The 72,089-nt window shown below is 44.4% G+C and overlaps 1 long non-coding RNA gene across 1 annotated transcript; it reads left to right on the forward strand.

Moving 5' to 3' along the window:
* Positions 1 to 15,417: 15,417 nt before the first annotated feature.
* Positions 15,418 to 39,855, forward strand: LOC138773073 (uncharacterized). Its single transcript, XR_011359874.1, has 3 exons — positions 15,418 to 15,487; positions 16,018 to 16,068; positions 39,522 to 39,855. It is a non-coding gene; the product is annotated as an uncharacterized lncRNA (long non-coding RNA).
* The last annotated feature ends 32,234 nt before the right edge of the window (positions 39,856 to 72,089 follow it).

Genomic DNA, 72,089 nt, shown 5'->3' on the forward strand with positions numbered 1-72,089 from the left:
TTCCGGACAAGGACACATCCACTCAACTTGTTTGCCTCTTAATCCTTCACAATCTTAATTTGTCCCTAAAACCCCTGACTGTTAATACGTGCCTGAAATATCTTTTGTAAAATTATTACTAATACCATTAGCTCCAGAAAAGTGTTTAGAAAAGGCCAATGATAGTCATAATAGGGGTCCCCCCGTACTAGTGTAGAGTGTCTCCTTCTTTGGTGGAGTCATACATTTACGATTAAGAGTTTCTCAAATTGTTTCTATCAAGATAAAGCCCCTTTAAATTTGGGGATTTCAACCCAGATTTCTTACGTTTCTTACAGTAAATATAATTAGTTATTCTGCAATATAAGTATAGTGTGTGGTAAAGTTGTAATATTGTTACGGCCGCGGCGGCGTCCCGCGTTCCGGGCCGCCGCCGCGACCGCTACCTGCCCTATGCAGCAGCCGGTGTCCATAGTCGGGGACCCGGCGCTGCTGTCACCTCGGCCCCGGGGGGCGCCTCACCTCTCCACGCTCCTGTCTCCCGCTGTGCCGGCCGGCGCGCGCGTCCCCGCCTCCTCGGGCGCGCGCGCGCCGGCTGTCTCAGATTTAAAGGGGCAGTGCGCTCCTAATTGGTAGTTGCACCCAATCACTCCCCTATAAATCCCAGCATGCCCTGTCCTTAGTGTTGGAGCCTCCTACATGCTTCCCATAGCGTTTGGCCCAGCCCCCTGTTGTTCCTGAGTCCTATCTGTTACCTGGTCCCAGTCCCTGTTCCTGAGTCCTATCCGTTACCCGGTCCCTAGTCCCTGTTCCTGGTTCCTGTTTCCCTGTCACTCCATCTGTTCCTGCGTTCAGCCTGTCACGTGCGCTCTCACCTGCAGACCTTTGCCAGTGCCATCTCCTGCCTACTGCTCCTGCCACGCCTCGCCTGCCGTCACCAGCAACCAAGCCAGGGGTAGCGACCTGGGGGTCGCCTGCCGCAGCAAGTCCATCCCGCCTTGCGGCGGGCTCTGGTGAAAACCAGCGGCCCCTTAGACTCCGCTCCCTGGTGAGGTTTGTGCCAGCGCTGGTGCCGGTCCAGTGGATCCACTACTCCAGGCGTTACAGTAGGCTCCAACCATGGATCCCGGCGAGGTGCCAGATCTCCGTGACGTCGCCAGAGTGGTCGCGCAACAGGCTCAACAAATCCAGAAACAGTCACAGCAGATCCAGCAACTCACTGCCGCCTTACAGCAGCAGACTACTGCCCAGCGCACACCATCTCCTGACGCTGCTTCTTCACTCCGACTGGCCCTCCCAAGCAAGTACTCTGGGGACTCTAAGTTGTGCAGAGGATTCCTGACTCAGTGCACCATGCACATTGAACTTTTGAGTAGTCAGTTTTCCACCGAGCGCTCTAAAGTGGCTTTCATCATCAGCCTATTAGAGGGTAGAGCCCTGGCCTGGGCCACGCCACTGTGGGACCGAGATGATCCTGTTGCTGCCAATCTCCGGGCCTTCCTATTCGAGTTTCGCTCCGTCTTTGAGGAACCTGCCCGTGCTTCTTCAGCCGAGACTGCTCTCCTCAACCTCTCTCAAGGCAGCTCCTCTGTTGGTGACTACGCCATCCAGTTCCGCACCCTGGCAGCTGAATTGGACTGGAACGAGGCCGCCCTATTGGCCACCTTCAAGAAGGGCCTGTCTAGTCGTGTGAGAGACGTGCTCGCTGCCCGAGACCTGCCTACCTCCCTGAACGAACTCATTCTACTGGCCACCCGAGTTGATACTCGTTTTTCGGAGAGGGAGGAGGAGGTTCGGCATGAACATTTACTAACCCGTTCCCGTCGCCATCCCCAGCTGGCGCCAGTTTTCCAGAATCCTGACCTTTCGATGTCCCAACCCTCTCCTGAGATTCCTATGCAGGTGGAACGGGCTCACCTGACGCCTGATGAAAGAATCCGGCGCCTGGAGCAGAATCTCTGTCTCTATTGCGGTGGTTCCGATCACTTCCGGCTGGGATGTCCCCTACGTCCCCAAACATCCGGAAAATGCTCGCACCTAGGTCCGGTGGGACAGGTGTCCCTAGGTGTAAATGCCACCATTCCAAGTCTGTCTATGCCAGTTTCCATCCGGACTCCCTCAGGACAAAATCATCTGACTACTGCCTTCCTCGATTCTGGGTCAGCAGGCAGTTTTATTGCGGCAACATTGGTCCAAAGATGGCGGCTACCCGTGACCCGACTAGCCAGGCCCCTGACTATCTCCTCGGTCACGGGCGAAATTCTTACCGACCGTGTGTACTACCAGACCGCATCTTTAGTCCTCCAGGTGGGTCCTTCACATCAAGAGGAGATATCCTTCTACGTTCTGCCCCATTCTTCCCCCGCGGTCCTCCTGGGACTCCCGTGGCTACAAGAACATGCCCCTCAGCTGGACTGGAGAACCGGGGAGATTCTCAGTTGGGGTCAGGACTGTTCCCACCAGTGTCTCAAGTCACCTCAGACCAAGTGTATTTTGTCATTTCCTGTCCCGGCCAAGCCTCTATCCGGCCTACCGGCAGAAGACCAAGACTCGGCGGATGCCTTCTCTGCCGAGGTGTACCCTCTCCCCGTACCCAAGACTAAGGTCGTGTCCTCTCACCACCGGAAGAACTTACAGAAGGTCCCTTGCCACGTTATACCGCCTGATCGCCTAGTACCAGTCGTCACCTCCACTCTTCAGAGAGTACCCCCCGGAAAGACTCATGTTCACCCTGCGCTTCGAAGAGGTATTTTGAACTGGGGACATTCCTCGTTGGAGGCCGGGCACCCGGGAGTCCGTAAGACCGGCCAACGGATCTCTCGCCACTACTGGTGGCCCAGCCTATCCCAAGATGTCAAAGACTTTGTGGCTTCCTGTGCCATTTGCAGGCAAGAAAGAGGGGGAGGCCAAAGGGGGGGGGTACTGTTACGGCCGCGGCGGCGCCCCGCGTCCCGGGCCGCCGCCGCGACCGCTACCTGCCCTATGCAGCAGCCGGTGTCCATAGTCGGGGACCCGGCGCTGCTGTCACCTCGGCCCCGGGGGGGCGCCTCACCTCTCCACGCTCCTGTCTCCCGCTGTGCCGGCCGGCGCGCGCGTCCCCGCCTCCTAGGGCGCGCGCGCGCCGGCTGTCTCAGATTTAAAGGGGCAGTGCGCTCCTAATTGGTAGTTGCACCCAATCACTCCCCTATAAATCCCAGCATGCCCTGTCCTTAGTGTTGGAGCCTCCTACATGCTTCCCATAGCGTTTGGCCCAGCCCCCTGTTGTTCCTGAGTCCTATCTGTTACCTGGTCCCAGTCCCTGTTCCTGAGTCCTATCCGTTACCCGGTCCCTAGTCCCTGTTCCTGGTTCCTGTTTCCCTGTCACTCCATCTGTTCCTGCGTTCAGCCTGTCACGTGCGCTCTCACCTGCAGACCTTTGCCAGTGCCATCTCCTGCCTACTGCTCCTGCCACGCCTCGCCTGCCGTCACCAGCAACCAAGCCAGGGGTAGCGACCTGGGGGTCGCCTGCCGCAGCAAGTCCATCCCGCCTTGCGGCGGGCTCTGGTGAAAACCAGCGGCCCCTTAGACTCCGCTCCCTGGTGAGGTTTGTGCCAGCGCTGGTGCCGGTCCAGTGGATCCACTACTCCAGGCGTTACAAATATTTCAAAGGGACTACAATAGCCAACAATCTATATGCCCCACCATGAATAGCTTCATTGGCACATTAATGCCAAAGATTTTATCCTTTAAACGTTGAGCTTTGTGTTTTTTGATAGCCTTCTCTATTGTACAATATAAGTTAAGAGTCCAAAAACTCATTGCACAATTCTCCAAACTCTATATAATGTATTGAGACATACTCTTATAAAGGGTGCGTCCGATTGACTGGCCTTCAAGTTGCCGGTGGGAACCTGGCTGGCATTGTAGCTCTTCCATGATGAGATGCAAGGAAGATGATCGTCATGGTGGGCCAAGATGAGCAGGGACTTTGTGGGTCCATGTAGATGATGGTCTATGCATGGAACTAGACCTTCACTAACACATAGCAAATCAGGCTGCTACTTGGCTCTAGGTCACACTAAATCATACCAGGTTCTTGTGTATGTTCACCTCCCATTGGAATTACTGGTATAAGAGAGGTGTAGGATGACCCACTGGATGATTTTCCATCTTGTGACCAATTCCATGCATATTGTTTATTGACCTGTGGAAATGGGAGGCCATGATTTAGTTCTTGCCCTTTAAGGAAAAATATAGGGTCTATGTGATCTGGGCTTTTCTCAAAGGGCCATAAAGCTCTACCTATAAGGCATGTGTACCCATCCTAATCCAATTTCCTATAGGGTATAGGTCTACTGTTTGCTTATTGGGCTACTATTGTAGCTTGCGGTCTCCTCGTGGAGGGTCTTCCTCTTTGGTAGATATACTGCCAGAGGCTAACTAGTTATATTTGCCGTAAGGAACATGAGGAACTGGGTGGCAACCCTTATCAAAATGTGTGCTGTATACACTAGACTTTTACATGACCACATTATCTATGGTACTCTCCCGTCGAGGTATAATTTCCCTTCCTAATAATAGGAGGTCATCTATTCTGTTTAGATAATTACCATTGCTCCATAATTCATACAAAATATCAAACCCGAGAAAATGAGACCACATCAAAAGCTAATAAGATATATTTGTTTATCTAATGAACCGCTAGTGGCCCATCTCATAGCTGCATTACATCACATAAACTTTCTGCCTTGTTTGCGCTATTTATTATTAAAACTTGATCTGTTTCAACTTAGTGAATAAACGCCTTGGGATAGACGGCTTGAAGCAAAGAGAGGGAAAAAAAGACTTCCTGCTATTTGCATAATATTATACAAAGAATATTAACTTGGAAATGTGTGATCCCATCGGAGAGTCAAAGCCCCCCTTGGTGTTAAAGTTGGTAAATATTTAAATATCTGCAGCAACAAAGATTCACTTGCACATTATGATCTGGGGCTGTAAAACATGAGAAATGTGTGTTTTGTGGAGTTTTGGGGATGGATGACTGCTCCGTCTGTTCTTGTTGACCGGCTGAATTGAGCAAAAATAACATTTTTGGGGTCTGATGAAATGTGTTTGAATGTGTTTGGGTCTGATGAATGGAGAAGGGTGGTCCTAATAATTATCTGAGAGAGAGTTATTCAGATTTGTTCTTGGAGAGGTACTTATAATGTGGGTAAAGAACCCCGAAACATCTAGACAGAGCAGACAAAAAAACAGAAAGTGCAACAGCAACCTACAGGTGCAAGTGCTTACTGTACATACTCCCTCCCGACGTACACATGATAAAAACCTGCTCTATAGATATTAAAAAATGAGGATCTTAGCAAACTATTTGATCAAACAGAGTGTACCATGTCACTTCGTTACGATGTCCTCAAAGACATGGTTCCTACTCTAGCATTCTCACACTATCAATGGCCTCTTCTGGGCTAACAATAAGCCTACATTTGGGCAGATAGGAGCCAAATCTCTATTTATAGCACTCACAAGACATGGGTGGAGTCACCGGTGTAGCAACCGTGGTCGCAGCGGTCGCCGCTGCGACCTGGCCCGCCAGCAAAGGGGGCCCGAGTGGGTCCCCCTGGTCCTGCCACTTCCCCCGAATCAAGCAATCTTGTGACCGCCAGCAGTGTTTTGCTGGCGGTCACAAGATGCTCAGTCCGACTGGCCCCCGGCTGACGCTCCGCTCCCTGGGGGTGTCCCGGGGATTCCTGGGCAGCACATGCACCAGGGAGCTTACTGTGGCCGTCGCCTGGGACTTCAGGTACGCTCTCCATAGCGGAAGTCCCAGCCGACGGCCACAGTGAGCTCCCTGGCACATGTGCATCATGCCATGCCATGAGCATCAGCCAGGGGAGAAGAGAACAATACAGCAGCGATGGGGGAGCGAGTTGTAAGGTGAGTTGAGTGTTTTTTTTTTCTTCTTACACTGTATTCTTTACACAGAGGGGCCATCTATAAGTGTGTGTATGTGTGTGTGTGTGTGGGGGGGGGGCGGACAGAGGGGCAATCTATAAGTGTGTGGGGGGGCACAGAGGGGCCATCTATAAGTGTGGGGGGGGAGGACAGAGGGGCCATCTATAAGTGTGGGGGGGGCACAGAGGGGCCATCTATAAGTGTGTGTGTGTGGGGGGGCAGACAGAGGGGCCATCATCTATAAGTGTGTGTGTGTGTGGGGGGCACAGAGAGGCCATCTATAAGTGGGGGGGGCGGACAGAGGGGCCATCTATAAGTGGGGGGGTCACAGAGGGGCCATCTATAAGTGTGTGTGGGGGGTGGACAGAGGGGCCATCTATAAGTGTGTGGGGGGGGGCACAGAGGGGCCATCTATAAGTGTGTGTGTGGGGGGGCGCACAGGGGGGCCATCTATAATTGTGGGGGGGGGCAGAGGGGCCATCTATAAGTGTGTGTGGGGGGGCACAAAGGGGCCATCTATAAGTGTGTGTGGGGGGGGGGGCACAGAAGGGGCATCTATAAGTGTGTGGGGGACGACGACACGGAGGGGCCATCTATAGGTGTAGGGGGGCACAGAGGGGCCATCTATAAGTGTGCGGGGACGACGACACAGAGGGGCCATCTATAGGTGTAGGGGGGGCACAGAGGGGCCATCTATAAGGAGGCTACACAGAGGGGGGCATATACAATAAGGGGGATCACATAGTGTCAGGGCTGTCCACAAACTGAAAAAGGGGTGTAAAGGGGCCAATACAGATGTGCAGTTTGTAGAGAGATGAGGATGGTGCCAGTGTGAGGAGCCTAATATGTCTGTCTGGCAGATTCTGTGGATTCGTGGCTCGGAGAAGTTCTCATATTGGCTCAGGGCAGATGGAGAAGAAGATGAAAAGGGAAGAACTCCGATCAGAGAAGACGCCCCCTGTGAGTCACCAGATGTAACAGCACTGTAATGTATATGGTGTATAGAGCCTGTGTAGGGATGGGGCTACCTCTAGATTACTGTATGAGGTGATAGTGATCTGTGTATTCAGTAGCAGCGGTGGGGTTAGTCAGTATGCGGTGGTATTAGTCAGTATGTGTTGGTGTTAGTATGTGGTGGTGTTAGTCATTATGTGGTGGTGTTAGTAGCAGCAGCGGTGATGTTAGTCAGTATGTGGTGTTATTAGTGAGTATGTGGTGGTAATATTTCTTGGTGTTATCTGGTACTGTGTTTTATTGGATCTAGTATACTGGATTTGGTCAGTAACAATATGGTGGTGATGGTAGTGGTTGTGGTGTGGCGGTAATATTTTCTTCCTATATACTGGTATTATTGGTCTCAGTATACAGGATTTGGTCAGTAACAGTATGGTGGTAATATGTATGGTAATAATATTTCCTATATACTGGTATTATTAGTAACATCGGTTTTGGTATTTATATATATATATATATATAGAGAGAGAGAGAGAGAGAGAGAGAGAGATAGCATCGCTTGGTCGAGGAAGGGGGGGCCCAAGTAGACATCTTGCAACAAGGCCCAAGAGACATTGGCTATGCCCCTGGGTGGAGTGTAAGCCAACAGGAGGTAGCCGTAACCCCCAGATACCACAGAAAAAAAGGAAAAATTCGCGGCACCCCTATGCCTTTGTTCACACTGCAGGTTGCAAGCTGCATGTGGCTCGTCTGGGGAGTTTCTGGCTTATTTAATCCTCAGTGATGGTTTAAGACTTCTTAAAGAAGCACTCCGGAATTTTTTTATTCCCCCCCCCCCCAGCGATGATTGGTGCCCCACGGTGCGGCTTAGTTCTAGGCCTTCGGCGTCATTCAAATCCTGCACGCGTTCAAGTCACCGCTCTTCTGACCCCTCTTCTGTCTCCATGTCCATTAAAGGCAAGAAGTCACTCCAGTGCATTCTCTATGGGAGAGCGTGACTTCCAGCCTTCAATCGACATGGAGACAGAAGAGGGGTCCGAAGGGCGGTGACGGGAATGCGCGTGGGATTTGAATGGCGCCGCAGGACTGGAACGAAGCCAGATTGTGGGTCACCTATCATCACTGGTGAGTATATGTGCCATTGTGCAATGGGGGGACTAATAAAAAAAAAATTCTGGAGTGCTTCTTTAATATAGTCAGACACTGACTTAAAAGGAAAGCTACCTCCAAAAGGTTGCATTAGATAGTTGCTTTTGCATATCTTTCTTCCCAAATTTGCCAATGGAGCAAGAATGGCCTCTCTGTTGCTCTCCTCAAGGAGAAACATTACCCATTTAAACCTAGGAATAAGGCTTACCTTACCCTACCCCTGCTTATACCGTTTCCCCTCCCCAGCCTTGGCCACTCAGGATGTAATATGGTGTCAAGATGTTTTCTACACAACAGACCCATTCTAGCGGGAAAGTGGGCTTCACAGGCATTCAATCTCTCTGTGTAATAACAGTATCAGACTATATTACTTTATAATGCACCTATCTTAATTCTGCACCAATATAAAAGGACTGTCATGTATCAGATACATACTGTCACAATACTCATCATAAGCTTCTCTTACAGTAAATCACTGCGGAATAATGATGAATTTTCACAATAATTCAGTCACAGCTCAGTCCCCAGGTCGGAGACAGGTGTGTAAGGATAGACCCGGCCGTGAGTTTAATTAACAGTGCCGATGCTTATACTATTTTATGTTTCACATTCCCATTGTCAAGGTTAAGTGCTAATCTGAAAGAAGTGTGATGCCACTGGGCCATATTAAGAGGCCATTAAAAGCTTTCAGTATCTGCTCAGTGTCCTTGTAATTCAGAGGAAGACACAGTAGGGTAGAGCTCATTGGTCATTACTATCCATTCTGCCATGGTGCAAAGTCTGTTTATAAGACTCAAACCATTTAGGCATGAGTTAAGGTTCCATTGTGCTACCTAATGGCGCCATTATGAAAAGAATGGTTCCAGCCAGTGGTTCCCAATCTTCCTCATGACGCTCAATGTGTAGACTGTATTCATGAGCTAATGCTCTGCTAATGGATTTCTTCTGATTTACGAGCATGTCCATGGATAGGGGGAAGACGGGCATGTGTAGTGGTTGTTCTGTGCATTACTGGGGGGAGGCAGTTATTAATGGTAGTGTTACTGGGAAGAAAGCATTGGCGGCAGCCATCAACTATTACAGAAATGATCAATAGGAGTAAGGAGCTAGTGTTTATCAACCTGTGCCACTCTAGCTGCTGCCAAGCTACAATGCCTATTATGCCCTGATAGATGGTGCTAGTTGTTCTTGGGTAGAAGCTAAAGAGCCACAGGTTGGGGAACCCTGGTCCAGTGTATGGGGCAAAATAAAAATATAGATGCATGAAAGCGTAATAGTTTGGCAACTCCAAAGGAGCCACAGATTGGGGAATGCTGATCCACTGTATAGGGTTAAGAGAAATGTACACATACATGCAGCCTGTTAGGAGTTGTAGTTTGACAGCAGCTACAGCATCACAGATTGGGAATACTGATCGAGTGCATGAGCTAAACTGAACTATAGATGCATGCGGCCTACTGGGAGTTTGGCAACAACTGGAGAGTCACAGGTTGGGGAATGCTGATCCAATGTATAGAGAAATAGATATAGATGTATGAAGCCTACTGGGACGTGTAATCTGGCACCAACTAGATTCAGCCAAAGGCTCTAAGGACATGGTGGGATAATTTAACAGTAGATAGAGAAACAAGGGTTGACAACCACTTGTCTAGTGTATTGGGCGAAGAGAAACATGGGTGCAGGAAGCCTCGTGGGAGGATGTCAATATTTGATCAGAAAATGGCGACAACTGGCTGCCGAAACGTGACATCCTAACCTGCTACTTGCTGTGCTGTACATGTGGGATTATGCCTGAAAAATTTGTATTACTGAACTACAAGTTGTAGTGCCGTGGGGTATTCATTGGAGATAGATAAATAGATGCATAGATAGATAGATAGATAGATAGATAGATAGATAGATAGATACTCACACAGTACCCCCATTCCACACATGGTGAATTACCTACTTATTTGTTTTGGTGTGCATACTGCATTATTCACTATCTATTTTTTTTTTATTAATTTCTACTAACGGAGTTGTCCATGTTGTGTAAAAGGGTCAGTGTTTTGTGAAGTATCTGGACGCAAGTTAGATACAGGTAGTCATGCTTTAAATGTTCATTTTGCAACACCCTAAATGCCGTGTACTAAGTAGAAAGTCCTGTACTTACAAGACCTTCTTAGTACCCAGAATGTTGTTGATTGTTGATTTAACCCCTTAAGGACAGAGCCTGAAATGGCCTTAAAGACAGAGACAAATTTTATGAATATGACCAGTGTCACTTTATTCATTAATAACTTCGGGATGCTTTTACCTATCCAGCCGATTCTGAGATTGTTTTCTCGAGACATATTGTACTTTACATTTCTGGTAAAATGGAGTCGATACTTATAACAAATCTTTATGAAAAACACCAAAATAACGTGAAAAATTGTGAAAAATGCATTTTTCCAACTTTGAAACCTTTCTGCTTATACAGAAAATGGTTATGCCACATAAATTATATATTAAATAGCATTAGCAACATGTCTACTTTATGTTGGTAGCTTTTATTAAACTATATTTCATTTTTTTAAGACAATAGAAAGCTTAAAACATTAGCAGCAATTTTCCAAATTTTCAGTAAAATTTCAAAATCAGATATTTTTAGGGACCTGTTCAAGTTATGGCTGCGTTCACACTACGTATATTTCAGGCAGTATTTGGTCCTCATATTGCAACCAAAACCAGGAGTGGATTAAAAACACAGAAAGGATCTGTTCACACAATGTTGAAATTGAGTGGATGGCCGCCATATAACAGTAAATAACGGCCATTATTTCAATATAACAGCCGTTGTTTTAAAATAACAGCAAATATTTGCCATTATATGGCGGCCATCCACTCAATTACAACATTGTGTGATCAGATCCTTTCTGTGTTTTTAATCCACTCCTGGTTTTGGTTGCAATATGAGGACCACAATACTGACTGAAATATACGTAGTGTGAACCCAGCCTTCCAAGTGTATTTGAGGGGACTGTATATTAGAAAGCCCCACAAAGCACCCCATTTCAGAAACTGCACCCCCAAACTCTGCAAAAGCACATCCAGAAAGTTTTTTTAACCCTTTAGGGGAGTCACAGAAATAAAAGCTAAGTGTGTAAGAAATTAGAAAAATTTTATTTTCTGTGCAGAGATTTTATTGTAATCCAATATCTTTCATAATGATAAACCTATTAGCAGAGAAATGCACCCCAATATTGATTGCCCCGTTTCTGCAGTTTATATAAATACCCCATATGTGGCCCTATTGAGCTATTTGACGCAACCAGAAGCCTCAGATATAAGGGAGCGCCTAGTGAATTTCAATGCCTCCGTTATATTTGGTCGTTTTTGACTGTACCACTTCAGGTTGGCAGAGGCTCTGCGGTGCCAAAACCTAAAAAACACCACTAAAGGGACACAATTTAGAAAACTACACCCCTCAAGGAATGTAACAAGGGGTGCGGTGAGGATCTGGACCCCACAGGTGCTTCACAGATTTTCAGAACAATGTGGTGTAAAAAAGGAAAAATTCTATTTTTTACACTAAAATGTTGTTCTAGCCTTCATTTTTCATTTTTACAAGGGGATAAAAGAAAACAAAAACACCAAACGTGTAGCGCAGTTTCTCCCGAGTACAGAAATACCCCACATGTGGACATAAAGTGCCAAGCGGGCGCAGGACGAGCCTCCAAAGGGAAGGAGCGCCAATTGGCTTTTGGAAGCTGTATTTTACTGGAATGGATTTCAAGGGTCATGTCGCATTTACAGAGCCCTCGTGCTGCCAAAACACTGGAAACCCCCCAAAAGTGACCCCATTCTGGAAACTACACCCCTAAAGAAATCTAACAAGGGGTGCAATGAGGATATGGACCCCACTGGTGATGGGCACAAATGTGGAACAATGTGACGTGAAAGTTAAAATGTTCATTTTTTCACTTTCACGGCACAAATGTGCCCGTCATCAAGGGGTCCATATCCTCACTGCACCCCTTGTTAGATTCCTTGAGGGGTGTAGTTTCCAGAATGGGGTCACTTGTGGGGGGTTTCCAGTGTTTTGGCAGCACGAGGGCTCTGTAAATGCGACATGGCGTTCATCATCCATTCTGGCCAAATCCAACTACCAAAATCCAAATGGCGCTCCTTCCCTTCGGAGGCTTGCCCTGCACCCACATGGCCCTTTATGTCCACATGTGGGGTATTTACGGACTCGGGGGAAATTGCTCTACACATTATGTTAGTTTTTTTCTCTTTTAACCTCTTGTGAAAATGAAAAATTTAAGGCTAAACCAACATTATAGTGTAAAAAATTTAATATTTTATTTTCACGCCATATTGTTCCACATTTGTGCCCGTCACCAGTGGGGTCCATATGCTTACTACACCCCTTGTTACATTCCCTGAGGGGTGTAGTTTCCATAATGGGGTCACTTGTGGGGGGGTTTAACGGTCTTGGCAACACAGGGGCCTTTTGAATGCCCCTCGAAATCCATTCCAGCCAAATCCAGCCTCCAAAAGCCAAATGGCGCTCCTTCCTTTTGGAGGCTTACCCTGCACCCGCATGGTGCTTTATGTCCACATGAGGGTATTTCCGTACTCAGGTGAAATTGCTCTACACATTTAGTGTTTTTTGATCTTTTAACCTCTTGTGAAAATGAAAAAATCAAGACAAAATCAATAATTTAGTGTGAAAATTAAACATTTTTTACACTATATGTTAGTCTAGCCTTGATTTTTTTCCTTTTCCACAAGGGGTTAGAAAAGAAAGTGAACACAAAACGTGTAGGGTAATTTCCCCTGAGTACGACAATACCCCACATGTGAACATAATGTGCCATATGGGCACAGGGCAAGCCACCAAAGGGACAGAGCGCCATTTAGAGGCTGGAATGGAGGATGGAGGCCATGTCGCAATTAAAAAGCTCCTGTGCTGCCAGGACAGTAGAAACCCCCCACAAGTGACCCCATTATGGAAACTACACCCCATAAGGAATCCAACAAGGGGGTACAGTGAGCATATGGAATCTATGACACGGGCGGAGACGCGCGCCTCCATCAGTCCGCCGGCGGGTGCCAGCTGCGGAATGCACAAAGGGTTATACTTCGCCATTCCGCAGTGTGCACGTACCCTAAATCTGTAAGTGTACCCTGAGGTACTCTCACAGAGTTTGTAGAATTTCACGCCATACCATGATCTCTTATTGGGATGGTTCTGGCGGAAAAGACGTGTCTGGGGGGCAGCGTACGCTACGCTACCCCCAGACACGTCACTGGATGATGAGGATGATGAGGATGAATGGAGGAACGAAGGATCCCCCCATTCATCCTCACTGGCTGTTTCGGTGTCGGAGGCAATAATAGCGTATGCCTCTGACGCCCAAAACACCCTGGGGGCCATCTTTATAAGGGGATTGGTATATGGGGTATGTAAATGTGTAGTGGTGTAGTGTAAAACTTTATTCCATGTAGTGTGGTGTAGTGTAGTGTTTTTTTACGTGTTTTTTTGACAAAAAATATCCCTACGCCAAGAAAGGAGCTGCTGATAAATGCCGCACTTATGTGCGGCACTTATCAGCAGACAGTGGCGGTAGGATATAGGGGGGGAAAAACGCCCCTACGCCAAAATGGAGGAGTTGCTGATCAGCGGCGCACTTATGTGCGATGCTGATCAGCACTCAGCGGCGTTAGGGCGCAAAAAATAAAAAATTAAAAAATTGGAAAAAAAATAAATAAATAAATCTTTTTAACCCAAAGCAACTGATCAGTGAATGATATTCACTGATCAGCCGCTAGAGGGCAGTAGAGCGACGCTGCCGGAGATTGCCGAGACCCGCCGAACCCGAGGACCTGAGCGTTTCCGAAGATTTCCGACGCTGGACCACCGAACCCAGAAGTGAAGCGAAGAAGACGCGAGGACGGCGCGGACCGCAGATCTTCTCTCCAGACGCCCAGATTAGGTGAGTATGGTAGACCTTCACCACACACACCTGTTCTGCACCCCTCAGCTACCTAGCTGGGGGGTGCAGAACCTGGCAAAACTGTGTTTTTACAGTATGATCGCCATGATGGGCCGGCCGGCACTGGCCGGCCTATCACGGCGATCGTGGGGGTGGCATTGGCGCCATCTTTGGTGGGGACACGTATGGCGATTGGTGCCATCTCGGACAGCACCAATCGCCATTGCTTTCCGGGTCACCGATGACCCGGAAAGCTGTTTTCAGCTGCTATATGCTGATCTGTATTGATCAGCATATAGCAGCGATCGTCGGCACGGGAGGGGTTAATCACCCCCCGTGCCGATGAGCAGAGATGGCCTGCTATACATTATAGCAGGCCATCTTCCCCGACCGCTGTGTGTGAACACACAGCGATCGGGGAAACATCGGGCGTAAGCATACGCCCGTTTGCGTTAAAGCCCACCCTGCGGGGGCGTATACTTGCGCCCGATGTCGTTAAGGGGTTAAGGAGGCTTGTCTCCCATATTTTTCTCCTTTTAGCTCTTTTGTAGAGGTGACTTTTAATAACGTTATTTTTGGATGTGCAGTCTTTTGTGTGCATATGCTGTTTTCTCTTTGGTCCTGATAGATAGATATGGAATGAAAGATAGATGAATATGGGATAGATTTCAGATACATATGAGGTAGATGTGATAGATTGACAAACATGAGATAGATAGATAGATAGATAGATAGATAGATAGATAGATAGATAGATAGATAGATAGGAGATAGATAGATAGATAGATAGGAGATAGATAGATAGATAGATAGATAGATAGATAGATAGATAGATAGATAGATAGATATACAAGGAATAGTCCGCAGCACTCCGGAGTAGTGAAGCAAACGTAAAATTTATTCCAAATAAATCATAACATCAAGTAGTGGCAGCAATATACGCGACGTTTCGTCAGCCTCTACGCTGTCATTTTCAAGCGAGTCTTCAGTGAAACAACTGATAAATTTATACACACATGTGAGATTCAAAACAGCATTTCATTGGTTCCTAAGTGTGCCTTAATTAGTCCACATATGTGTGGACACATTTGTGTCTATTAACCCTTAAAGGGAATTACGATTGCAAAATAGCAAATACACCGGTGGATATAAAGTGTTCATAGGCTTGAAAAAGTGTCCACGAGAGGCTTTCTCTTAAAGTACTTCAGTACATCCAAATATATATAGTCCAAATCATAAGTAGTACAGCGTGGTTCCATGAAATCACCCTATTATGTTGAGGAACGTAGAGCTCATCACAGGTTGAAAATTCACCGAGCTTATCAAGCATGTAGTTACTGCATCGTACACCGGCTCAGGGGGGCGGTGTGTTCCTCACCATTTAGGATCTTTGTGTACACCGCTGCCGAGTCTCACTCCATCTTATCCACTATATAGGTGAACCGAGGTGTGTGTCCCAGATTAACACCCCTTCCACGCCGGATGGCCACTCCAGGCCGTATTAGGTAAGTGTAACTAGTAAATATCAGAAGTATTTTGGTTAAATGCATATAGTACCATAAAAGACGTTCCTCAATCCAGTACTGGGTGAATTCTTGGTCCACATAGTTCTACAAAATAAACAAAATAGTGTTACTTAAAAACATAATAAACTAACACAAAAATTCTGTATGATAAGTGAGTGCGTTGTCACCGAGCCCACTCACTAGGTGTGAACACAGGTCAGACCAAACAAGAGCAAACAGATCACTTGTAAATTCCACTGGTCACCTTGTATTCTACATTTAAACCTTTAGGTGTTAGTGATTGTAATTTATATATCCAATGTAATTCTTGGCGTTTCAATGTTGTTAGTCTGTCACCACCATATTTCAAAGGTAAGACACGGTCTAGGAGCATGAATTTAAGGTCCTTTTCAGTATGTGCATATTCCGCAAAGTGTTTTGGGACAGGGAGGTCAAGTTTTTTCTTTCTTATTGTATATCGATGTTGGGTAAGTCTGGTTTTAATGTCATATGTCGTTTCTCCTATGTAGATTTTTTTGCACGGACACCAGAGGGCATAGATCACCCAGTCGGAGTCGCAGGTAAGTAAATGGTTAATTTTGTACTGTTTCCCAGTTGTTGGATGTGTAAAGTGCGTACCTTTTTCCATATGTTTACAGTTTATACATCTGCAGCACGGATATGAACCTTTTTTCGGTGCACTCAGGTATCTTTGAGAATCTGTTTTCGGGATAGAGATATCTGTTTTCACTAGCTTGTCTCTCAAGTTATAACTGCGTTTGTATGACAGTAATGGTGGTACTTGGAACTCTGCAATATTGGGAAAAGAATTCTTTATAACATACCAGTTTTTTCTGATAATGTTTCCTATTTTAGGTGAATAATGAGTGTAGGTAGATTCGAATGGTATTCTTTGTATCTTATTTTCTCTGTTTTTTTGTGTCAATAATTGTTGTCTGTCTGTATGTATGATTTTCTCACGACTTTCCATCCATATGTTGTCTGGGTAACCCCTATCTCTGAAGTCACCCATCATCTGTTCCAATGTGTTGTCTAGGTCCATCTCATCCCCAATAATACGTTGTGCTCTAGTCATTTGACTTAGCGGCAGTGATCTGACCATCTTAGTCGGGTGACAACTTGTAAAATGAAGTAAATTGTTCGAGTCAGTAGGTTTTTTATATAAAGAGGTTGTTAGTCTGTTGTGATCCTTGTGCACCATGACATCGAGATAGTGTAGGGCTGTATGTGACCATGACATTGTGAATTTGATGGTAGCATCAATGGTGTTAAGATATGTACAAAACGCATCCAATGTCTCACAATCACCTGTCCAAATTATGAAGGCCTCGTCTATGTAACGCCACCAGACCAAAGCTTGTTGGAACAGTGGCGTCACATAGACAAAATTTTCTTCCAAGAAATTCATCACAATGTTAGCATACGTGGGTGCGACATTCGCACCCATCGCAACTCCACGCTGCTGTAAATACAGCTGATTGTCAAAAGAGAAATAGTCATTACTTAGTACTATATCCAACAATCTCAGGATAAAGTCATTGTCCTTGGCGAAAGCTGTAATTGTGGTAACATGGTCACCACAGCGCCCATCCCCATCCGTTTATCTATGGATGTATAAAGACTCGTAATATCAAGTGTGACCAGTATACTACCCTCAGGTACTTGTAAGTCTTTTATTTGGTCCAAAAATTGTGTAGAGCCTCGAATGTAGGACTTGGAATTAACCGCTAGCGGTCTTAACACCTTGTCTAAGAAGATGGGAGATATTGCTGAATACCGACCCCCTCCCTGAGACAATGGGTCTGCCTGGTGGCTGTGTCAATGATTTGTGTATTTTCGGCAAGAAATACAATAGTGGCATTCTTGGATATTGAATAGTCAAAAAATCTTTCAATTTTTCATTAATAATGTTATGTGTTAATCCTTCCTGTAATACAGTGTCGATCTTACGTACAATATCAAACTCAGGATCTTGTGGTAGCTTTTTGTATACGCTTTCATCAGTGAGCTGTCTCATGGCTTCATTGATCTAGATAGATAGATAGATAGATAGATAGATAGATAGATAGATAGATGTTTTTATAATGTACTGTATGTACTATAGAGTTTAATATATAATTCCCATTTGTGTTACAATCAGTTTATCATTAGGGGGCAGCACTGAAACCAGTCATCTCAGTCCATACAATGGGTGAATTCAGTAACACTAAGTAGCCTCTCCCTCTCCTCAGTAGCCTAAAATGACTTTAATGATATTTATTACTAGATTACCCATTGTTAGGTAGACTATAAGACTCACAGCACATTGTACCACAAGACAGTCGGATCACTGCCACTGACCAACTCCCCTCTGCTCCATCTCATATGTACAGTATACATACATTTGATGTACTTTGACATCTTGAGAAGCATTTTCCTTGCAGTCTCTGTGACAGATGAAGATGTATCTGAATCTTATCTGATGTCTTTAATTTTAATAATTAATAAGTGAATGTAGAATCCAAGAAAAATCTGAGTGAATATCCTGTTCATATTCCTCACGTCCTGGTCCTGTTAGTTCTCTGATTGAAAATCTACATGAACTACTCACGTTTTCCAGGCAACATCTACAAGTTTCCCATAAACAGGTTTATACATGGGGAGTACCTCTAAATTTCATCTAATAGAGAAAATTGATATGATGTTTGGGAGTCGACCCTTGAGACCACTACGATCAAGAGAACAAAGGCCACATTAGTCTTAGTGTTTAGTGAACACAACAGAGCCCAAGTGGCTGTGTGTGGTACTGCATCTTAATCCCATTTCTGAGAAATGGACAAATGTGGGGCTATCTTGGGTACTAGAGATGAACGATTATCGCTCAAATGTGATTGTTATCGCGTAAATTCGAACGACAATCGTTCCATGTAAAACCACCATAAGTAAAGCTCCACACAACCAGAGCATGCAGCAATCCCACTGATATTGTCATGTTGTCTGAGACCCCTCCAAGAACCCTATTGTTTTGGGGGGTGGGGGTGGAGTGTTAGTTTGTTTGGGTTTTGTGTGTAAAAAAAACTACTACTACTACTACTACTACAACAGGTGAGGTGGCCTGTTTTAAAACCGTGTCTGGCAGCAGAATAAGTGTCATTGACAATGTCCCTTATTCTGCTGCCAGACACGGTTTTAGGACAGGCCACTTCTTGTAAGCTTACAAGTGCTTCACAGGATTAACTTCACCCAGGAGAGCTGTGGACAGTGATGTATCACTGATGCACAATGAGCCAGGACACACAAAGTGACAGGTCAGGAGCGATTTCACAGCTACACAGCTTACACTACTACCCCTCACATTCTCCTCTGTCTGTCTCTAACACCTAATCAACCTTCTACAAGCCTCTCTAACCCTGCCTCTTCCTATTTCTCTCTAGCTAGTTTAAATGTATCTTTTGTTTCTTTTGCAATACCCTAGATGAAAAAGTTCATGGCATCTTCCACATCTGTATTCTCTTTTCTTTCATGCCCCCAAGACTAATGACCATGATAATCATAGATAAATGGTCGCTGTTGTTGAAAACAACTTCCCTCCATGTGATAGCCAATGTTAAACCTAACATATTTGTAAAAAGAAACAGCTTTAAAATCTTGGCCATTAGATGTTTCATGTCTCTGCAATCTGCAGTCCACTGCTTGTTGTTTGGGAAAATCTGTCTCTAGTAAGAGCTAGGTCCGGACAAATTACAGAAAGTGCGGTGTCCCTGCAAGCTGAGATTGTCTGCCTGGTGAAGATCATTTACACTGTTCCTCAATGGTAAATCAGGGCTTTCTTCTCATCACTCCCCTACTGCTGTATGTCTCACAGTGCTACAGTGTAATCTCCCCTTACGCCCTTAGCCTCTCAGCAGCATCAGTAGCAGTTTAGTACGTAATGTAACCCCTTGCTTACTGCAATCCAACTGCTGCTGTTTCTTTTCTTCCTGCTCACATAGCACCTTGCAAATGCAGTGCATCAGTACTCTTCTCCCTCCACATGTTACCTATAGTACTGTACTGTGTAAATCATCAGCTCAGCACTTTCTGAAGCACTATGTCATGGTATAGCAGAGGCTTTGCCCAGATATTAACCCTTGTGGCTGTGCCCCTGGCACTTGTGAGTACATGAAAACGACTGGTCCAACATGAAGGTGTCTCAGCTGCTGGTGTTAGGGTCTTGGCTTCTTTGGTCACCCAACATCAAGTGGGTAAGAGGGTGCACAAGGCTGGCATTGAGAAAATGGAGTCAAATTGGTTATGGGCTTACAAATGTACTTATGGGCTTACACATGTTCGGACTAAGGTTGAATAGGTCACAATGACAATTCTTTACTTGCCCAAATAATTTTATCGAATTATCCAGTGATCTGTTAACTACACTATAACTCTCTAATTAAAGGGGAACTCCGGATAAGAAAAACTTGTTTTCTATTAAAGTACATTAAGGCTGGGTTCACACTACGTATATTTCAGTCAGTATTGTGGTCCTCATATTGCAACCAAAACCAGGAGTGGATTAAAAACACAGAAAGGATCTGTTCACACAATGTTGAAATTGAGTGGATGGCGGCCATATAACAGTAAATAACTGACATTATTTCAATATAACAGCCGTTGTTTTAAAATAACAGCAAATATTTGCCATTAAATGGCGGCCATCCACTCAATTACAACATTGTGTGAACAGATCCTTTCTGTGTTTTTAATCCACTCCTGGTTTTGGTTGCAATATGAGGACCACAATACTGACTGAAATATACGTAGTGTGAACCCAGCCTAAAAGTTATATAGATGTGTCTATATAATGTATTACCATATCTGTGCGGTTCTGCCACACTGGTAGCTGATAGAAATCCAGGAAGTAAAAAAAAAATGGCCCCTGTGCCAATTCACATTGTGTCCTGCTCCTTCTGCTATCCCACCTTAGGAGACGTATATTCCATGCCTCTGTCTCACATTGGGTGTGTTTGCCGAGGACAGGCTGATGATGCAGATAGGGGGCAGGGCGTGATCTCACAGGAGGCTTGGCTGGATCCCCCAATCCCCTGAGTGATCCACCATTTCTGAATGGACAGATGCAGCTGCAGCACTAATTTTACTGATTGTGATAGGTGGGGGACTGTGGGCTGGCTACTATATGAGACTATTGGGGAGGTCTGTCTACTATATAAGAGACTATGGGGGAGGGCTGTCTACTATATAAGAGACTATGCATGGAGGACTGGCTACTATATGAGACTATTGGGGAGGGCTGGCTACTATATGAGACTATTGGGGAGGGCTGGCTACTATAAAAGAGACTATGGGGGGGGGGTCTGGCTACTATATGGGACACTTGAGGGGCTGTCTACTATTTGGGCACTATTGGGAGGGCTGGCTAATATGTGGGGCAATTGTGGTTGGGTTGGCTTCTACATGGGGCAATATTAGGAGGTTGGCTATTATATGGGATGGGGTTTAATCATGGCATAGCAATTTATCATGTAATTTATTGTAGTGCACAGCACTGGGAGACACACACTACGGACAGTGCCAGGAATGCCGCATGCTTCTCTGACAGTGCCAGGCCCATGTCATTTGCGCTTCAATAATTATCAACATTAGCACAAAGAAAAAATGATAAAAGTGGTGGCTTCCCTGGCGCAATCCGTCTGGACGAGGAGTCTTATGTCTGGATCACTGGGTTTCCTCAATGTTACCGGACATGCCTGGTAAAGGGGAGGGTGGCCCCCTCGAAACGCGTAGCTGAATGCAAATAAAGAACTTCTTTCACCAGAACGTGGAGTCAGTGTCCGGTAACATTGAGAAAACCCAGTGATCCAGACATCAGACTCCTGGTCCAGACTGATTGCGCCAAGGAAGCCACCGCTTTTATCATTTTTTCTTTGTGCTAATCTTGTTGACGGAACTCCTGGCTGAGTTATCGGAAGTTGGCGGGCTGCAATCCCACTGCATTTTCAAGCTCTGAGTAGTGTCAAGCCTAATTCAGTACGACCACACCAGGTGAGCGTGCATACTATGTATTTGTGTTTGTGGCTCCCTCAGAGTTAATTTTTCTGCACATGCAGCGCTTATTGCTTTTTTCTTTCATATATTCAATAATTATTAAGGTTGCCCCGCGACTTAGTCCAATATTTTAATTTTGGCCCACTGTGTATTTGAGTTTGACACCCCTGTTCTAGGACATGGAGTCCATTTCATGTAAATGACGAATCGCCCCATCTTATCTGGCCACTATACACTTGTAATACTTTTACAATGTACAGTGCCGGGCAGATTGTCCTGTACATTTTTATACAGTGTTGTGCTGAGTGCATTTCAGGATCGCTTCCAGAGATTTCACAGTTTTATTGTAAGAAACTGTTAGTGTTTAAGCTGTTTATGTATTGGTAGAAGGAAACCATGCATTTATTTCCATTGTGGGCGGATTTTCAAGGAACGAAATTGCTGCCTGCCGAGCTTTGCCCAAGAAGCCTGCTAATAGAAATTATTCACGTCTTTAATGGAAGCCTTCTTCTTAGAAATAATGGACCAAACAATTGGCTCTTCAATTAAACAGCTCATAGCCTCCTAGCTGTATGGAGACCCCTACAGAATGCACATTGTACAGAACATTTCTTAAGAAAGAGCCATGTTTGGGCGAAAAACAGGGCACTTATAGGAATATTAGGTGTGCCACCATTACAATGACACTGTAAGGTACATAGGTACACCCGAACGAATTCCATGAACTGTATATTGGGGAGGGGGGGTATAGATGCCTCTCTAGTGCGATGGTAATACTACTGCTATTATTTGGAAACTGCTTAATATCGGGGAGGGGTCCCTACATGTGGAGTTCTATACTAGGCAATTACCGATTAGGGGGGCTACCTGCACAGGGAGGCATAACTATTATAAAGAGGGGTGGTCAGAGTATACAGAAATATAGAAGACTGTTGGAAGAAACAGACCACTTGCTTCATCTAGTCTTCCCTCTTAGTATTGTCCCCCCCTTTCCCTTCTTTCCTATAGACTGTACAGATGCAGATCCTTAAGTCTTTCCTGATATGTTTTATGCCTGACACTTTCGACCATTTTAGTAGCCCGTCATCGGACCCATTCTATTTTATCAATATGTTTTTTTTAGGTGAGGTCTCCAGAACTGGACACAGTATTCTAGATGTGGTCTCGCTAGAGCTCTATACAGCGGGATCACAATCTCACTCTCCCTACTGGTTCTACCTCTAGCTATACAGCCCAGCATACAATTTGCTTTCCCCACCTGGTTGCACTGGTGACTCATTTTAAAGCTGTCAGAATTCACTACCCCTAAATCCTTCTCTCCTGAAGTCTTTGCCAACACAGAACTGCCAATATGATACTTGGATAGCGATTTCCTCATCCCCAAGTACATTATTTTACATTTGGAAACACTGAACTGCAGTTTTCATTGTTTGTAAATACAAGAAGATTATATGCTGCCACTTCACCTCAAAAGCTTCATCTTTATTGTATCCAAAAACATATAACAGGATGTAAAGAAACGCACACTCCTTGCCAACTGTTTCACAATGCAGTGTGTAGTGGCACTTCACTCCCAATTAAATACACATAATCACAGTTCATTTGCATAAAAATAATTATGTAAAATCATGTATACAAAAACCTCAGAGCCGTTTCCATTGTTTGGACCACATATCTAGTAAAGCTAAATCATTTTCTATATTACTGACACTTCCACGAACATCAACCCAATTGCACACTTTTGTGTCATCAGCAAACAGATAAACCTTACCCACCAAACCTTCTCCTATGTCACTAACCTTATCTACCAAACATTCTCCTATGTCACTAACCTTATCTACCAAACCTTCTCCTATGTCACTATCCTTACCTAACAAACCTTCTGCTATGTCACTATCCTTACCTACCAACCCTTCTCCTATGTCACTATACTTACCTACCAAACCTTCTCCTATGTCACTATCCTTACCTACCAAACCTTCTCCTATGTCACTATCCTTACCTAACAAACCTTCTCCTATGTCACTATCCTTACCTACCGAACCTTCTCCTATGTCACTAACCTTATCTACCAAACCTTCTCCTATGTCACTATCCTTACCTAACAAACCTTCTACTATGTCACTAACCTTATCTACCAAACCTTCTCCTATGTCACTAACCTTACCTAACAAACCTTCTCCTATGTCACTATCCTTACTTAACAAACCTTCTACTATGTCACTAACCTTATCTACCAAACATTCTCCTATGTCACTTACCTTATCTACCAAACCTTCTCCTATGTCACTAACCTTATCTACCAAACCTTCTCCTATGTCACTAACCTTACCTAACAAACCTTCTCCTATGTCACTAACCTTATCTACCAAACCTCCTATGTCACTAACCTTATCTACCAAACCTTCTCCTATGTCACTATCCTTACCTAACAAACCTTCTCCTATGTCACTATGCTTACCTACCAAACCTTCTCCTATGTCACTAACTTTATCTACCAAACATTCTCCTATGTCACTATCCTTACCTAACAAACCTTCTCCTATGTCACTAACCTTATCTACCAAACCTTCTCCTATGTCACTATCCTTACCTAACAAACCTTCTCCTATGTCACTATCCTTACCTACCAAACCTTCTCCTATGTCACTAACCTTATCTACCAAACCTTCTCCTATGTCACTATCCTTACCTAACAAACCTTCTACTATGTCACTAACCTTATCTACCAAACCTTCTCCTATGTCACTAACCTTATCTACCAAACCTTCTCCTATGTCACTATCCTTACCTACCAAACCTTCTCCTATGTCACTAACCTTATCTACCAAACCTTCTCCTATGTCACTAACCTTATCTACCAAACCTTCTCCTATGTCACTATCCTTACCTACCAAACCTTCTCCTATGTCACTATCCTTACCTACCAAACCTTCTCCTATGTCACTATCCTTACCTAACAAACCTTCTACTATGTCACTAACCTTATCTACCAAACCTTCTCCTATGTCACTAACCTTATCTACCAAACCTTCTCCTATGTCACTATCCTTACCTACCAAACCTTCTCCTATGTCACTAACCTTATCTACCAAACCTTCTCCTATGTCACTATCCTTACCTAACAAACCTTCTCCTATGTCACTAACCTTATCTACCAAACCTCCTATGTCACTAACCTTATCTACCAAACCTTCTCCTATGTCACTATCCTTACCTAACAAACCTTCTCCTATGTCACTATCCTTACCTACCAAACCTTCTTCTATGTCACTAACCTTATCTACCAAACCTTCTCCTATGTCACTATCCTTACCTAACAAACCTTCTACTATGTCACTAACCTTATCTACCAAACCTTCTCCTATGTCACTAACCTTATCTACCAAACCTTCTCCTATGTCACTATCCTTACCTAACAAACCTTCTCATATGTCACTAACCTTATCTACCAAACCTTCTCCTATGTCACTATCCTTACCTAACAAACCTTCTCCTATGTCACTATCCTTACCTAACAAACCTTCTCCTATGTCACTAACTTTATCTACCAAACCTTCTCCTATGTCACTATCCTTACCTGCCAAGCCTTCTCCTATGTCACTACCCTTATCTACCAAACCTTCTCCTATGTCACTATCCTTACCTAACAAACCTTCTCCTATGTCACTAACCTTATCTACCAAACCTTCCCCTATGTCACTAACCTTATCTACCAAACCTTCTCCTATGTCACTAACCTTATCTACCAAACCTTCCCCTATGTCACTTACCTTATCTACCAAACCTTCTCCTATGTCTGTAGACTAACCAGTCTCTGCTCATAAAATACACTATTAACAACAACCCTCTGATATCTCTCCTTCAGCCAACAATAAATTCACTGAACTATCTAGGAATTAAATCCATTTTTCTCTAACTTCTTTTCAGCTCTTCATGGGAAGCTGTATTAAAGGCTTTGCTGAAGTCCAGATAGGTGATATCCACTACACCACCTTCATCCAGCACTTTTCTGACATAATTGAAGATATCAATGAGATTAGTCGGAAATGATCAGCCCGCAGTAAATCATGCTGGTTTGGAACAATCAAATTGTTGATTCTTAGGTGATCCATTATCTTCTTCTTTAGAAAAGTTTCCATCATTTTTACTATTACAGATGTTAGGCTAACTGGCCTGTAGTTACTGGGCTCTTGTCTACTCCCGTTTTTGTGGATGGGTTTAACATTGGCCATTCTCCAATCATCAGTAACATCTCCTGTTAGGAGGGATTGGTTATACAGATCTGTCAGGGGGCAGCAATCACTGACTGGACTTCTTTAGCAACTCTGTGGTGGACACCATCTGGACCCATTGTAAACTGGCAAGTTCCTCTGAAACATCCATATTTGAAAACACTGGGGCTGAACCCATACAACTGGAGGCAATGCTGTGTCCAACGATACTGTGATTGTGAAGGCCTCCTTCTGAAAACCCTGAACAGAAGTAGCTATTCAAATAGTCAGCGTCCGTCTTATCTCCAACAATAAATGTATTCTCCCCATTACTTATTTTAGTAAAGCTGCAGTTATTCTTCTTCCTGTCACTGACATATCTGAAGAAGGTTTTATACCCTTATATCTTTATATGCCTCTTTTTTATCTTCACTATAGCCTTAAAGGGAAACCATTAGCAGGTTTGTGCAAATTAACCTTCTGACAGCTCCTTGCAGCTGTGTACCTTATTTTTTAAGCGCCAATATTCTTTTAGTAGTCCATTCCAACCTTTTTCAATAACTACAATCAAAAAGAAATATGTAAATTAGCGTGTGAGGCCCGTCCAGCCAGTCAACGGTCACAGCGGGGACCTGCCTCTGCTGCTAACTGATTAAGCGGGCCTGGAACATCACATCCCAGGTCCCCTTTCAAGCCATGGAGTGGCTGGGAACTGGCGGACTGGAGCAATGTTATGCCTCCACCATTGCTGAAGCAAGGGAGGTAACGGCGGGTTCACACTACGGAATTCTCGCGGACAATGTCCGCGGAATTCCGTCAGCTGTCCGCCCGCACGGGCACGCACTTTTCCGCCGGCTCCATAGACACAATTCTATGGGCCGGCGTATTCCGCGATCCGCTAAGTGACATGAAACTTCTTTCAGCGTATAGGGGAATACGCCGGCCCATAGAATGGTGTCTATGGGGCCGGCGGAAAGGCGCCCAGATTTGCGGGCGGACAGCTGACGGATTTCCGCGGACATTGTCCGCGAGAATTCCGTAGTGTGAACCCGCCCTAAGTGCATGTTTTTTCATCCTCCCCCTTCCCTGGCCCTTTTGAAAAAAATGTCCCTACCCAGATTTCCTCTTTAATGGGAAACTTAAAAACCTTTTATTAATCATAGATTAAAAAAAGAACCCAAAAATGGGTCTGTATAACAACAAGGTATCAAGACAAAAGCCCACAAACAGCTGCATATTACAGTGAAACCTAAACTATTTGTCTGACAGATTGTGCAGAGACAAGGTGTTGCCATGAGAGGTCCTCATGATGACCAGATGGAGATAAAAAACTAAAAGTGAGCAAATCCGATCAGAGAAGATGCCCCCTTGTGAGTCACTGGATGTAACTGCACTGTAATAACTTATATGTGTTTGTAAAACCTGTGTACCAATAGTATGTACCTCTATATGGATCAGTGAATGGGGGGGATACTAGTGTTTTTATATTGGATTTTATTTAGTAATAATATGGCGATATTAGTCACCATGTGGTGCTAATGATGGTGGTGTGGTGTTGCTAACTACTGTGTGTGTGTGTGTGTGGGGGGGTTCTAGCAGGGAGATTACATACAGTGTCATGCCTGCTTACATACTAGGAAGGTGCTAATTACCAGGAGGTTTACCTATGGGGGATGCCCACTAGACTCAGAGAAGACGCCTTCTGTGAGTCACTCAGAGAAGACCCTCCTGTGAGTTACTGGATGTAACTGCACTGTAAACAATTATATGGCATGCAGAGCCTGGGGAGAGTAGGATTTACCTCTATATTGTGACTGTATGAGGTGATACTGGTCTTTGTACAGTGGATTTTATTTGGTAGCGGAGTGGCAGCATTACTCAGTATGTGGTGGTATTAGCATGTGGTAGCTTTGTCTCTCTGTTGTTATTAGTCTTAGTATACTGGATTTTGTCAGTAACAGTATGGTAGAAATAGTAATGTTCACGGTATGGCAGTTATATATGACACTTGAAAACTGGTAATATCGGTTACGGTTTTCAGGATTTGGTCAATAACAGAACGGTAGTAATAAGTAAGGTAATAATATTTGCTCTTTATATACTGGTGTTATTTGGTAGCTGTATGACTGTAGTATTTAAGTATATAGGGGGAGATTTATCAAAATGGTGTAAGGTAAAACTGGCTCAGTTGCCTCTAGCAACCAATCAAATTCCACCTTTCATTTTCACAGATTCTTTGAAAAATCTAAGGTGGAATCTGATTGGTTGCTAGGGGCAACTAAGCCAACCAATTCTACCTTACACCAGTTTGATAAATCTTTTCCATAATGTTATCATGCATGGGACATTGTCTTATCTCTGTAGATATGGGTCCTTTTAGACAGTGTGATGTTGGGGGAGGGGGCTCTATAACTCTCTCTCACACACTTTCTCTCTTATTACTCTTATAAGTAACTTTCTCTTTTTTTCTTTATCTCATTATTCTTTATCTATCTTTTCATCCATCATAAATTCCCAGTATAAATTCTCATATGAAGATTCACAAGGGGCCAGTATGATAGAACAAGACAGATCAATTGCTAATATGGAAGCAAATTATTTCATTTATTTTGTTTCTGAATGAGGGAATACAGTGTAATCGATTTGTTAAAGACGTTACTTTGAAGGCAGAGAATAGAGGCCTGAACAGTGGAAAGATTTAGGAGAACATGACTGGAATAAGGAAGGAAGGCGAGACACGCTGAGGGTCCTGGTGATATAGTGTAATCACTGTATAATGAGACTTCTAGAACTTTCTAAATATACTTTGTGTTGCTGTTGTGTCTTCTATTATAAAATTACTGCTAGAGCTGTATGATGATTTATTACAATTTGTATCCATAATGCTCTGTGAGTTACAGACATTAGCAGCCTCTCTCCTGTTCTGCTACAATGTATCAGTGTAAATATAGAGTTCACAGATGGGCCTAGGGGCCCCACTCCTCTATACTTTACACTGCTGATATTATTCACTCCGGTTCAGGGCCGAGACAAAGAGTAGGCAGAAGTAGGCGATGACCCTGCAAGTCCGCCCGCCCGCCTGCCTGCCCGCCCTGCACTGTTACTATCAGCGCTCGTAACGAGCGATCATAGTTGCATACAGCAGCACTGACAGAGAGGGAGCCTTTGGCTTCCTTCCTGTCAGCCACCCTTGTCACAAGAGGCTGCACTCCCCTTGCGTTGTCAGTGCTTGAGTGACGTCACTAGAGCGCCACTGTCAGGGGAGAGCGACCTCTTGTGACCGCAGGCAAAACACTGCCTGCGGCCACAATGGTGCAGGGAAGAGGAGACGTGGGGCCCAGGTGAGTATAGGTGTTTGTTTTTGTTTTGTTAGTTTGATTGTTTTGGAGGATTACTGCTATATGGGAAGGGTTAGGGAGCACACAGGGGGTCTATATATAACTGGGGCAGCACAGAGGGGGACTATATACTTCTGGGGAAGCACAGGGGGCTCTATATATAACTAGGGCAGCACCCAGTGGGTCTATATATAACTGGGGCTGCACACAGGGGGTCCATATATATCTGGGGGAGCACACAGGGGTCTATTTACATCTGGGGGAGCACACAGGCGATCTATATACTACTGGGGGCAGCACACTTCTGGGGAGCTCACAGGGTTCTATATACTTCTGGGGGAGCACACAGGAGATCTATATATAACTGGGGCAGCACACAGGGGGTCTATATACTTCTGGGGGAGCACACAGGAGATCTATATACTTCTGGGGGCAGCACACAGGGGTCTATATACTAATGTGGGAGCAGACAGGGTTTTATATACTTCTGGGGGAGCACACAGGGGTCTATATACTTCTGGGGAGCACATCAAGGATCTATATACTACTGGGGGAGCACACAGGGGTATATATATACTACTGGGGCAGCACACAAGGGTCTATATACTAATGTGGGAGCACACAGGGTTCTATATACTTCTAGGGGAGCACACAGGGGATCTATATATAACTGGGGAAGCACACAGGGGGTCTATATACTTCTGGGGGAGCACACAGGGGATCTATATATTTCTGGGCAGCACACAGGGGTCTATATATAACTGGGGGAGCACACAGGGGATCTGTATACTACTAGGGGTAGCACACAGGGGTCTATATACTACTGAGGAAGCACACAGGGGTGTATATATTACTGGGGGCAGTACATAGGGGTCTCTATAACTGGGAGAAACACCAAGGGGTCTATATACTACTGGGGGCAGCACACAGATGTCTTTATACTACCGGGGGCACCACACAGGGGGTCTATATACTGCTGGGGGCAGCACACAGGGGGTCTATATACTACTGGGGGCAGCAAACAGGAGTTTATATACTACTGGGGGCAGCACACAGGGAGTCTATAAACTACTGGGGGCAGCACACAGCAGTCTATACTATATTGGGGCTGCACAGAGAGGCTTTACTACTATACTGTGGCACAGGGACACCTTAAAAATATGGGGGCACAGAGAGGTGTAACTACTATATAAGGGTACAGGGGACCTAACTACTGTATGTGTTGGAGCCTAAAATATTTCTCTGGCAGATTCTGGAGAGATGATTCACAGCCAGGAGAAGAAAAAGTGACAGACTCTGATCAGAGAAGATGCCACCTATGAGTCACTGGATGTAACTGTGCTCTGTTATATGGTTGTAGTGATAGTGGTCATGGTGTGGCAGTATTATGTAATGGTATCATTGATATTTTTCTGTTTTGTTTAGAGCAGTTTTGAGGCAATATGTAATCACTGTATGGTGGTAGGAGTGTTATATGATAACTACCATATGTATTGAGGCTCTTAATACAGTGTGGGGGCACTTTCGGGGCATTATGCTGTGTGGGGAGCACTGATTCTGATAATGCTGGTTTCGGGGGGGGGGGGGGGGGGGGCGCCATCTGCCTTCTCTGTCTAGGGCACCAAAACTCCTTGTCCCGGCCCTGCTCTGGCTCAATATAATATCAAAGACGGCCAGTTGCTTTCTTTCTACTAGAAACAGCACCACCTTTTTTTAAAGACTGTGGCTGGTATTGCAGCTGAACTCAATCCAAGTGTTTTCCACAATATAATGCTTAGTTTATACGGAGCGATAATTGGCCCGATCATACGATTAACGATTTCGAAGTAACAATTTTTTTTAATAACGATCAGCATTTAGATGGAACGATATATCGTACAGAAAATTCGTTTTGCGATCCTTTTGCGATCGCTTAAGCCTATCTCACACATAGGTAAAATCAGTGAACGACTGTTTACACGGAACGATCGGCGAATTTTTTGCGAACGATGAACGACGATTTAAGAACATGTTAAAAGATCAAAATGAATAATTTATTGATCATTTGCCGCGTTTACATGTACGATTATTGTTCGAATTCGATCGTTATCGTGAAAATTCGCCCGATAATCGTTCCGTGTAAACGTAGCATAAGCCAATGGAAAAGATTGCCAACACCTTTGTCTACAGGCTGTGTCTGGTATTGCAGCTTGTGAATGCTTGTGAATTTAAGTGAATGTTATAATACTAGACACAGCCAATGGAAAGGATTGGTGACTCCTTTGTCTACAGGCTGTAACTGGTGTTACAGTTTCTCCCCATTTACATAAATGCTATAATACTACACATAGCCATGGATATAAGTGGCACAATCTTGCCTATAGGCTGTATCTGGTATTGCAGCTGAGCTCAATCTGAGTAATTACTGCAATACCAGAAACAGCCAATAAAAAATTCTGGTGCCAGCTCTCTCTCTAGGCTGTGTCTGGTATTGCAGCATTTCCCCAAGTGAATTATATAATACTACCTATAACCATGTATTAATGGTGCTACCTTTGTGTATAGGCTATGTCTGGTATTGTGGCTAATTCCTATTTATAGGGGTCATCCAGCACTACAAAAACATGGCCACTTTCTTCCAGACACAGCACCACTCTTGTCTCCGGTTTGGGTGCAGGTTTTGCAACTTATTTGCATTGAAATGAATGTAGCTTAATTGCAAACTTATCAGCTACTGTATGTCCTGCTGGAAGTGGTGTTTGTGCTCTCTGCTGACATCTCTGTCCGAGACAGGAACTGTCCAGAACAGTAGTAAATCCCTATAGAAAACTTCTCCTGCTCTGGACCGTTCCTGTCTCAGACAGAGATGTCAGCAGAGAGCACTGTGTCAGACTGAAAAGAAAACATTATGTGCAGGACATACAGCAGCTCATAAGTATGGGAAGACTTGAGATTTTTAAATAGAAGCAAATTACAAATCTATATAACTTTCTGAAACCAGTTGACATGAAAGAACAAGATTTTTGCTGGGCAACCCCTTTAAGTAAATGTCGTAATGTCAGACATAGCCACAGCCAAGAGTGGCGCTGTTTTTGAAACAAAAATAAACCACTCTTTTCTATTCTCCCCCAAACCTTTCTATCAATGATCATTCTGCTTCTATAACATATGTCTGCAATTCCCCAGAATTAAGGTAAAAATTTCCTAAACATAGAAGATTCTTCCGACCATGATTAGTCATAGGAATAAGCAGGAATAAAAATTGGGGGAACTAATTGCCGTAAGTAACGTCTCCTTGGAGATTATCCGAGAACAACTATAAAGCTGCAATTAACTATTATTTTACATCCAGAAAAATGTTATCTTGATTTCTTAGTGGCATCACACAAGCAATTGGTGCTGGGAAGCCGACTACTCTGTGGTCTCACCTATAGATGGCACTGTTGTATTTCTAGCCAGATGGCAGCAAGGGCCTGGCACAATGCAGGGATATTTTAATTGGAATACATACATACATAAACACAATGAATAAATATGATAATTCCACCGTGCCGTACGGCAACATCAATACTTCAATACGTCTGATGCTTGGATGTCATTGCCCAGAATAGTCTCACTCACCTTTCATGGCCCACATCAGAGATGAATTTATGGATTGTTTAACCTACCGGTACAGGGGGGTGGGGGGAGGGGCACCAGATTAAATTTCACTTATAAATCTCCATCATTTGAGCTTTCCAAAATCCAGTTAGTGATGACTTCAGATAAACACAATGTGTGCCAATAGGGTGCTGGCAAAGGGCTAATCCTCAGTCATTGAAGGTGACTATGCTCTTGTCTGGTGTATGCCATGCTGAGCAGGTGCAATACAGCAAAACATCCTGATGGCATATATATATATATATATATATATATATATATATATATATATATATATATATTAGTATTACAGACTAGGAAAAGAAATTACCAACTAAAGTTTCGTGTGGGGGAGTTACTAATAACTAATAGATGATGGACCCAGGGGAGGGGGCTTGTATCCAGTACAGGAGCCAAAGGGCCAGAGTAACAATTCAGTCAGGGTGCTAAGGGGGTACTGCTCTGAGAGGAACCTCTTCACTGCCATAGACCACTAAGGATACTGGCTTTAAAGGGTTTATTCAGCAAAAATCTTTTTCTTTTAAATCAGCTGGTTTAAGAAGATTATATAAATTTATAATTTACTTCTATTTAAAAATCTCAAGTGTTCCAATATTTATCAGCTGCTGTATGTCCTGCAGGAGGTGGAGTTTTCTTTTAAATCCGACACAGTGCTCGCTGCTGCCATTTCTGTCCATGACAGGAACTTCCAGAGCAGTAGAGGTTTTCTATGGGAATTTGCTGCCTGGGCCAGAGGTGGCAGCAGAGAGTGCTGTGTCAGACTGGAAAGAAAACAACATTTCCCGCAGGACATACAGCAGCTGATAAGTAAAGGAAGACTTGGGATTTTTAAATAGAAGTAAAATACAAATCTATATAACTTTTTGAAATGAGTTGATTTGAAAGAAAAAGATTTTTGCTGGACAAACCCTTTAACCCTTTTCACTTCCCTAATCCACCAGGGATACTGATATTAACCCTTTACAGCTTTAAACCACCATAGTACTGACATTCACTCTTTAAAGACCAACAAAAATGCTAGTAATAACCTCGTACTGCACTAGAACATCAAAGATGCCGGTATAAACCCTTCACTGTCCTGGACTAGCATCAGTCACAGTGTACAATAGTTTTGCACTATAGTGGATATACCGTATTTACCGTCGTATATACCGTCCTATACGCCTGGTATGGTCGCCCTATACGGTTGGGGGGGGCTCAAAAATGGCCGCATCCCCACCATATGGGGCAACCACTATAAAAAAAACGAACAGTTAACTCACCTGGGGCCTGTTCCCCGCATCGGGGCACCTCCCGTACCGCTCCTGGCACAGACAGTGTGACGTACGCTGCCTGGGCCAGAGACGGACCTCTCCTGGGTAGCTGAGCGTCTCATCGGGGAGGCTCAGAGACACTCGGCTGCTGGGAAAGCTTCTGGAGAATGAGAGAGGCGACGGAAGTTTCTGAAGCCTCTCTCATTCTCCCGAAGCTCTCCCGGCAGCGGGCGTCTCTGAGCCTCTCCGATGAGACGCTCGGCTGCCCGGGAGAGGTTTGGGAATCTCCGTCTTCGGCGCAGGCAGTGTACGTCACACTGCCTGCCCCAGGAACAGTACGGGAGTCGTGCCTATGCTGGGAACAGGCCCCAGGTAAGTTGAATTTTTTTTTGTTAATTTAAACTGCAGTTAACATACGGAAAATACGGTATGTGTAATTGTATCAGCTCTGTCCACAGTGCATTATACACACTGTAACGTCCATATAAAACAAATTATAAATGGTATATAATGCCGCCAAAGTGTCCACATCATATCAGCAATATTCAGATATATTGTGAGATTTAGTGACCATATCCTTCCAGCATCAGGGTCCGTATAACTATGATCCTAAGGTGAACTAAAGCCCCCTTAAAATGCCATGTAATCTGTATAATACCATATATAATTCTATATAACAGTGAATACCTGACATGCAGGACAACAGTCTCAGTTCTTGCTTTGCAATATCCCCTCGCCCGACCCCCTTCATCCTGATTGGTTCATGTTCCTACGCTATTGTGCTTCATAGATATGGAGTTACATGATAAAATTTGATCTATTTCGGCCACAATGAAGTGAAGCTACAAAAGTATCACTGAGTTTATCGGGAGCTGTATATAAAGTCATCTCCTCCAGTGTTTATTTCTATGGTAGTCTGAAAGGAACGCAGGTGATCTGGAGCTCCGACGTATATAACAAAATGAATCAGTACCTAATTTTCCCTCTAAAACAAAGTTCCCTTTAAGTCCCTTTTTCCGCCGCAGCTCAATCGCTCCCTTGCTGATAGCCGAAAACGAATGAAGAGCGTTCCTTTCCCCGTCACCTGGGAGTGATTAGGCTCTGAAGATGCTGCATCCTCCTGAAAATATTGTCCAATTTCCTGATGGGGAATGAATTAGGGTAATCTGCGGCGTGCACACTAAAACCGGGAATTAGAGACATAATATAAATGTTTAATTTCCTGCTAATCAGCGCGGTTTTAAGGTGCCGTGGTCCTTAATGGCGTCTCTGCTTCCCGCCTGAATGCCAGGGAGCCACCTTTAATGCAGGCATTTCTACCTTGGCTTTGACAAGCCCAGCTTCTGAATAATCAATGTGGCAGATCCCACCCTCTGAAATGACATTTTCCTGCCCAAATATTGTAAATCCTGTTATTGAGTCAGAGAGCAGTGACTGTGCCTCCTTTGTGCCTCTTATCTGTGATCAGTGGAATGGAGGAAATTGGAATTCCGAGACTTTGAGGAGTCTTATCTCTCCTCCGGCAATAGAACACACAACTCTGCTTTGCATAAACTCCCCTCTTAAATGTGTACGTCTATAATTGGATTCTTCTCTGTCTCTCACTTGGTCTGACATTAGGCTTTTCTTGTGTATTCATATTCTCTCATTTACTGAGAGGCCCTAAATGTCTGGCGTCGAGAGGGAAAAGGGAGAGAAAAAACAATTGCATGGTCTTTTATGGGGAAATGGAGAAGATGAGATGTGGCGGTAGAGTTGGTTCAGGGTCAAGTTGTTTTTTTTTTTAACTCACCAAAGGGGACTATAGACTTTTATGATATCATGAGACACACAGGATATGAGGCCAAACAGAAAATCGGTTAAAGGAGACCTGTCAGCCCCCGTGCTGGGACAGAGCCCGGCCGACCCCCCCCGGTGCAGACCCATATACCTACTGCTTCCGAGAAGTCCCGCTCCTGGATGCGGTCCCACCACCAAGATATCCCCATCTGAAGCCACGCGCATGCTCACCAGAGATGAGTCCAACGTCCATAGAGAATGACTGGAGCCATCATTCTCTATATGCGTCGGACTCATCGCTGATGAGCACGCGCACGCCTTCGGACAGGGATATCTCAGCGGCGGAACGGGCTCCGGGATTTCTCGGAAGTGGTAAGTATATGGGTCTGCACCGAGGGGTCGGCCGGGCTCTGTCCCGGCACGGGGGGGTGACAGGTTCCCCTTAACCCAATCTATAAAGGCCATTATACACTGGTGATGGGTTTATCCATCAGTATAAGGTTTGTGAAGGTCTCCTGAGTCTCTACCAACAGATCATGTCATGGTCAGGGGGAATGAATTTTCACTGTCTGATCCCTTTGTACTTGAAGGGATAAACCAGCCGTAATAAAATTCCGGCTTACCCCTCCCTTCCCTATATGCCATGCCAAATGTGTATGAGCAGGACGTGAGAAACAACTGTGTATAGGCCCCTTAAGGACACGATGTTGTAGGTAAAGGCCGGTCTCCAAAATTCCTTCCAAATGGGATTGTTTTCTGCTGGACCTTTGGGTCCCATTATTGTATTGGTTCCTGAGTGTAGAAAAACTGTGGTGGCCATACACATTGTCCAGTTGTTGGCGAGAAAACTAAAAAAATGCCTCTAGTGACCTCCCAGCTCTTCCCCTCACAGATGATGTTGGTGGAGAGAAGGATTGGGTTTTAACACACAGGGGGAGATTTATCAAACTGGTGGAGTAGAATTGGCTCAGTTGCCCCTAGCAACCAATCAGATTCCACCTTTCATTCCTTAGAGATTCTTTGAAAAATAAAAGGTGGAATCTTATTGGTTGCTAGGGGCAACTAAGACAATTCTACTTTACACCAGTTTGATAAATCTCCCCCACAGTCCTTTTGTTTTGCCTATTATAAAAAGATGTGTGACGAGGACAAAGATTTCTGGCAGCATCTTTGTCTCCAGTGTCCATTGGTGTTAAACAGATAACCGTTCTTTCTTGTTCCCCCATATATTGGAGGCTGATGAAAATGTTGCAGCTATGGGTGATGCATGGGCTCTTTCTAGTAAAAGAAATTAGATGGAAACCTTACAGTTTCCAACTGATTTCAGTACAGAGAGACGGCACTAGGAACAGAGATAATTGTGGGGAGTCCCAGCTGCCAGGGGGTGGTGCCTCCCTTCTTCCCATTTGAGAGATGGAAAAGTGTAGGAATGGACTGCTCCCTAGAGCCAAGAGGGTGTACTATTTACTATACTTTACTATTGCCAGTGTGCTGTGCTTATCACATTAGATATGTTCACACAAAGAATTTTTTGTTCTGCAGAGGATTTTCTATTTAAGTACCTTAGATTTGGCTTCAGTTTAAATAGGGATAAGCCACCTTAAGGTGGAACAAAAGCAAAACCATTATATTGTGGCACTGGATACTGTGACCACCGGGGGTCTTTATTAATCCTCAGCTTTCTGAGACTTTCTTTGATTTTCTTAAAAGCGCCTTTTTTTAAGGCTATGTTCACACTACGTAAAATAACGTCCGTTGTCTGCGCCGCAAAACTACGGCCGTTGTTTTGAGGTTCCCTATAATGACTGCAATGCAATGTAAAAAAAAATTCTGAGTGGTTTCTTGGGCTGGGTGGAGTATTTAAAGTAAATGACCTGTTTCATCCCATTTATAATCATGCTAGGAATCATAATTTTGGCCTCAAAATAACGGCCGTTGAAAATAACGGTCGTTATTTTACGCAGTGTGAACATAGCCTAATGGTGTTAGTCCAATATGGACATTCTGCCGTTGTAACTATTTTTATTGTATATGTGATATCTCACACCCTTTCTGATAAGTGTATAAGCGTATCTGCTTATTTTGACCATTTTATTTTTGAATCCATGTCTTGGGTGTGCCAGACATGATTCCACCACACGTCATACAGGTTCCCATTCGACCATGTGAATGCCACCACCACAGGTGTACAATATATTTTATCATATCTATAAGTACCATTTGCTGGGGATCTGTATATAAACTTTCTGAGGCATATGCAGCTCTACTCTGAAATGCACATTCAGATGTCTTTCCTGTCATCGGGTCCTGATACTATTTGCTGTATTCATATGCTTTTATAGATTTTTTATTCTGCTTTGTGCTGCAGCCTGCACTTCCATATAAGCTATTTCTATACATATTGGATTTGGTAATTGATGCATCATTTATTCTATTGCAATATTGTATGTACAGGCAGATGCATCTAAAATTGGTTCTGTTGAAATACAAATTACACCTGCACTTTGCTATCTATTATATTTTCATCACCCCTCATGTTTCATATGAGCATCTGTAACGTCTTGTAACACGGAGTGTCATTTTACTATCTCAGCTATGATTCTTTGTAAAACAGTTTTTATTGTTTTCACAACTTTTAGGTAACAAATATCACAAATACAGAGTGTTATAGAATTGCGATTCTTGTTAACAGGTGATTAGTGCAGACATACATTGCGGAATGCTTGCTAAGGGGCGAGTGCGAACATAAGGAGAAATCGTAGAAATGTGCTATATAAGTCATACCAACCAATTACAATTCTAAACCTGTTATACTGTACCCAATTAAAAGAGTCAGTAGGTAATCTCCAGTATGAAGCCAAATTAGATGAAAGAAAATGGGGAGCGGGGGGCAAGTAGTGTAGGCTATGAGTCTCTGCATGGTCCATGTAGATTCTCTGAAACAGGAGGATTGATTAAATTTGGGTGAGGGACACCTACATTTTCATGACTCAGGTACCAGATTGTATAATAAAAAGTCTATCTTAATTGAGTCTGAACTCTCATCAGTAATGTGGTTGTAAGGCTTTCCCAAGAGACCTTTTCGACGATTGCCACGATTGTTAGGTTAAATCTAGTGGTGCAAATGGAGGGAATTTAAAATTAGAGCTGCGAAAAAAAAAAGGTGTTTCTTGATGCATAATGAGTAATCTAGCAATAAGGGCAAATACAAAGATAAAAGTACAATTAGAGAGCAAGCCAAATACAAAGATAAAGCAAGAGATACCATGTTTCTCTGAAAATAAGACCGCGGGAGCTATTGTTCCAGAGTGTACCCTGGACAGTTATGTTCTTAAAGGGGTTTTACGACTTATTATTACTTGTCCCTTATCCACAGGAGATCGCGGCGGTCTATCCTCTCAGCCAGGGATCTCTAGAATGGTGCTTCTGACAGCTTTGTTTGGCATGGAGCCGCGGGTTGGTGAAACCCCCCCGCTCCATTTCTTCTCTCCGGTGGCTCCATACAAAACAAAGCATTTGGGCCCCTAGAGATCTCCGGGGGCACAGTGGTCGGATCCCCTGTGATCTCATACTTGTCCTATATCCTGTGTATAGGGGACAAGTAATAATACCTTATATTATACCTTATATATATACCTTTTAACCCTTTTAATTTAGAGCTAAGTATTTCTTGTTTACCTCTAGCTTTGTCTTTGTACTTTGCTTCTTATTGTACTTTTGCTTTGTCTTTGTAAACTATATCTAGTCACTATTTTTCTTTTTTTTTTAGGTACCTTGGAACCCTTTTCTCCTGCCTATATAACCCCTTTCCATGGGTCGGTTGGATAGATTAGAATAAAGGGCCAATGCCCGGATTCTCGGATGCAGGGAGATATATATACCAAACGATTCTCTGCAGTTTTCCAATAAAAAAAGCATACAAAAGATATGAAAACATTTACATAAAAAAATCAGAAAAGTTCTAGTGAGAAGCCGATATGTCATAAATTATACATAACAACTACTGAGACGTAAATGCTCCGATGAGAACCAGGGAAAAGCTGTTATTCTTCTACCACCCACCATATATTACACACACAGCCAGTGTACATTCACATTGTACAACCTAAACAATGGAGAAAATACATAATATGGTGGGAAATAGCTACAGAAATTACAGGATTAAAGTTTTCTGTACTCTGACAATCTGGTATCTCTGGTATCCCTGAAGCCGTACCCTTACGTCTACTATATGTGTTCACATTTCTTGTTAAATGAATTGAAAAGAGCTAATCACGTCTGATGTACTTCTGTACATAAACTAAGGGTGCGTTCACACGTAGAGGATCCACAGCAGATTTTATATCAATGTAACTAAATGAGTGAACACAGCATCAAATCTGCTGCGGATCCTGTACGTGTGAACGCACCCTAAGGCTGGGTCAGGGGCAGGCTGGGCCGGGGGGCTGTGATAAATCTCTCTGTGTAAAGACACCCTAAGGTACTATGCTGTGCACCTGAGATAGGTTCCCTTTAATCCAATAGATATCTTGGGATAGCTCTCATTAAATACTATATAGCATGTGAGAGGGTACTAGGTTTAACCCCTTAACGACAAAGGGCGTATATTTACGCCCTGTTGTCATTAAGGGCGTTCAGAACGGGGCCGCGCGGCGACCCCGCTCTGAACCGCCGCGGTCCCGAGTGCCGCATGTAGCCCGGGACCATGGCTATTAGCGATCGCCGTGCCTGCTAATAAGGTAATCGGAGGCAGCTGTCAAAGTTGACAGCTGCCTCAGATTACCGGAGGCATCCATTCCCTGGTGTCTAGTGGGGGAGATCGCTCCTCCGGGACAACGTCCCGGAGGAGCGATCTCCGTGTGTTGCGCCGGCCGGGGTCCCCTCCAAGATGGCACCGACCCCGGCTCGGCACTCGTTTGTTTTCAGCTGCAGCAGCCGAAAGCAAACGAGTGCCGATCTCATTGATCTTTGCTGTATAAGTATACAGCAAAGATCTCAATGAGAGATCAGTGAGTATATACTAGAAGTCCCCCAGGGGGGCTTCTAGTATATGTGTAAAAAAAATAAATAAAGTGTTGTTATCAATAAAAAGCCCCCTCCCCTAATAAAAGTCTGAATCACCCCCCTTTTCCCAGGTTATAAATAAAAATAAATAAATAAACATATTTGGCATCGCCGCGTGCGTAATCGCACGAACTATTAATCACATTACTGATCTCGCACGGTAAACGGCGTAAGCGCCCAAAAATCCCAAAGCGCAAAATTGCGCATTTTTGGTCGCATCAAATCCAGAAAAAATGTAATAAAAAGCGATCAAAAAGTCGTATATGCGCAATCAAGGTACCTATAGAAAGAACATATCATGGCGCAAAAAATTACACCTCACACAGCCCCATAGACCAAAGGATAAAAGCGCTATAAGCCTGGGAATAGAGCGATTTTAAGGAACATATATTTGTTAACAATGGTTTGAATTTTTTACCGGCCATCAGATACAAGAAAAGTTATACATGTTATATATCATTTTAATCCTAACAACTTGAGGAACATGCATAACTGTCACGGCCGCGGCGACCTCCTCCTGCCCCATGCAGCCGCCGGCGTCCTTGTGCGGGGACCCGGCGCTGCTGCTAGTTCGGCCCCTGGGGGCGCCTCACCTCTCCTCCGCTCCTGTCTCCGTCTGTGCCGGCCGGCGCGCGTCCCCGCCTCCTAGGGCGCGCGCGCGCCAGCTGTCTCAGATTTAAAGGGCCAGTCCGCCCTTAATTGGTTAATTGCACCATGCACTCCCTATAAATCCCAGCATGCCCTGTCCCTTGCGTTGGAGCCTCTACATGCTTCCCATAGAGTTTGGCCCAGTCCTGATTCCTATCCGCTACCTGGTCCCAAGTCCTTGTTCCTGGTTCCTGCTCCCCTGTCACTTCATTGCTCCTGTGTTCAGCCTGTCACCTGCGGTTACGCCTTCAGACCTCTGCCAGCACCATCTCCTGCCTACTGCTCCTGCCACGCCTCGCCTGCCGTCACTAGCAACCAAGCCAGGGGTAGCGACCTGGGGGTCGCCTGCCGCAGCAAGTCCATCCCGCCTTGCGGCGGGCTCTGGTGAAAACCAGCGGCCCCTTAGACTCCGCTCCCTGGTGAGGTCAGTGCTATCGCTGGTGACGGTCCAGTGGATCCACTACTCCAGGCGTTACAATAACAAGTCAGTTTTACACCAGGGCGAATGGCGTAAAAACACAATTCCCCCAAATAAAAGAAATGCGTTTTTTTTTTTTCAATTTCACCACACTTTGAATTTTTTTCTGGTTTCACAGTGTACTTTATGCAAAAATTCAGCCTGTCATTGCAAAGTACAATTAGTGTCGCAAAAAATAAGGGCTCATGTGGGTTTCTAGGTGGAAAAATGCAAGTGCTATGGCCTTTTAAACACAAGGAGGGAAAAATTAAAATGCAATAATCAAAATTGGCTCTGTCCTTAAGGGGTTAAAGACGTACTTAGGGGCTTGAGACATTTCGCCTGGAGGTGAGACAATCACAAGGGCTGGGAACACTGGAACACAATACTATAATTCTGTGGCGCATGTCGTATCTTATTTCCCGCACTTATTTGGGGAGGGTAATACTAGGTGAGGGCCAGAGTGGTCCTTGAAGGATGGGCCGCTAGCCTGCCACTCAAGGGCCAGTGCTGTGTGCTTGCCTCCCAGGCTAAAATTTGACAGCCAGCCCCTGGGCTGGGTTCACACTACGTGAGACACCGGCCGTTCTGTGCCCCGGCCGTGTATCAGTGAAGATCATCCTTGCTGGTACTGCCCTTCTGTCTTGAACCTTTTATCTGGAAGCAAGAGGTATAGCTATAAGGGCTACAAGGCAACACTCGCACCTGGACACTTCTGTCTTTAAGCTGGGGGTATAGCTATGATGGCTACAAGGTACCACTCACACCTGAACCCTTCGGTCTGGACTCCTCTATCTGGAAGCAGAAAGTATTGCTCTGAGGCTACAAGGGACCACTGGCACCTGGACCCTTCTATCTGATGCGGCCCAAAGTCCTAACATAACAAGACCCAGGAGGTTCACATTACACTTTGGCACATGCCATTTCTTAGAAACCATGCCTCTCTGCTCAAGGAAACATCAGGATGCTGATCAGTCTTACACCCTATGCAGTATTCCCTAATATAGTGGGACATGTAATGTTACAAGATGCAGAAACATATAGTCGGCCCAGTAGTGACGGGCCAAGCCATCGTCTCCTCAGACAAGATTGGATGTGACAAGGCGACGAATGCAATGACAGAGGCAGATATATTATGTAGGGAGCTGTGCCGCCACTCATTAGATATGCAGGCTGATCCCCGGTGACTATGGTGCTCACGGAGCTATTGGACATGAAATGGCTTTCTTGATACAGGCTTAAAGTTAGGGACGCACTGACGACAGCTACATGATTCAGTCAGGAAATATAAATGGAAAAATTGCTGGAGCTGAAATTTTATTGCAGAGTTATTTATCTTTGTTATTGCTTTCTGATGCTTTTGTGTTGCTTGTTCTATGAGAGAGACAAGGCCAGATGTTCTTACTTAGGCTTTAAAGAGGTAGCGAGCTATCGGTATAGACCGGAGAGGGCTTCCTGCATCTTCAAGAACATCTATCTAAGGCCCCATCATTTCTCTTTCAGTCTATTGATGAGAGAGACTGAGAGGCTGCTTTATACTGCTAAACTCACCTAAAATTTCCATTCTATTGTCTGGACTGACAGTGCTGCCCCCTATGGCTAAAGTGATATTAAAGCAAGTAGAAAAGATAACATGGCAGGCTCCTCCATTGTCTGTCAGTGTTCTGTCCGGTGGTAGTAGCCGAAATTCACATTTGTGTTTTTCTTTCCTTTTTTCTTTTTTTTCTCCAAATCTATCTATTAATCTATCTATCTATCTATCTATCTATCTATCTATCTCATATCTATCTATCTCCTATCTATCTATCTATCTATCTATCTATCTATCTATCTATCTATCTGTCTGTCTATCTATCTATCTATCTATCTCATATCTATCTATCTATCTATCTATCTATCTATCTATCTATCTATCTATCTATCTATCTATCTAGCACAAGATGATCATAGAGCAGCACTTCAGCAGTCAAGGTGTTGGCCCGGTGCCTGTAGATAAGTCCCGACCATGGACTCCACTCCGGCTCTAATGTTTAACACTGGTCCTGAGTCCACCTCTGGAAAGTCTCAATCTGACGCCTGTACAGACAAGCTGTACATCTTTTATTTAATGGACATTTCTTATGTACAATGGACTTTTTATATGGTTTTCATGATGTGTTGAAACCCGTCAGTTTCAAGCAGTGTTCACACTGCACAGAGTGATTCACACTGGCAGTGACACGAGTGAAACTGATTTGCACGTGTATTGTTTGTTTACAAACTCCTAATTAAGATGGACACTTGTAAGACCCTATCACATGTCACTTGTGATTTATCACCTGTTATAAAAGGAAATGATGTTACTCACTTTGTATGCTTGAAAAGGACGTGTAGAGACCTTCGAAACGTCGCACCCTTTGAATTTTGCTGTGCTGCACATGTTATCTGCACCTTTGATGGAATAAAACTTTTTTCACGATTTAAGTTATCCGTTGTGCCGTGGAATATATTTGAACTATCTATCTATCTATCTATCTATCTATCTTGGGTAAACAATGATCCGCAACACACCAATCGAGTGAAAAAACTGGTGGTTTATTCTCAAAGTTCAAAACATTCAAAAGGTGCAACAAAGCATAGCACAACGTTTCGGCAGGGTAACCACCATTTTCAAGTGCCTTTTCGGTTACCATGCTGAAACCACCATTTTTTTCCACTCGATTGGTGTGCCGCGGATCATCGTTTACCCTACTGAGGTTCGTGGTCCTATCTATCTATCTATCTATCTATCTGTCTATCTCCTATCTATCTAATTATCTATCTGTCTATCTATCTATTTATCTATCTATCTGACTATCTGCCTACAGTGCCAGTCAAGTTTAAATACACTTTTTCACAAGCAGAATATATTTAATATTTTACTTTCTTTAAAGTAGCCCCCTTTTGCATTGATGACAGCACACTCTTGGGATTCTTTCAATCAGCTTCATGAGGTGGTCACCTGGAATGGTTTTCGGTTAACAGACATGCCTTCTTGCCTTTCTATTGAGATTGAGACCATCATTTATGTGGTAGGATTGATACTGTATGTGTTCCATCATAGTCACACACTCTTCTTTTATTTAAGAGCCCGCGCTTACCTCCAGTGTCTTTTGGACTGTCTTAAAGCCACTATGGTCACATCCCAAATCCCAGACCTCCAGTGCCATTAAATTCTCTGCTAGTCTGGTACCTTCCAGTACCTTGCTCCAGTACCATGTCCCAGCCACCACACACAAGTTGGTTTTATGGCACACCCAAGTACTTCTCCCAGGGTCCCATGACATCCAGGGTGTTTGTCATTGAGATGCTAAGGGTTCATCTTCCTCAGTCTAGCATAGGTGGCAAGGTGGTGTCTCAGGCAGAAAAAAAAAAAAACATTACATACACACGTTACATACAATATGCACCCCTTACAGAACAATCCATTCACATACAGTTCAATGCCCATAAGCAACAGACTATAATGGAGATTTGCAGTAATAAATCTTAATCTCTCTTAAAGGGGCACACTTTACAATCACTCTTCTCAAGGCCCATCTGTGAGGCCATTTCCTGCAGTCATACAGTATACACCAAATCCAAAGCTTTAGTTGTCCAGGCATGATGGGAATTGTGGTTTTGCAACAGCTGGAGCCGCAGTTTGGAGACCCATGGTATACACATTGCACACTATAACATTTAAACATGTATAAGTAGTACACACATAGGCAGGTATACCAGGATGGAAAAGACACATAGTTCCTCCACATGCAGCATTTTTACTGCTAATATCTTTATTCTAAAATATAAAAGCCAATAAATGAATAAGAACAAGCGTCTACAGCTACTTTCTCATTGAACAGTTGAGTACAGTTCTTGAGAGAGTGACAACTGGCTGCTTTAATGTAAAGCATCCACAGCATTGTCCTCTGGAGAGATGGTGTTAGCAGGTCCTTATTGTCCAGCCCAATGATAATTCTAGGAACACTTAAATGTACATTGAAACCACCATGATACAAGAGATGGTCGGGCTGAATTGAGGCCTCTATTTATAGAATCCCACAGTATGGGTATAGATACTTAATACCATAGAGAGAAACAGAAATTGTGTATGGCCCCGATGTAGCCTCTTTACAATAAAAAGTAATTACCGAGCATGAAAAGTGGACATAGTAAACAGGATTTTTAACTGAGATGCTTATGGCATGAGCTCTGAATAGTGCTACATACCAGATAGACCTTTACATTGAACAGGCCCAATCAATAGTGCATTATGGGAGTACTCAGGTTTTCCACTAATAATAAGTGCTTGTGTATATGGATATCACAACTGTGGGAGATCAAAGGGTTAAGTGCATTTCTATGCAACTTGCAACCACCCTACTTGTAGGCTGTAGGGCCACGATACAATCAACTGGGAAAAAAAAGAGGCATTGACTCTTCATAAATCATCCTTGAGCGGCTATGCCATTATATAAAGTGGATGAAAAGTAAAGAAAATCATCATGTGTATTTATATATTACCTACCGGTTTTCTTATAGCAAAGATATAGTCTTTAGCAACAAATAAACTGCAGAATTACATAGTAGGACTTAAGGAGGCATCAAGTCCATCGAGAAAACACCAACTCCATCAGGAAGACATCAAGTCCATCAAGAAGACACCAAGACCATTAAGAAGATACCAAGTCCATCAAGAAGACACCAAGACCATTAAAAAGATACCAAGTCCATCAAGAAGATGTCAAGTCCATTAAATAGACGTCAAGTCTATCAAGAAGACATCGTGTCAATCAAGAAGACACCAAGACCATTAAAAGGACATCAAATCCATCATGAAGACAGAGAGACCATCGAGAAGACAGCTGCAATGACAGAGACCATTAAGCTCAACAATTTGTGTGATGTCCCTTTGGTTTCCCACCTTTGACACGCCACTAAACAGTTATTGATCGCACTGGATCTTACTCATAAGCGAACAACTGAAATGTTCTACTGACTGGTCAGTGCTACAGGCAGTATTTCTAGATCGCAGTGGGTCCAGGAGTGAGATCTTGTGCGATCAATACCATTTGATGTGTCTGATGACCGTTTTCTGCAAGTAATGTTTTACTTTACCAGTGTAAGAACAGCACATGGTAGACAGAAGACCCTAGTATAGATTTTGCATTAGGGCCCAGGAGCTTCACACAACATCTCTGTATATTCAACCGTAGCTGAATACAATTTACTTTATGGCACCTTGTCTACTATATGAAAAGTTGTCTATTATAAGCTTTAATTACCAACATGTAAGCAACCTACGAGCCCCCGGTATGATGACAGCCATTCATCTTCATCTCTTTTTTGTACACAGAATGTTCCTCCCATTCCTATGCATTGTTCTCCTCTTATTCCTTCTTGTTCTCTGGTTCCAGTCTAAACAATGTACAGCATTTTGTATTTATTAGCATACTGCAATACATGTCATTGCACAAAGACATCAATTACAAACCCATCCATTATCTTTATCCTATTATACGAGTGTATGTGCTGCACAGAGACGGGGAGAAGAGGATCTTGGCGGCTTACTACATTGCAGGGGGGTAAATTAATATATGCTATTTATGTAACACCTGCTGGCTTACTACCACCTATTAATTCCCATGCTGGAAGTTTGGGTCTCACCATGGGGGCACACAGCGCTCTGCACTCAGCTCTCTATTCTCGTTCCCAGCTCTCCTTCCCTTCTGTGAAGCACTTGTGCTGCCTTGTAGGCTGGATTAATAAGGATCAGTGGGAGCTTTTCATAAAACCCACGAATGGGGTACCAGGAGATTTTCTTTTCTCCTTTTCTTTTATTCCTGTTGTTGTAAATCAGAGACAACACATCACTTAGTTTATGTTCATACTGTACTTTTGCTAAAATAGTATGCTGCTCTGTATAGTATGGGTAAAAAGGGTAACTGGTTTGGGGGTTTCTATTACCCCTGGACCTCCCCATAATACTCACCAGCATCCTTGCTGAAGCAGGAGTGCATCAGCATTAGGACGTGCCGGCAGGACATGGGTCAGACATGCGTGGGGACGTTCATCGAGCGTGCGGTGGGACATTAACCAGTATGCCTGCAGCCACATACCACATGTGCCACTACCATACCCACCACATACCGCTTGTGCCACTAACATACCCTGTACATACCACATGTGCTACTAACATACCCACTACCATCATACCCAGTATATACTGCATATGCCAGTAACATATCTGCTACATACCACATGTGCGACTAATATACCCACTACATAACACATGTACCCCTAACATATCCACTACATACCACATGTGCCACTAACATACCCATTACAAACTGCATGTGCTATTAACATATCCACTACATACTGCATGTGCCACTAACATAACCACTAAATACCACGTGCCACTAACATACCCCCTACATACCGCATGTGCCACTTACATAATGGACACATGCAGTGTCCCAGAGCAGGTGTGTCAATCAGTAACTATATGTATGTCTATTGCTCTGATACTGAAGGTGTATTCCGAATCGCCGAAATACTACACTGCTTTTGCTAGGTTTCCTTAGGGGCTAGCTCTACGGACAAGGTGAGGCCTACATTTCTGTTTCTATGTCACTCCGTGCCCATAGACAGCAATAGGCTGAAGTTCATACCCATGGGCATAAGTACTTTTTCTCTAAAGCCCCCCATAGCTGAGTACATTGGGGTCTAGGTATAGCCCCTAATAACCCTGAAGTAGCCCTTAGCCCACTTCTCTTCTAAAGCCAGTCTATCCAACTAAGTTCCAGACAACTAAGTCAAGCTAAAGTAACCTAGAGATTTTTTTCAAGTATTAAAACTATTATTCCTTCAGTGAGAAGCTGTTATGCTCCATAAACCAAGTATCCAGCTTGGGGATTCTTGTGAAGAATTTGTCTATTCATTTCTGAGTTGAACCAGCGAGAAGCCGAATATATTTGTTTGAAGCAGACTATTGCCTTTATTGTTCTGTATTGGAGAAAAGACTTGTATTCTGCACTAAACAAAGGAACTCTACAGTAAACTTGTTCTTGTTTAATTTCACCAGAGACTCTGTGTTTTCCTCTCACTACACATGCACAAACATCAACAGACGGTTCTATCCCAAAAAGTGTGTGTTGGTACATCCAGAGGTGGGCACATACCACTTCTGGCCGCCATGACAAGTGCCTCAGGTATACACCATCATCTTGCCCAGAAATACTACAACACCACCTGGCAACCCCTGGTCACCACATACATGTAACTCACAAATCTCCCTATTAATACATTTAACACATGGCAAGAGAAGACTTTACTCATACAATAGACAGCTATTGTTAAACATCACTCACACTACAAATTGGTCAGCAGGGCACACACACACAGTTTCTTTCTCTTTCTTTCTTTTTCTTTCTTTCTTTCTTTCTTTCTTTCTTTCTTTCTTTCTTTCTTTCTTTCTTTCTTTCTTTCTTTCTTTCTTTCTTTCTTTCTTTCTTTCTTTCTTTCTTTCTTTCTTTCTTTCTTTCTTTCCCTTGTAGTTGGTAGGCAGAACCCAGTACTCAATATTTCTGCCCACTACTGGGCTCTATCTGAGCCCATCCCTCAGTTAAGCTCTGTTCCTCAGTTAAGTCCCACTCCTTTGTAAGTTTCTCCTGTGATAAGCACTCCAGAGGATGTGGGGCCTGCTGGGAACCTGTAGTCTAGCTGGATAAATACAGTGTAACAGCTGCTCTCCCAATTTATCAAAAACCATGAGACATGGGAAAACTGAAGCACTCTAGATAGTCTAGTCTAACGGTGTCCATATATGTTAGTGAAAAGTCAACCAAACCTTCTGGGATCAGTAAATTGATTAATGGTTATGGGTGCCTCCCAATTCTACTGAAACAGATGACGTTGGGCATGTTGGATTTTAAGTTGTTCAGAGGAGTCTGGCAGAGAACACATAAACACTTGGCCAAGTCCAATGTTCAATTGTATGGAGAGATCTGGAGTAATAGCACTTGGCTGACTCATATTGAAGGCATACCGTTTGTCAAACTTAACATTGCTCTTTTTAAGACAGTATCAGTTAATTTTACCCATTGTGCTGAATGCCCAAACCCTAAAATGGGTTCAAATTTTTATATATTTTGAAATGGACTTTACTGCTTTAGTGTGATTCTATGAGGTGCCAATGAATTTTGAGGAGATCCTGATCAGGCCTTTCATTGGTTGTGTTGGTTCCATGTAGAACACAGCCATCATCTCATACATAGGACACCCTAATTTATGAAATTGTGAATTCCCCATCAAGATCCAGTGCCATGCCGAAAGTTTCATCATGTCCTTGCTGCTTCTATCATCTTCCTCCTTTATATTTCAACTTCGTACTGTGGTCGGGAAGTTTGCTTCCATTTGCTCGAACTCTGTTATTGCTCTATTAATTATGTATGGGGAGACTTAATTTTTAATTGGTGCGCCTCCGTCTCTTTCTCTCTTTGCCTTTTCTCTACTGTTTTAGCCTTCGAATGAGCTCCCAAGAGACCCTTTCTCTGCTGATGGGAAAAATTCTACTTCTTCAAAACTTTCTGGCATGTATTTAGTCGGACCAATACCCCCGATACAGCAGGAATGGTTTGATAAGTAGAATTATTTGCATAATAATAATGATTTTCTTTATTAAATATTACTGTATGTGTAATATAGTCATGCATAGTGTAGCCCTATGTGGTTCCCTATTCTCTATTACATATAAGGTAATAATATGCACATGCACACTGAGTATGGGCGCCTCATGCAAATATACATACACTTACACGTCTTGTTGTAATGTTATCAGTGGGGTTATTAATAGTTGTCTGAGGAATGTACCCCCATGCTCAATGCCATTGGGCACACAAGTCATCAATATCCACCGTTGGTAGCTCCATGGGCAATTTCTGACCACTGTCAGCGTACCAGGAGACTAGAGGCTAGAGGGGTTTGGCTACTATACATTATGCCACCACATAATTCCAGGATTAAGACCAGTGTGATGTTCTCTCATGAAGGAGGCTTCATGGTGTTGACTTCGTGTTCTCCATATGGATCTCTGACAAAAGTGGGACTCATCATTGAAGAGGACAGACCTCCATTTTAGCCTCCATTACTCTTCCCAATGATATCCATAAGAGCGGTGGTGTGAGGTCAATGGGTCACCTGTAGCTATACATATGGCTTGTAACCCAATGTGGTGACAGCCCCTTCTGATGGTTGTGTAGACACTGTGTGATGTTCTAGGATTGGTGTTTGACATCCAAGGTTCCTGACTGTACAGAATGGATCACTAGATGCCATTCTTCTCCGATGATGATGCATTTGTGCAGTGGTTCTCTGGTTCTCCAGCTCATCGTTGATCTCCCAACCACTGGGACACAACACTGATATAACGGTTTCCTCACGATCTAGTGATATAGTGATAAGCAAGTGATAAAGTTTCTCAGATAATGGACTATGCCCCCTAAGAGTGTGAAAAATGATGATAACTGGCCGGTCATTGACTGAAATTTAAAAAAAATCTTTTATACCATGTCACAGATTGTTACTAGAGGCTGGAAAAAATCATTATTTACAGATGTTAGTGACTAGAGATGAGCGAACCGGTTCGGCCGGTATGGGATCCGGTTCGGATTTTTCCAAAAGTCCGAATCGGTCGGATTCGGATTTTTGGAAGTCCGCTCCGATTTTTTTTTCTTGCTTTCTTTGCTTTAAAATGGCCGCCATTTTAGAAAGCAGGAAGTGTTCCGGGCAGGAAAAGCACTTTCCCATGATGACCGGAACACATCCAATCAGCAGGGATCTTGCACTAGCCCACCCCCTGTGTGACGTGGTATTGCTTCAAGAGGAGCGGTGACATGAACGCACGATGCAGTCTGCACAGAGAGAGAGAGAGAGAGAGAGGATGGAGTCTGTAACTGCACACAGCTCGTCAGTAATAAAATGCTGCTGCTGCTGTACTCTGCTGTACTGACTACTGAGGAGATATTTACAAAAGCAAAGACCACAAGATTATTAGGAAAGCGGATAGGAGAAACATATACTGATTAAGAGAGAAAAATAGAGAGGGTGAAAGATAGATAGATTAGTCATAGGAGAGCAAAGGGTGCACAAAAGAAAATCGTGCTTTACAGATATACAAGTACTATACTGTCTCCCTTGTGAGAGTGTATAAGACATAGGTGTTATCCTGACAGGCCTCCATGTTGGCTACTGCTGCTCCTGCCTGGCCTTCGTGTTGACTACTGCTGCTCCTGTACTGGCCTCAAATGACTATTGCTGGACCTCCACTGGCCTCCAATGACTACTGCTGCTCCTTCACTGCATTTGTGACCTTTTTCCTGCATAGACCCTGTAATGGTGAATTTCCTGCATAGACCCTGTAATGGTGAGTTTCCTGCATAGACCCTGTAATGGTGAATATTGAAGTCTTAAAAATTTTTTGACTTTGAGATATCGAAAAGATAACAATGTTACTGACATTTAGAGCCTTAAATTTAACCAAATACACTACCCCCGTATCATATAGATGCTTTAAACTATGAAATCCGAAGAAATCCGAAATTCGGTTGAACCGAACTTTCCGAAAAAATCCGGAAGTCCGGTCGGAACAAACTTTTGAAAAGTTCGCTCATCTCTATTAGTGACTCCTCGAACTGTATGACGTTATAATTTCTTCTTCTTGATGTAATTATAATGTTGAGTGTATTACGGATAAAGGAGTATAGGATCTATCCAGCACCTAAACGGCCTGTACTTTAGCATAATTTAGTCAAGCCTGATCAAGGGCATGGGAAAGGTGTGGTGCTGTGTATTGCAGACATTTCTACATCTGTTCCAAGACAGTTCATAACTTCTACATGAATGTACAGTGCGCTACAACTGTAAGTAAGTCACTGATCTATAATCCCCGGTCCCCACCACCCAGAACAGCATAGTGTCTGGGTGTACAGTACGCGCTCACTGCTGGTGTGCATTGTATGGAAGCTTGGCTTTGTCATCACACAATAGACTCTGCTCTAACATAACAGAAACTGAGCGTAATAAGTCTTGTTATAATATTGCCCAATTATAGATAACAGAGGCAAAAAAATTTAATCCATTACTACTATTCAGATCTATCTATCTATCTATCTATCTATCTATCTATCTATCTATCTATCGCCTCTCGCTCGCTCTCTTTTTAACCCTTAGGGGACACAGCCAGTTTTCATTTTTGCGTTTTCGTTTTTCCCTCCTCGTGTATATAAGGCCATAGCGCCTGCATTTTTCCACCTAGAGACCCAAATGAGCCCTTATTTTTTGCGCAACTAATTGTACTTTGCTAAGGCAGATGTAATTTTTGCCTAAAATGTGCCGGGAAACCAGAAAAAAATTATATGTGTGGTGAAATTGAAAAAAAAAAACGCATTTCTTTTATTTGGGGGAAATGTGTTTTTACGCCATTCGCCCTGGGGTAAAACTGACTTGTTATGCATGTTCCTCAAGTCGTTACGATTAAAACGATATGTAACATGTATAACTTATATTGTATCTGATGGCCTGTATAAAATTCAAACCGTTGTTAACCAATATACGTTCCTTAAAATCGCTCCATTCCCAGGCTTATAACGCTTTTATCCTTTGGTCTATGGGTCTGTGTGAGGTGTCATTTTTTGCGCCATGATGTGATCTTTCTATCGGTACCTTGATTGCGCATATATGACTTTTTGATCGCTTTTTATTACAATTATTCTGGATTTGATGCGACCAAAAATGCGCAATTTTGCACTTTGGGATTTTTTTGTGCTGACGCCGTTTACCGTGTGAGATCAGGAATGTGATTAATTAATAGTTCGGGCGATTACGCACGCGGCGATAGCAAACATGTTTGTTTATTAATTTATTTATTTATTTTTATTTATAAAATGGGGAAAGGGGGGTGATTCAGACTTTTATTAGGGGAGGGGATTTTGTGTTATTAAAAATACTTTTTTCTTTTACTTTAGACATATACTAGAAGCCCCCCTGGGGGACTTCTAGTATATGCACTCTGATCTCTCATAGAGATCCATGCAGTATAGTTATACTGCATGAATCCATGAGATCGGTGTTCTATTACTTTTGGCTGCTGCAGCCAAAAGCAATAGAATGCCGAGCCGGGATCAGCGCCATTACGGAGCAGACCCCGGCCCGGTATGGATGCAGGGATCGCCCCCCCGCAATCGCGCCGCAGGGGGGCGATCCCCCCACTAGACCACCAGGGATGCATATCAGCAAGTATTTAGAAGCAGCTGTCAACTTTGACAGCTGCTTCTAAGTACTTAATTAGCGGGCACGGCGATCGGACCGTGCCCGCTAATAGCCGCGAGCCCGGGCTACTCGCGGCACCCGGGATCGCGGCAGTTCAGAGGGTGGTCGCCGCGCGACCCCCCTCTGAACTCCCATAGCGGCACGAGGACGTTCAATAACGTCCTGGTGCAGCTATGGGTTAAACTGAACACAAGTACAAAAGGGTTTAATCTGAGGCAACATGAGAAAATATTATTTTATTGAAAGAGTTGCAGATGTTTGGAACAAACTTCTAGCAAATTTGGTTGGTAAATCTACAGTAAGTAAATGTATCCCTGCCTGAGATAAATATATATCTTTTTTTATGTTTCTGTTTCCATGTTTCTATCACACACACACACACACACACACACACACACACACACACACATATATATATATATATATATATATATATATATATATATATATATACAGTGGTGCCTTGGATTACGAGCATAATTCCTTCCGGGATGGCGCTTGCAATCCAAATCCACTCTTAAACCAAAGCACATTTTCCCATAAGAAATCATAGAAATGCAGACAATTGGTTCCCCACCCCAAAAATAATGATTTATTATTCAGAATAACATGTAAAACTAATGAAACAAACATACAGAAACAGCAGAATATGTGATATTATAAGTTACTGTACAGTAATGGAGAGGATGGGAAACACAAGGGCTGACAGAGACTGCAGGGAGCATGAAGGAATGAGCAGGACAGATGTGGGCACATACATGCAGCACTCTCTGTCCGGGGAGAGAGGGGTTATAGCTATGAAGAGATGACCTCCACAGTCCTGTCCCCTGATGCAAGCCTCAGCCTGAAGTGGATCTGCTATGATTTGGAAGGTGAGGGAGACTTCCTGGGTCAGAGTACAGTGCTGTAGACCCCACTATGCAGACCATGCCCCTCCCCCAACTCGCGCTCCCACCCAGTACAGGGAGCTCTTAAACCAAAGCAATGCTCTTAAACCAAGTCACAATTTTGAAAAACTGTGAGCTCTTAAACCAAAACGCTCTTAAACCAAGTTACTCTTAAACCAAGGTACCACTGTATATATATATATATATATATATATGTATATATATATACTGAACAGTCTGCACGGTGGTATATGTAAGAGCTAGAGATGTGGTTGTATCACCGTGTTCCTAGTACTCCTTCTTATGGTGTGATGTGCAATACAAAAACACGGAGGATTCAGGAGTAGTTGCAAAACAATAAACTTTACTGAAATTCAGTTTTAAATGCACACACTTGTTAGTAAGGTCGTCAGCCTTGGGATTTGGTCAGTCAAAATTCCCCTTTAAGAATAATTTATCTTCTACTTTCGCAGGTATATGAGGCGTAGGAAAACTTGAGCTTAGGATAAGACCAAAAGGGAGCCTTGGTTTTAATCAATTAGAAGAATCTTAGAAGGGCAACAATCTCTTAGTTATGTGACTTGGAGTAGATTTAGCAGTGGTCACAGGGCGGACTACCTAGAGGGGCACTGTCCAATATGTATGGTACTCTGCTAGAGATGGTCCTGACAACTTTGGCTTGGTTGTGATGACTTGACAGACTGACAGATGGAACACAGTACTCACAGTCAAAAATCCATCAATGCTGTCATGAGTATAGGGAGTGGCACATCCAGGGGTAAATGACACCAAGTGGAACACTGTAGGAGATGACCTTCAGTAGCCTGAACACTTGGCGACTTGCAGCGGGGCACTTCGGCAGAATGCAACTTCTCCAACCACTCACTAGAACAGGAATACTGTGTAACGCAGGAATTCACTGAAGACTTGTAACGAATGACCTATCTATCTAAAATGCACAAAATCCAGTGGCACTCCAAAAGTATAAGATGAACGGCGTATTCCATCAGTCAAAATATAAACAGGTGCGATGTTTCAGCTCACAACCAGAGCCTTTCTCAAGCATGCTGTTTGAATTTTGATTTATGGAATAAATACACCATTTACCGTATACTTTAGGAGTGCCGTTGCATTTTATATAGGAAAGACTGTTCATCTGTTGTGACTATGCTGGCACCCACCGGATCGCGGTGCACCACCTGTTGTTGAATATATCTGTTTCTTACCAGGAGCAAATACAAATTAGCATTGCCAAAGCAGGTTGTAAATAGAGGGTTAAGGGTCAGAGAAAGGGAGGGGTGATAAGAACACATATTATGCTGCTATGCCTGCTGTGTTCTATTCCTCCCCCAGCAGGATGGGCAGTTTTTCCTCCATCTCCATGGAGATGACATCCGGGAGAAGATCAGATAGTTTCCCGAGGACCAGTCTATGTCAAACAATATGAAACTACAACTCTCAGCATGCCCTGGCGGTTGGAGAATGAGACACTATTCTATGGAAAGTTTATAAACTTGCAGGAGAAAAAAATATGCAAAAAAAAGGTACAAACATATTTACTTAGAGTCTTTGTCATAAAAATGGACTTGCAGATTTGCAGTACAATATCCTGTGAGTGAGCGGTGTGCGGCACTGCTGGCATATGTAAAGAGAGCGTAATGTAATATTATATTCCAAGGAAGAGGAAATAAACAGCACAAGCAGCAAAGCAGTGTCAGTCCCATGAATTCCTGATATGAAGCAAATATTACAGAAGCTTCGGCACAGTCATTGTATTTCTTTTCTATTCAACTAGAGACATGGCAGATGTGTCCTAGAGCCTTGTCGTCTCCTATAAATTGTAGGAGAATACTGCACTACTCAGTATTTGTATAATGAATGAGGTATAAGCCTACATCGCTGCTATATTACATTCTGTATGTGATAGAAATGCATTATGGGTCTGATTATATACTCCTGCATAATGTAGTGCACTTAGTATCTGTTAACTTGAAGTGAAAGTCAAGGCCAGGCTGTCAATTGTGGGAAATGCCAGCTCCATGCTGTAGCTCCTCCCCTTTGACCTCTTTGTGAAATGCACACAGTGGTGTAAGCAAATGGGAGGAGTGTGTCCTACCAGATGAAAAAAGACATGAACACCCTATCCAGCAACCAGAAAGTGAGAACGCCAAGGCCAGGCTGTCAATCGTGGAAAATGCCAGATGGGACAGTGTCCTCCCTGCTGTAGCTCCTCCCCTTAAACCTCTTTGTGAAATGCACACAGTGGTGTAAGCAAATGGAAGAAGTGTGTCTCACCAGATGAGAAAAGACATGACCACCCTATCCAGCAACCAGAAAGTCAGAATGCCAAGGCCAGGCTGTCAATCATGGGAAATGCCAGATGGGACAGTGTCCTCCCTGCTGTAGCTTCTCCCTTTTGACCTCTTTGTGAAATGCACACAGTGGTGTAAGCAAATGGGAGGAGTGTGTCCTGCCAGATGAGAAAAGACATGACCTTTCTATCCAGCAACCAGAAAGTCACCCCAATGCTACCAAGGAATCCTGAAAGTGCCCCTTGCCCAACCTCCTAGCTCCAGGAGCGGCAAACACTGCTATTCTATTCCACACCTTATTCATTTATTACTACATTAGGGTACAAACCCACTTGACGTATTTGCTGCGTGAATCAGTCTTAAAAATAAGCAGGCAAAACGCAGGTTGGCTTTATACATTTGTTCTGCGTTAAAATACGCAATTGCGTATTTTTGAAGTGTGAAGCTACATACGTTTTTCGCACAGGTTGTTAACAACTGATGCTTTGCCAACAACAAGCTTCACACTTCAAAAATACGCAATTGCGTATTTTAACGCAGAACAATTGTATAAAGCCAACCTGCGTTTTGCCTGCTTATTTTTAAGACTGATTCACACAGCAAATACGTCAAGTGGGTTTGTACCCTTATACTGGATATTGTACTACCTCCATGGTCCACTGTATAATTCATATCTAGGTTATGCTGGCACCTGTGGTGTAAACTGTGTATATATTGATTATTAGTTATGCTAATGCTAATAATAAATCAATGCTTTCCTCTGTATTTATTTACTGCTAGTTTATGTAGGAACTTCTAGCACCTCTGTGCCCCACTATGTTTTATTTATTAATAAAGTATGATATGACTTGTAGTACCTAACGGCCGGTCTCAGAAAAGATCATCCCTGCCGGTACTGCAATACCGTCTGGATGATCTTAACGGCCGCAGAGTTCTGATGCGGGCGCATCCGTGCATCCGCTCGCTCCCTAGTGTGCACTAACATGTCAGTTTTCTACATATAGTATGGGGGAGATTTATGAAAGGGTGTAAATATACACCTGGTGTAAACTGCTCACAGTAACCAATCACAGCTCAGCTTTCAGCTCTGATAAAATATAAGAGGATCTATGGTTGCTGTGGGCAGTTTACACCAGGTGTATATTTACACCCTATTAGAAATGTCCCCCTATGTGTATACACTCTGGCCGGGATTCCATAGAAGACAAGGCAATGTATACTTTCGTAAAAAGTAACAACCGTACTTTTACGAAAATATACATTGTGTGAACATAGCCCTTTTGTGTATTCATATATTAAGGTATGCTGGGACTTGGAGTGCCTCACTTCTATTGCATATTTTTAACTGTAGGGATTTGTGGTAACTCAGTGCTCCAATGTGCAATTATTACCAGGTTTTGCTGAGACTTAATGGAGCTCAGTTCTGCAGAGTTTATTCAGTGCTTTCAGTATTTCAGTATTTTTTTTTGTATTTGGTTATGCGGGAACTAATAATGCCTCAGTATTCTACCGTGCATTTATTATAAATGTTATCTAGGGACTTAAGTGTCTTAATGCTCAAATGTGCATTTGTTTATGACTAGGTTATGCTGGAATTTGTAGTTCCCCGATGTTCTACTGTGTATTTATGTATTACTAGATTATGCTGATGTGGCATAGTTCTTGATTGTTTATTAAATCATTACTGTGTTATTCTGGGACTTGTAGTGCCCTAGTGCTCCACTACATATGTATCTGTTACCAGTTTAAAGAAGACCTGTCACCCCCCTGTGCCGGGACAGAGCGCGGCTTCGGACGGGGATATCTCGGCGGCAGGACGGGCTCCGGGACTGGGACTTCTTGGAAGCGGTAAGTATATGTGTCTGCACTGGGGGGTAAGCCGGGCTCTGTCCAGGCACGGGGGGTGATAGGTTCCCTTTAACCTCCAACCTGTAGAACCTCATTGTTTCTGTAGCTGACCATGCTTCTTTAGATTTGTTCTGCAAAATTAAGTAGGTGGACGGACAATGTGAGGGACCCCCCCGCCCCGCCTTAAATCGCCAAGGGATTATACATAGTATCCATTTATATTAAAGTGTAACAATCATTTAAACATACTTCTGATATGTCATAGCGACATGTGAGAAGTTTGTATCAGTGGGGGTCTGGGTGCTGAGACCCCAACCCCTTCCCTCCGGTCGCTAGGTTGCGCTCTGCCCCTTCATCTCTTCTCTAAACAGCAAAAGCGAGCAGTCTACGGAAATTTAATGGAAACCTATGGAAGTTCCATAGGTTCCATATAGCTTACATATTTTGAAAGTCTCGTAGGCTTCCATTATAACCATAGACCGCTTGTATTAACTGTATTTCTGCCCCTTATTTGAATGATCGGCGGAGACCTCAGCACGTGGACTCCCACCCATACAAACGTCTGACGTGAAACGTTTGATTAAAGGATAGTTACTTTAAAGCGACTCTGTATCCACAATCTGACCCCCAAACCACTTGTACCTTCAGATAGCTGCTTTTAATCGAAGATCTATCCTGGGGTTCGTTTGGCAGGTGATGCAGTTGTTGTCATAAAAACAATGTTTAATCCGGCAGCGCTGTGTCTAACGGACGGGGCTTACATTTGTATATGCATTAGGCTGGCACATTCTCTCTCCTTCCTCCCCACCCTCCTCTTCATTAAGAATGCTCCAGGCAGATTGCTTCCTATTCCCCACCTGTGTGTATAATGAACATGGGCTGGATCATTAATACACCTGTGCAATGCTTAAACAGCAGTAAATGTTCCTGGATCATTCCTAATGATGAGGAGGGTGGGGAGGAAGGGCAGAGAGGGTGTGCCAGCCTAATGCATATACTAATGTAAGCCCCGGCCGTTAGACACAGCACTATCGGATTAAAAGTTGTTTTTGTGACAATAACTGCATCACCTGCCGAACGGACCCCAGGACAGATCTTGGATTAAAAGCAGCTATCTGAAGGTACAAGTGGTTTGGGGGGGGGCGGATTGTGGGTACAGAGTCGCTTTAATGTCAGTAGCTTGTTTCATTGCATTTGTGCCGACCCCAATTCTGGAAGTGCTGCACATCTTTATCGGGGGTTGTTAGATAGTTTTATACCATGTAAGGACATTCCCCATATAAAAAGGAGGTATATATTGCTTTGCACTGCCATATTCTGATCACAGTAGCTCTATAGAGTTCGGTGAAGGGGGGGGGGGGTGTTCTTTTTATTGGTTGCCTTGCAGGATAAATAACATTTATATATATATATATATATATATATATATATTTATTTTTTTTACGCTTTTTAGTCATATAAAAGGAATCGCATGTGGACCAGCTGTGCTATAAAACCAATTTGGCTTTGGGTTGTGCCCAGGAGGGGAGTCTAAGTGCTCATTAAGTCTTCATCCTCTCTCTCTCAGTCTTGGATGTGGAAGCTGGACCTCTGCTAATAGAGAACATTTTACAAGAGTGGTGTAGGGGGTGCTGGGGTGTGCACCAGTTGTCAGGTAGATGAGGATAGTCAATGATCTAAGTCATGCACAGATGAGTCAGGGCAGTACCCAATGATGAGGCAAAGATTTAGTCAAGTAAGTCAAGTACAAGCAAATAGTCAAAGGAAGGGGGTCAGAGGTGTGTGGCATTGGCTTATCTCATTCTCTGCATTCAGAACATATGATTGCGTTCATCTAAATGGGGGCAGCTGTTGGCTGAATGCCTGTATTACCTGTATGGGACTATACATAGAAAACCCAGCATCTGTATAATATATAGATTTCATCCACAACTTGCACAAAAGCTCTTCGCTCCCATAATAATAAGACGTTGCTACTAAAGGAATGAATGATCAGACAAGCAGGCATAAAACCAAAGATTTCGATTAAAATGAGCTTATGTCTGGTTTCGGCAGGCTGGTGATGCGGATAAATGAGCCTACCGCCGCCACCGCCGATCGGTAATTAATGTTACGAGAGAGTTAAAAGGAGCATTGACTCCTAAATACTTCCCATCGACTCGCTACAGAAGATATCTTCAGTGACACGCGAGTGATGTATGCTTCGTGAATCCTAACTGCTTCTGCCCGACATCCTGTGCACCTAATCAATTACCATCATTTCAGATACTACAGATATGTCAGCGCCGGCTCACGGGGAGAAATAGCGTGCTAGAGGTTAGCGCTAATTAACTCTTGAGATGGGAGCCCAGGCGAGCGGGTTCATCTGGTGTTTAGCTCACATTGTATCTGCACAGATGAGAAACACGCTCTTCAATTTGTGCCACCGCCGCTCTCTCTTTTATTTGCATCTCCATTATGAAGAGGCGTAATCTCGACTAGTTCTATTCCAATGGTGGTGATGGAACAGGATGTCCTCATAATAACAGACACTAGGGCAGGAGAGACTGAGAACAGAATGGGACGGATGCTTTTTATTACCTCTGGATTACACAGCCTACTACATTTTGTGTATACAGCTTCACTGCAGAGCTAAACTTTGTGGAGTGTAAAGTCTCCATTGTAAAGAAACAGGGGTATGCATAGGGGCATAGAATGCAGTATGGTTGAATACATATGGGGGGGGGGAGGATTTATAAAGACTGGCATACTCACATGCTGGTCTTAAATTAGGCCACATCCCCTTTAACCCGGCCAGATTCAATACCGTGTTTCCCCGGAAATATGACATCCTCCTAAAAGAAGACACCCCAGCTAGCCTACCAACTAGCCTAAAATAAGGCATCCCCCTGAAAATAAGGAATCCCCACCTTGAACCAAGGCACCCCCTGAAAGTAAGTCATCCCCAAAAGTAAGGCCACTAACTAACCCCCCCCCCCACTCACCTTATAACCTTCTTGACAGCCGGCGGCACTGGTACACTGTTCCATGGCCCCCATGTCCATCTGTACGCCCCAACGTCGAGCCGCATCACACAGCTCGATGCACTGCAGCACATTGTGATGTCCTGCCTTACTGCCACACCACCACATGTCCCGCCTCAAGCTCCTGGTCTCCAAGTCCTACAGGATGTTGTTGAGCATGCCGGGGGGGATTCTGGGGGGAGAGACCCAAAGGGGGGGGGAAGAGCTGAAGGGAGAGAGAGCCATGGGGGAAGAGCCGAGGGGGGAGGCCGGAGGGACAGACATAAAATTATTATAAGGCACTGTCTTATTTTCAGGGAAACACGGTAAGAGGTGCACATCTCTTAGTGAATCCGGCCAGCCCAAACCTGCGCCTGGCGTACCAAAGCAAAGTTCACAGCAGCACAAACCAAAAGGTAGAATAAGGCGGGTGCCAGTCTCACCACTCCGGCCCAGGGGCGGCAGCAAATCCAAAAGAACGTTTGAGAGACAGCACTTCCAAAGCAATAAGTGGAATTTTATTGACACACCAGTGCGCGACGTTTCGGCTATATTAGCCTTTCTCAAGCAGTGATACACTTCATTACAAAGTCAGGGATATATATCCAAGTGTAGGCAATTACAAATCCAAGTGTGATAATACAATCAATAGTGCATAATTAAACCAAAATTTCTTGATACAGTGAATAAAAATTATATCACATTGTGTATGTAAACATACTCAAAATTCAACCACGGTGATGAGGGTCGATCATTAAAAACACAAAAGATCAACATACTAAAATACATATAGTGTTAATGAGGTGACAACGTTACAGGTAATAGTAATAAACATCAAAAAGATAAACAGGTAATAGTAATAAACATCAAAAAGATAAACAAAAAAGGCATGTACATACATCAGACCAGGAGGCGGGATGAGGGTCAGGACGCCAGACAGTGCAGTCGCTCCGGTGCCACGTCACGTCAGCGTGTCTCCAGTATGAGCACATGACCAGGCCTGCATCATGTGACCACTGGTCCGAGCCGGCGAATCCGATCACGTGACCACGACCTGCATCACACGACCGGACCGTCCATGCTCAGTCACGCACATGCGCATGAGTGTACCGAGGCCAATCCACCGCCAGGAAGTCCAAAAACCCGTAGCAGCCATAATGATAGTGGGCAAGAATTGCCCACACGAGTAAAATTGTGGACATAAACTGATCAACGTGAGAGTGGCACTGAGTAAACTGAAAGTGGCACTGGGTAAACTGAATTAAAGGGGACTACGAAGGATAACTGAATAGAATAATCCGATGGTATATATAACGTGGACAAAAAGAGTATATCATGAATGTGAAATGGCTAAGGAGGGATAGCATAAGGGTCTGAATAAGTGTAGACTGTGAGCCAAAATAAGGGGTAACGGGTCCAGACCCACACCTGGCCCAATTGGTGAACCATCACGTCGTGAGACAACATGGTCACTCAAGGGTCAGGAATCCCAACATAGGACCACTCACTTAAGTGCAGTTCCTAGAGGGAAGATGTGGTGATTCGGGCCCACCCCTAGGTCCACATGGTTTGTCGACACTGACCCTCCCCCTAAATTGTAGCCAATATATACATAAGTAATGAATACAATTATGGGTTTTCTTTCAAATTTGCAACAAATTTGTCCAATGGGAAAAAAAATCCATTGTGCATATTCAGTCCAAAGGTTTGATATCTGTGCATGGTCCTGAAATTACCATCCTGACCTATAGATCCCAACTTTCTCACTGTAATGAGCCTTTATAACAGATGTACAGATGTATTCATTCTCATCTTATCTCTAAACTGAATATATTTAGTTATACATGTCTTGGATTACAGGTTTCTCATAGGTATTGTACTTGAGGCCATGACCTTCTTTCACTAAGTGTATCACTGTATAAGTCTATGAGAGGAGACAGAGGTTGATTTCTAAATGAGGCCTTTTGAATGCACTGATAACATTTTCCTATATTGTGTTTAAAGGCTGTCATGAAAATTTACTTCCCTTAAATTTTCTAAGAGAAAGGTGAGGTTGGACACATCTGTAATTAAATGTCAACAAGAAAGTCGGAACTGAAGTAAACTACAGATTTTATCAGAATTTGCACCTTCTCCCTGGGCTTGAATGGAAAAGAAGAAAAGCCAAAATGCAAAAAATGGAAATGGAAAAAGAAATTGCATTCTCATACCATCTGTATAAAGAAACAATGAGTCTGGTGAACCTCCCTTTGCAACAGAACACAGAGCTGCAAATGTGCCTGGACCTGCAAATATTACAGGAGCATGCACAGGTAAATTCCTTAAAGGGGAACTCTTGGCACTAATATATGACTAAGAGGATTCCTTGTCTTTGTAAACTTGGTTGGAGGCCACAACCCAATTGTAGTGTTATCCCCTCTCTATATGTCTTGTAAGGGCACAGAGATGACACAGAGAAGAGGACAGAAGGAAGAAATGTGCCAGAAGGCAGAGACACTCTTGAAGAACTACTGCCACTTTGGTGGAGCTAACATGTTAATGCATGACATGGATGGACTTTCATTTGTAAGACTGTAGTTTGCCAAGTAGTGGCATCTGTGGGATCCACCAGAAGTTAGTGAACCTGAATCCTTTTAAGGGGTATAAATATACTATACTTTTTACTATACAGTTTAATAATTAAAGGGGTCTATCTCTAGAGAATAATCATGTCTTACCCTTTAAACTTGAATTTCTTCATTCTCATTAAATTGTCACTGTTTTAAAGGGTAACTCTTAGCAGGTAAGACAAATCTAACCTGCTGATAGCTCCCTTTTGCGCAGGAGGCGCAGAGGAAGAAGGTATGTCTCTTACCTTCAACATCAACGCGGGAGACCGTTGGGAGCACTGCCCGCCCCCTAGTGACAAGTTAGCCCGCTCCATTAAATATGATTAGAAGAGGCGGGCGGACCAGCCAGGGGTGGACCGGCGCTACAGGGGCAGTGCTCCTTATGGTCTTACCGGACCAAAGAGTGAACGACAAAGTACTTGCTAACAGTGCTGAGGATGAAGGTAGGAGACTTCTGGAAAAGAGACATATCAACAGGTTAGAAAACATCTACCATGTTTGTAAGTCACTTCAGTTTACAAAGCATGACAAAAAACAAACAAAAAAGAAAACAGAAAAACTGCTCTGATGTCTTGTCCACTAGGTGTACCCTCGCTTAAATCTGTTGTCCACTGCCTGTAGTTAGGGGGATTCTGTCTCTAGTAACAGACACAGCAAAACAAAACACAAGAAGTGGTGGCTGGGCTTAGCTTTTGCCCTGTGCCAGAAAGAGGAAGAGAAAGCCTGTGTACTTGGAAGCTGAGCCTGCTCTCCAAAGGATATGCACTTTCCATGTAAAGAAAATCAAGTCTTCCCTCATTCACAAAAGATTATTGTCAGAAAAAGTCCACCTTGTCAATCTAGTCTGCCCTTAAATTATTTCCTAAATTGTTACCTAGGAATAGATATACAGTGGTACCTTGGTGTAAGAGTAACTTGGTTTAAGAGCGTTTTGGTTTAGGAGCTCATAGTTTTTCAAAATTTTGACTTGGTTTAAAAGCATTGCTTTGGTTTAAGAGCTCCCAGTACTGGGTGGGAGGGGGGAGGGGCATGGCCTGCACAGGGTGGTCTACAGCTCTGTACTCTGACCCAGGTAGTCTCCCTAACCTTCCAAATCATAGCAGATCCACTTCAGGCTGGGGCTTGCATCAGGGGACAGGACTGAGGGGGGCAATCTCTTTATAGCTGTAACCCCTCTCTCCACGGACAGAGAGTGCTACATGTATGTGCTCACATATGTCCTGCTCATTCCTTCATGCTCCCTGCATTCTCTGTCAGCCCTTGTGTTTCCCATCCTCTCCATTACTGTACAGTAACCTATAATATCACACATTCTGCTGTTTCTGAATGTTTGTTTCATCTGTTTTACATGTTATTCAGAATAATAAATCATTATTTTTGGGGTGTGGAACCAATTGTCTGCATTTCTATGATTTCTTTTGGGAAAATTTGCTTTGGTTTAAAGCGACTCTGTATCCACAATCTGACCCCCCAAACCACTTGTACCTTTGGATAGCTGCTTTTAATCAAAGATCTGTCCTGGTGGCCGTTCGGTAGGGGATGCAGTTATTGTCATAAAAACAACTTTTAATCCTACAGCGCTGTGTCTAACAGCCGGGGCTTACATTTGTATATGTATTAGGCTGGCACCACCTCTCCTTCCCTCCTCCCCACCATTAGGAATGCTCCAGGAACATTAACTGCTGTTTGACCTTTGCACAGGTGTCTTAATGATCCAGCCATTGTTTATTATGCACAAAGCTGGGGAATAGGAAGCAATCTGCCTGGAGCATTCCTAATCATGAGGAGGGTGGGGATGAGGGAAGGAGAGGTTGTGCCAGCCTAATGCATATACTAATGTAAGCCCCGGCCGTTAGACACAGCATTGCAAGTTTAAAAGTTGTTTTTAAAACAATAACTGCATCACCTGCCGAACGGACCCCAGGACAGATTTTTGATTAAAAGCAGCTATCTGACGGTACAAGTGGTTTGGGTGGGTCAGATTGTGGGTACAAAGTCACTTTAAGAGTGGATTTGGATTACAAGAACCGTCCCGAAACGAATTATGCTCATAATTCAAGGTACCTCTGTATGTTCATACCAGGCCAGTTTACATTTAGTTACTGTAGATTTACCAATCACATCTGCTGGAAGTTTGTCCCAAGCATCTATAACCTCATGTTGCTTCTTATGTTTCCCCCAATAACCTCAGATTGTGTCCCCTTGTTCTTGTATTTAGTTCCTTCCCTCCTAAATCTTATTTAGGCTTTTAACATATTTAGAGGTTACTTGTGTCTCCCCGTTATCTTCTCTCTCTTTTTTCTACCAGACAAAACAGATTCAGATCCTTAAGTCACCTTGTCACCACTCTGAAGGGTTAATGTAACAAAGCCAGGCAGGTTTTTTTTAATAAACCCTTTGAAATGACAGGTACGCATTAAGTCAATTTACAGCATACACTGTACATTTATACTCACCAAATCCCATTATGGCCTCCTAGCTATTCATGTATGCCGATCGCAATGTAAAATCCTGGTTCGCTTTAAATCTTTATTTACATTAAAAGTTCTACCGTGGTCTGTACTGCAAATAACAATACCACCTGTCAATCAGTCCCTGCATGAATAGTTCAGTCCTTGTAATGTGTGAGAACCTGAAAGCTTCCAGTGTTAGGGGTCATCCAGGCTTCATGTTCTGATCAGGCTTCTAATCATTACCTGGTTTTGTCAGATCCGAGACCTGTTATCCCCATCCTGGCATGAGCTTCCATCTCTCTCTGCCCTTTGAGGAGTTTGACCTTCTTGGCCCCCGAGTCCTGACTCACTGATGCATATCGAGACGTTGTATAATCCATTGATTATCATGATTTTAGCGGTAATAGATAAATGCTTTTCATTTCGGCGCCGCTCTTCATCTTTACAGCACTGAATGGTAACAACATAAAGGCTGAGTCTAGGGATTAAATTGCCCTATTTTTGCAAAATATAATTCCCTGGGAACATCATTTTTCTTTATGGACATGAGGTCTGAAATGTATCTAATAGAAAGGTCATTTTTAATGTCTTAAACACGATAATGCAGAAATTGTTCTGGCTTATAATGCTCCTTAAGAATCATTTGGCAAATGTAGCACTTACTGCATGTTGTCTGCAAGCCAGGGATGGACATAGACAGTGCTGCTCCTCTGTACAAGAAGACTATGTGGTCTATTGTTTAGCGGTTCCTATATGGTTCCTATATGCTCTCTGCTGCACTGGTCCCGAACATTTCTCTCTCCTGTATCTGCCTGCAGCCACCACTAGGGGGAGCTTACAGTGTACAGATTGTAACGCCCGGAGTAGTGGATCCACTGGACCGGCACCAGCGATGGCACAAACCTCACCAGGGAGCGGAGTCTAAGGGGCCGCTGGTTTTCACCAGAGCCCGCCGCAAGGCGGGATGGACTTGCTGCGGCAGGCGACCCCCAGGTCGCTACCCCTGGCTTGGTTGCTGGTGTCGGCAGGCGAGGCGTGGCAGGAGATGGCACAGGCAATAGTCTGCAGATGAGAGAGCACGTGACAGGCTGGACACGGGAACAGGTGGAGTGACAGGGGAACAGGAACCAGGAACAGGGACTTGGGACCAGGTAACGGACAGGACTCAGGAACAGGGACTTGGGACCAGGTAACGGACAGGACACAGGAACAACAGGGAGCTGGGCCAAACGCTATGGGAAGCATGTAGAGGCTCCAACACAGGGAACAGGGCAAGCTGGGATTTATAGGGGAGTGATTAGGTGCAACTACCAATTAGGAGCGCACTGCCCCTTTAAATCTGAGACAGCCGGCGCGCGCGCGCCCTAGGGGGCGGGGACGCGCGCGCCGGCCGGCACAGCGGGAGACAGGAGCGTGGAGAGGTGAGGCGCCCCCCGGGGCCGAGGTGATAGCAGCGCCGGGTCCCCGACTATGGACACCGGCTGCTGCATGGGGCAGGAAGCGGTCGCGGCGGCGGCCCGGAACGCGGGACGCCGCCGCGGCTGTGACAGTACCCCCCCCCCTTTGGCCTCCCCCTCTTTCTTGCCTGCAGATGCCACAGGAAGCCACAAAGTCTTTGACATCTTGAAACAAACTGGACCACCAGTAGTGGCGAGAGATCCGTTGGCCGGTCTTACGGACTCCAGGGTGCCCGGCCTCCAACGAGGAATGACCCCACTTCAAAATACCTCTTCGAAGCGCAGGGTGAACATGAGTCTTTCCGGGGGGTACTCTCCGAAGCGAGGAGGTGACGACTGGTGCTAGGCGATCAGGCGGTAAAACATGGCAAGGGACTGTGGGTCTGTGGACGAGGACCTTCTGTAAGTTCTCCCGGTGGTGAGAGGACCCGACCTTAGTCTTGGGTACGGAGAGAGGGTACACCTCGGCAGAGAAGGCATCCGCCGAGTCTTGGTCTTCTGCCGGTAGGTCGGATAGAGGCTTGGCTGGGACAGGAAACGACATAGTACACTTGGTCTGAGGTGACCTGAGACACTGGTTGGAACAGTCCTGACCCCAACTGAGAATCTCCCCGGTTCTCCAGTCCAGTTGAGGGGCATGTTCTTGCAGCCACGGGAGTCCCAGGAGGACCGCGGGGGAAGAATGGGGCAGGACGTAGAAGGATATCTCTTCTTGATGTAAAGGACCCACCTGGAGGACTAAAGGTGCGGTCTGGTAGTACACACGGTCGGTAAGAATTTCGCCTGTGACCGAGGAGATAGTCAGGGGCCTGGCTAGTCGGGTCACGGGTAGCCGCCATCTTTGGACCAATGTTGCCGCAATAAAACTGCCTGCTGACCCAGAATCGAGGAAGGCAGTAGTCTGATGATTTCGTCCTGAGAGAGTCCGGATGGAAACTGGCATAGACAGACTTGGAATGGTGGCATTCACACCTAGGGACACCTGTCCCACCGGACCTAGGTGCGAGCATTTTCCGGATGTTTGGGGACGTAGGGGACATCCCAGCCGGAAGTGATCGGAACCACCGCAATAGAGACAGAGATTCTGCTCCAGGCGCCGGATTCTTTCATCAGGCGTCAGGTGAGCCCGTTCCACCTGCATAGGAATCTCAGGAGAGGGTTGGGACATCGAAAGGTCAGGATTCTGGAAAACCGGCGCCAGCTGGGGATGGCGACGGGAACGGGTTAGTAAATGTTCATGCCGAACCTCCTCCTCCCTCTCCGAAAAACGAGTATCAACTCGGGTGGCCAGTAGAATGAGTTCGTTCAGGGAGGTAGGCAGGTCTCGGGCAGCGAGCACGTCTCTCACACGACTAGACAGGCCCTTCTTGAAGGTGGCCAATAGGGCGGCCTCGTTCCAGTCCAATTCGGCTGCCAGGGTGCGGAACTGGATGGCGTAGTCACCAACAGAGGAGCTGCCTTGAGAGAGGTTGAGGAGAGCAGTCTCGGCTGAAGAAGCACGGGCAGGTTCCTCAAAGACGGAGCGAAACTCGAATAGGAAGGCCCGGAGATTGGCAGCAACTGGATCATCACGGTCCCACAGTGGCGTGTCCCAGGCCAGGGCTCTACCTTCTAATAGGCTGATGATGAAAGCCACTTTAGAGCGCTCGGTGGAAAACTGACTACTCAAAAGTTCAATGTGCATGGTGCACTGAGTCAAGAATCCTCTGCTCAACTTAGAGTCCCCAGAGTACTTGCTTGGGAGGGCCAGTCGGAGTGAAGAAGAAGCGTCAGGAGGTGGTGTGCGCTGGGCAGTAGTCTGCTGCTGTAAGGCGGCAGTGAGTTGCTGGATCTGCTGTGACTGTTTCTGGATTTGTTGCGCCTGCTGAGTGACCACTCTGGCGACGTCACGGAGATCGGGCACCTCGCCGGGATCCATGGTTGGAGCCTACTGTAACGCCCGGAGTAGTGGATCCACTGGACCGGCACCAGCGATGGCACAAACCTCACCAGGGAGCGGAGTCTAAGGGGCCGCTGGTTTTCACCAGAGCCCGCCGCAAGGCGGGATGGACTTGCTGCGGCAGGCGACCCCCAGGTCGCTACCCCTGGCTTGGTTGCTGGTGTCGGCAGGCGAGGCGTGGCAGGAGATGGCACAGGCAATAGTCTGCAGATGAGAGAGCACGTGACAGGCTGGACACGGGAACAGGTGGAGTGACAGGGGAACAGGAACCAGGAACAGGGACTTGGGACCAGGTAACGGACAGGACTCAGGAACAGGGACTTGGGACCAGGTAACGGACAGGACACAGGAACAACAGGGAGCTGGGCCAAACGCTATGGGAAGCATGTAGAGGCTCCAACACAGGGAACAGGGCAAGCTGGGATTTATAGGGGAGTGATTAGGTGCAACTACCAATTAGGAGCGCACTGCCCCTTTAAATCTGAGACAGCCGGCGCGCGCGCGCCCTAGGAGGCGGGGACGCGCGCGCCGGCAGGCACAGCGGGAGACAGGAGCGTGGAGAGGTGAGGCGCCCCCCGGGGCCGAGGTGATAGCAGCGCCGGGTCCCCGACTATGGACACCGGCTGCTGCATGGGGCAGGAAGCGGTCGCGGCGGCGGCCCCGGACGCGGGACGCCGCCGCGGCTGTGACACAGATGTAGCACTTACCACTTTTAATGTTTTGACGCTACCATCTTGTTTTTACACATTGTTAGCATATTTTAGCTCTCATGGCTAGTATGGTGATGAAGAGTGGGTGCAAGAGGTAAGTGGTGATGCATACAGTACTGTATACATCACCACACAATGTTGGCTATGAATACAGTGCATTATAGTCCCAGATAGAGGATTAGGTGGTCGAGGGTGGTCGTAAAGATTACCCTACTCCGAATATGTTCATTTGCAGTGTCCCCGTAGACCCGCTCCCCTAATGATTTATGGCTCACGCACGGAGACAGGTGTAAATCGTGCCAGAAATTTACACCTGCTCCGTGCGCACAGCCACAGGCCCTGCAGGATTTACTAACAGACGTGTAACTCTTAATAAATTTGGTGGAGTGAATTCGATTGGGGCTTTATTTAAAGCGAATGTACGATCAGGCTCTAAGTTCCGCACATGAATAGAACGGCGCCGGCGCAGGGATGCCGATGCCTCGGTCCCTTTTTTCAACCGCAGTCCAGTTTCCAGTCTATTACTATCACTGGCCCAGGCTGAAGCACTGGAGACGACCCGCCTCCAATGGGAGAAAACCCCCGACCCATTAGAACAATGGAGGCGCATCATAGAGGGAC

This window comes from Dendropsophus ebraccatus, chromosome 14, assembly GCF_027789765.1.
Source record: "Dendropsophus ebraccatus isolate aDenEbr1 chromosome 14, aDenEbr1.pat, whole genome shotgun sequence".
NCBI lineage: Eukaryota > Metazoa > Chordata > Amphibia > Anura > Hylidae > Dendropsophus > Dendropsophus ebraccatus.